This window comes from Protopterus annectens, chromosome 11.part0 (genome assembly GCF_019279795.1).
Source record: "Protopterus annectens isolate FY-2018-M chromosome 11.part0, PAN1.0, whole genome shotgun sequence".
Lineage (NCBI taxonomy): Eukaryota > Metazoa > Chordata > Ceratodontiformes > Protopteridae > Protopterus > Protopterus annectens.
The window spans coordinates 1,093,404,235-1,093,476,323 of NC_056745.1; positions in this window are offsets into that span (position 1 = coordinate 1,093,404,235).

The following is a 72,089-nucleotide window of genomic DNA, read 5'->3' on the forward strand; positions in this document are numbered from 1 at the left end:
AAAGGTCCTACCAAACACCATGATATTAGGAGATTTCAACTACCCAAACATTGACTGGGAGAATTACTCAAGTACAAACACCTTTGCCCAATGCTTCCTAGAGTTTATAAACTCAAATGCCCTGGAACAGCTGGTCACCATGCCTAATAGAGGTGACAACATACTGGACCTGATCATCACCAACATGGGGGATCAGTGTTCCACACCAGAGGTAAACCCCTCACTGGTAAGATCAGATCATAAAGTAATCACACTGGACATCCACATCCGGACCACACCCCCAGTAGGAAACCACTGTGAAAAACTTTTCAAAAGCAAACTTCACACTTCTCCAGACTGAAGTGGAAAGTTTCAAAGCCCCCTTGCTGCAGGATAATGCTATCCAATCTGCAGAATCCTTTACAAGTGCATTCTATGAGCATCTACAGAGATGCATGGATCGAGTCATCCCAAGTAAAACCAAGACTCACTCCTCCAAAAAGAGGAAACCAGTCTGGTGGTCCCTGGCCATAAATAAGCTATACAACAGAAGGAGGAAACTACTACATGACAGAGCAAAATTCCAAAAAGGAAAGGCATCACTGATCATTATTAGCAAGAAACTAAGATCACTCATAAAATCACCCAAGGCCAGTTTCTAAAGAAAAGTTGTCGAGGAATCTAAAGATAACCACAAAGACTTCTTTAGCTATATCAACAATTTAGGTGGCAACTCTCAGATATGCTCTGAGCTACTGCAAAATGGCAAAAAATACACTGAACCAACTGACATTGCCAACATCCTGGCAGACAAGTTCACCGCAAACTTCACCCCCCTTCACCTCCAAAAGGGCCCATGTCCATCCCAGAAGAATGCAGAGCCCCAGACGTCATAGACATGCAGGTAAAAACAGCCCTCTCCAAAGCTAAGAACACAGCATCAATGGGACCGGATGGTATCCCAGGCTGCAACTTACATGAGCTCCAAAAGGAACTAAACCTTCACCTAAATTCACTGTTCAGACACAGCCTTACCACAGGTTATGTACCCAAAGAATGTCATACAGCAACAGTCATCCCACTCCACAAAGGTGGTGCCACAACAGAACCTAGGAACTATTGCCATATAAGCCTGACCAGTCTGGTCTGCAAAGCTATAGATCGAATTATCATGGAAGTCATAAACAGAGACATTGGGAACCTCCAGACACTGGACCCTACCCAATTCAGCTTTGTTAAAGGCAGATCCTGCCTTCTAAACCTAGTTGACTTCTTTGAAACAGTTACCAAGGCCATAGATGAAGGGAAGGTAGTCCACACAGCCTACCTGGACCTCTCTAAGGCCTTCGACACCATTCCCCACTCTGGCATCATAGACAAGCTTACCAGCTTGAACATTAAACCCTATGTCACGAGATGGGTGGCCAACTGGCTCATGGATAGAACACACATGGTCAGAGTTGTGGGTGCCATGTCTGACTCTAAACCAGTCACAAGTGGCGTCCCACAGGGCTCAGTTCTGGAACCCCTCCTGTTCGGTATATACTTCTCTGAGGTACAGACAAGCACGGGAGGACTATGGCTGACCAAGTTCACAAATGACTGCAAACTGGGGGCCATAAATGTCTCTCTGGCTGACACAGACATCCTCCAGAAGGGTCTTACAGAGACAGATACCGGGTATCAAAACCATGGCCTCAAGCCGAATGCCAACAAATGCATAGTCATCCCCTTTGGAAAAAACAAAGTGTCCATGAATTACCACATAGGTGGTAATCCACTAGGTATGGAAAATGTAATTAGGGACCTGGGGACCCAGATAGATAGTAACCTCTCCTTTGATAATCACATTGCCAAAGTGGTTAGAAATTCCTTCTATGTAGCCCACCTAATCACGAAAGGGTTCACCTCTAGGTCAAGAGAGGTCATTGTGCCCCTCTACTCATCACTCATTAGGCCCATAATAGAGTACAATGCCCCATTTGGTATGTACCTTAATCAGCACATGCAACAGCTGGAAAGACCACAGAAGTACCTCACCAAGAGGATCATGGGCCTCAAAGAGATGTCCTATGCAGCTCAACTAAAGAAATTCCAGCTCTACTCGGTTGCTTACTGCCTGTTCAGAGGTGATCTATGCCTGACGTATAAGGCCATGTCCAACCCGGAATTAATGGACATGCTCCACCTCAAGAAAACCAAATCTCTTAGAACCACATGCTCTAGTGAATTAAACCTCAGCACAGCAATAAACAGGACGTACTGGAGGGATAGATTCCTGTCCCAGAGACTTCCCTCACTCTAGAATAGAATCCCAGTTTATGTTAGGCAGAGCCCCTCGCTGACTCTCTTCAAGTGGAATCTTGACAAGTGGATGGGAAATCATACATTTACCCCTGGGATCACTTCAGTGGCCCTGCTAGACAGAGGCCCAGGAAACTAATTTAAAAGGGAGGCGAAAGCCAAAACATTCTGGCTAGACTTATAAATGCCCTTGGGCAAATAGCCTAGTACCTACCTATGAACCTATGAACCTACATGCTCTAGGGACCTAAACCTTGTCACCACAATAAACAGAACATGCCAGAGGGATAGATTTCTGTCCCAGAGACTTCCCATACTCCGGAATAAACTAACTATCTATATCAAACAAAGCTCCTCATTAGCACTCTTCAAGAAAAATCTTGATGATTGGATGGGAAATAGGAAATTCACCCCAGGGATCACTTCTGTGTCTCTGCTCAACAGTGGCACAGGAAAATAAATGTCTTGGGTGGCAAAAGCCAGGGTACCTTTTTGGCTGGGCTTGTATAGGCCCCAGAGCCAATAGCCTAGTACCTACCTATGAACCTATGAAGCTATGAAACTTTGAGCCTTGTCTAAAAAAGGTAATATTGGGACAGCAAGAGCCTTGGCCAGTATTCAGAAGCATAGGGGCAACAGGTGCAAACCATCTGTAGTGAAGCAACGAGGCTTGTCTATCATGTCATCACAGGCAGACAGAGACTGGATCCCCTTTGAATGACACCAGAAGCTCAGCCAATTGTTGAAGTTTATCATCTTTGTGTTATATTGCAGTATCATGTAGGTGAAGGTAAGATGCTACTCACAGTCAGGGTCATACCAGCCTGGGCTACATGATCATAGAGCTAATATATATCTCTTGTCATGTTGTCCTGGGAGGTATGCCTCAGATCATTCACACTGACATGTACAAAGAACACATCATATATGTACCTGTTCTGGAGTGATGTAAGTGCTTGTGTTATGTGGCAGATCATAGCACCTGACAGACAACTGACAGTAACCTTCCTCTTGTCCAGCCGAGTGAGTGGAACATTTTGCCTTAGGGCCTGTTGTGAGGCACACTGCTTTAGTGTATTATGTGTTTTCTGGCGTGTGCTTGGAGGTGCATTTTGCTTGCTTGTCTGCTTAGGAGGACACTCTCTCTTTTTCAGATTAATATTTGTATTCTCCGTGTATGGTAATGTGTATTTATGTGTGTGTTTTGCTGGTGCTTATATTGTAGGTCTATGTGAGACAGTTGGTGTTCTGGTTGTATGACACTATTCCTCCTGACTGTATTGTCCAGTATTAGGTTGACAGAGCTTAGCCACCGGTTTGACCCTGTGTGTGCCAGCATGTGGTGCATCAACCCATATATGATATGGTCATGGCCTATGCATACAATACACTCACAATACACCTAGTATGATAAGCCTGCTGAGGTTAGCAACTGTGAAAAAAACCTTTGGCCAAAGTGTCAGCAAGTAATGTCTGTATTGCACCCTGTAACTCCATATTGCTTGCTGAAGTGTAAAGACGTACTTAGTTTGGATTAAGAACCCCACACTTGCCAACTGTTTGTGTGTGTGTGTGTGTGTGTGTGTGTGTGTGTGTGTGTGTGTGTGTGTGTCTGTCTCTCCCTGGGGAGAGAGCAACCTTTTTGGAAACTACTCACACCCCTTAAAAGTGGTATACTCATCTTTGTTATATCTGATGATGTCACCATCCTACAAATATACCTGTGGAAAGGCAAAATCCCAGTAATGTGTATAGCGTGTTGTGTAAATGTATATTGCTGTAGTATCATAATGTAGTTAGGTAGGGATTCGAATCCTGCACTTGCCAACTGTGTGTGTGTGTTTGTGTCTCCCTAAGGAGGAGCAACCTTTTTGGAGACTACTCACACCCCTTAAAAGTGGTATACTCATCTTTGTCAAGTCTGATGATGTCACCATCCTACAAATATACCTGTGGAAAGGAGAAAGCCCAATAATGTGTATAGTGCATTATGGAAATGCATACTACTATAGTATCATAATGTAATTAGGTAGGGGTTCAAATCCTGCATTTCCTGAGAGTGTGTGTGTGTCTCTCTGGGGAGGAGCAACCTTTTTGGAGACTACTCACACCCCTTAAAAGTGGTATACTAATTTTTGTCAAGTCTGATGATGTCACCATCCTACAAATATACCTGTGGAAAGAAGAAATCCCAGTAATATGTATAGCACGTCGTGTAAATGTGTACTGCTGTAGTATCATAATATAGTTGGATAGGGGTTCGAATTCTGCACTTACCAACTGTGTGCGTGTGTGTGTCTCCCTGGGGAGGAGCAACCTTTTTGGAGACTACTCACACCCCTTAAAAGTGGTATGCTCATCTTTGTCAAGTCTGATGATGTCACTATCCTACAAATATACCTGTGGAAAACCGGAATCCTAGTAATGTGTATAGCACGTTGTGTAAATGCATACTGCTCTAATATCATAATGTATTTACGAAGGAGTTTGAATCTCGCACTTGCTGACTGTGTGTGTGTTCCAGGGGTATGAGAGTGTGTGACACCATTGGTCAAGGTGGAGTGGATTTGATTTTTCTAGTGTATGGCATATCACAATGGCAACTGTATGTGCATTACACATGTAAGGTAGCTGTGGGGCAAAGCCATATGCATACATGTCACCTCAATTATTTCATAGGTGGGTACTCTGCTTTCTCCATGAACACATTTATTATGTTTGCCAGAGTGTGCTGGCACTTTCCAGACCTTAGGTCACTTCTGTATGCTAGTGACAAGCTTAGCCACTGCAGTGATCCCTGCGCTATGTCTTCTGTTTCACATCCACTCATCACGGTTTCTATTGAAGAGTGTGAGTGAGGGGTTATGCTTGAGGTATATTTGAATCCTGTTCCAAAGCAAGCAAAGTTTGGCAAAGATGACTAATCATTATAGGTGTGCAACAACCTCTGTGGATCTGCATGCAAACCCTTTATTGTTTATGTGCTCCACAGAGGGATTTCCAAAACCCTTTGGTAATGTGATTAACAAAGGAGAGATGACTAAACACATGGCTCTATGTATACATTAGTACCTGTTCCACACTATGGGAGCTAATACCTATGTTGTACTATGGGGATACTTTATTTTCTAAAAGTGGATAACTATGCTTTCTTTTGCTTATAGCTTTACAGCATGAGTTTGACACCAGGTATCTATAATGCCCTTTTGTTGGATGTGTGTGTCATTTGGAGAATAAAGTATAGCCCACAGTATGCATTTTCATCAAACGTGGGCAGACATATCCCTACTGTGCTTGCTTGTACCTAAGAAAGCTATATGCCAAACAGGAGTGGTCCCATGACTGAGTGCAGGGGAATACCACTTGTTACTGGCATATAATTGTACATGGAGGCTGCAAATGTTGCTGTGTGTCCTACATCTGTGCATCAGTTGTCAATCCGTCAACTAACAATTGTTTATGGTCAGTCTGTTGAGGATATGTATAATACCAGAATGTGGGATGGGTATGAATTGCTGGTGAGCTGTAGCTTGGCTGTGTAGACCTCCCCTCCCTCACCTATAGCATTGTTAACTGGCTTGAAGTATACTAGGAGTAGGACCCATGATCTGGCCTTTAGAGAACCTAAGTGGGTATGGTGCAGTGTTTGCAAGTTCATAATGTCTCTCTTAATGAGTTCCATAATGCTGTGCTCCATAGCCTTCCCGATAACATTTGTCTGGCTTATAGGGCGAGAGTTTCTGCGATCTGTTGTAGTTCTACCCTTAATCAGTTTATGTTAACATTTGCACTGGGTGTGACGAGGGTGAACAGGTTTATGAATAAGTATATTAGAGGGTCAGCCCAGGTTTGAAGGTTAGTAGACCAAGCCAGATAGGCAGGATTAAGTTGGTTTGTACATGTGCTGAGGAGGGATGCAGAGTATATTGTGAAATAGATGCTAAGGATGAAGCCGCCAGGTAACAGGAAAAGAGGAATGCCTAAGATGAGGTTTATGGCTGTGGTGAGGGAGGACATGCAGGTTGATGGTGTGACAGTGCAAGATGCAGAGGACAGGAAGAAATGGAAACAGATGATCTACTGTGACGACCCCTAATGAGAGAATCCAAAAGGAGAAGAAGAAGACGTTGTAGCTCAACCCTTGTGGACTGTGAACACCATTACCATGCATCATTCCACAAGTATGTAACCTGTATAGAGGCTGCATCTGGACAGAGTGTTTAGGTGAGTGGTGACTTCATATGTCAGCTTGTGTATGACACAGACAGGGACACTGTCCAGTACCATTGCCGCTGTGGTTTGGACTTTGGTAAAGAGATGTTTTAACTAGAGTGTCTGTGAATCATCAGGTTTTACATTCTTCAGGTCTGGAAATGTGGCCCTTGTGTAACGACAGGTTGGTGAAATCCACATTCAAACTGTCTGACAAGAAATTGGTAATGTCAGTCAGATAAGTGTACTTTGTGACCATTTACATTAACTGTGACCTGATCTGAGATTTCCCCTGTAGATTATACACAACACTAAAGAAAGCTTTAGCGTTGTCTTTGGAATCCTTGCCATTTTGTATTTTGAAGCTTGCCTTGTATGTTTATTGAGGGATTGTATTTTCCCAATGATACTGACCAGAGAGGTTATCCCTTCTTGGTATGTAACTCTTTTTTGGTACAACTTCACACCTTCTATTATATATTTAGTTTATGGCAGGGGTCCATGAGACTAATGCACTTTTACTGTATAAGTGAGAATTTCTTGTGTTTGTGATAGCACGGTCCATGCAACCCTGTAGGTGAACGGTGTGCATTTCTAAAGGATTATGCAGCTGAGGCAGTGTTAACCTTAGTAATGCAAACCAATGACAGATAGCAATAACAGCATCACCCACAGCACAGTGTCAACCCATATCATACACACACATGTGTACTCAAGTTCCAAATTGTGTGTAGTACAATGCATACTGGCCACCAATAGAAATTATAGAGTGTTAACACTGGCCAATCCAGGGCATGTCACCCTGTCCATGTGTCCAATATGCATGTACATGCAGACAGTGCACCTCCACCATGTTCACAAATGGACAGCTGCAAACTTGTGTTGCACACACCCCACACTTACTGTCCACTGTATAACGCATGCTGACACAACTACACACATCAGCCAAGTGGCACATGGGCAAACAAAACACAATTGGAATAAACACTGGTGAAAACAATACAACATTGCTAATTACAGCTTTAATGCATCATGCCTACTCAGCTACACCTTTAAGGATATCATTACACTTTACTACTGACAACATGCTACACATCCAACCATTGCTATACTTTATTAAAGTCACCCTGTGCATCAGCACCATGTTAGCCTGTTCCTGCATCAATGTTACAGATGACAGGAGGTGGTACAGGTTTCATCATATGCACAGGGTGTGTTGTTGGTATGCCAGAGGCCTATACTGAGCCATACAATCGACATGTATGTGTGAGTGTGTGTGTGAGGGCCATGAGTACCGTTATGGGCCAGTGTTGATGTAATGTGTGCGGGTATGTGTTTGCCCTAGGTTTCTGGTTTATGTGTGTGTGTGTCTGCATGCACACATTTCCACCATGTGGCTGCCATATATGGAGATTTGTGAGACAGCTACAGACTGTACCTGGCAGGCTTTACAGATCACCGTCTCTGGCCATGGATACGGAACCTGTGCCTGGCAGGGGTGCTACAGACAGTATCAGGTACTAATCCAGATTGGGTACTATCCGAAGAGGTTGACATATTTCCACTGGATCCAGGTCCCTGATAGGACTGACCAGTGCCACGTGCACGTGGCCTGCTAGGACGGTCTATGGACAGCCCCCTCTAACATTGCTGGGGCTGGTACTGGCACTATGGGAGCAGCTGTGACTTGCTGGACGTCCACGGTGACCTCCAGCTGCTGATGTTGCTGGCATATGTCCACATCGACATCTCAACTGTTCCGCACTGTCCTGACACATGGACATGACATTGTGGAGGACATCCAATGTCTCACCCCAACGTCTATCAATGACCTCAGTGCAGTTACGTATGGCACCTGCTAGGTCACAGATACTGTCATTTACAGAGGTGGTATGAGCCCTCTGTGCCCTTAGTCCCTGTCTGGTGTACTGTTCCATTCGTGACTGTGCCTCCATGACAGCCTGGAACATGCATGTGGTAGAAAGAGGTGTGGCACATCTGCCAGGGGCATGATGACCAGCAGTTCTCTGACAAGAACCCCTGGGCATCTGCCTATGTGGTACCATTCCAGACATCTGGCTATAGCTGCTGTGTCCTGGTACATGTGCCATAGATACCACACTGTCCAGGCCCATGCCAACCGTACACTGTCCCTCAGCTAAGGGCAATGGTGATGATGGATGTACAGGCAGTATGACTGTGTGCATGGATGGGGTGGAGACTTGTGTACTGTCAATTGGTGGCCCAACAACAGACCCTGGCAAACCTGCCTGTGCCTCAACACACCTGTCCTCATCATTACTGTCTGTCTCAGTGACATCAGGTTCCCTCCTGTACTGAACCAGACCCACCTCGGCACCTGTGAGAGGAAAACAGGAAACACACTTTAAGACCTGAACATGACTTCAGACCACATATGCACATGCACACATGCGCACATGCACACATGCACACATGCACAAATGCGCACATGTGCACATGCACACATGCACACATGCACACATGTGCACATGCACACATGTGCACATGCATACATGCACACATGCACACACACAGAAATACACTCCTCCCTAAAGCAGACACACACAACACCAGCAATCACAGAACATACACAATAGCTGGTGATGGTGGGGTACAGTATCACAAGCAAAACAGTCATATCACACATGTCAGCATGCAGGAAATGTGTTGCTCAACAGCATGCAGTGCAAGTCTAGTCAGTCCTTGTTACTAACAGTATACATGGCTTTGATGGATGTGTTTTGTTATTAGGTGATGGCCCTCTCCCTGGAACACAATGCATACATGGACACAACATTGCTGTGCAGGTATTCATAACCCTGTGATGTACTGTGCACCATAACTCACAGATGTACATACCATTGCTGGATGTGTATCTGTGTGTCAAATAGGTATCAAATGATGATTACAGTCTCTGTGTCTTTCGTAAATAATTGTGGACACATTTTTAGCACATGCATTATGAGTATTCACACAACATCATCAGTGGTGCATGGATAATTGATGGAATACCATTCGGCCACATACCCAATGTACAGTACTTATGGTGAGTGCAGATCATATTGTAGACATGCCAGTCACATCCATGACATGGCATGCTAAAACACAACTGCATATTTAAACACTACACATACCCAATGTGTGTCATATGACCTAGCCACTCAATAGCATCACAAGACACATATGTGTCAGTTGTGCAAATTGTGATTGGTATGCATACTGTTTAGAGGTGCATATGTGTGCACACAAGCAACATTAAGGTGTATAGCAATGAAAGCTACGTGTAGTACTGTGGTTATAATAAATGGATGGGGTATAGTACTATAGGCCATCATCATGAAGCATCAGGTGGTCACTCAAGGCTACAAATGTTTCACAAACCAGCACTAATCATGCTGGGCCAGAACTGTACTACCTTGGCTAAATTCACCATTTTGCGACCAGTTGTTACGTGAGTTTGTAAGGAGGCCAATGAGGAGCATTCCCTGATATGAATGTGTAGTGTGTTGCAGAGTGTTTAAATGCACCAGCTACAGCTCCTCGTGGTCCTGCAGAGTGGTTCTAGCAGCAGAGAACTGAGGAAAAGTGACTACTTTCCTGATTTAAGTATTTTTTGCTGTTTTTTACCTGAAATACCTTCTCTTGCTTACCTTGAACAAGCTTAAACTGTTTTTTTTAACTGTTTGTTGCATTATATATTATCTGCACTTAAAGTTTCATTTAGTCGAAAATTGGTCGAAAGTTGTTTGTTTGTTTGTTAAATTTAACTGTTGAGGCTTCCCATTAAAGTGTGCTAGCCTGTGTAACTGATTTATTACTGTTTCCTGCATTTCTGTGTGCTTTCTATCTCAAAAACAAAAAAAAAACTAAAAAAATATCCTTGTTTTCCTGCCTCTCCTCGACTAGTTTAGACCGGTATACAGGCTTTGCTGTATTCTGGGCTGTGGTGTAGTTCCTGTGGTGTCCATTGCCTTACTTGGATAGAAGGAAGTTTCTTTGCTCACCAGTGGGAGTGGGGAGCCTTGAGCAGCCTATCTGTCCCTGAAGGAGTGACCTCAGCACAAGAGTTTGTAGTAATTGGTTGTTTTGGACCATTTCTAGCTCTTTTGAAGTTCCCTGTTTAAAATCCACCTCTGAGCGTTTTTTCTGGCTATACTACTCAGCAACAGCTGCTCGTGGTCCTGCAGAGCGGTCCTAGCAGCAGAGAACTGAGAAAAGCAACTACTTTCCTGATTTAAGTATGTTTTGCTGTGTATTACCTGAAATACCTTCTCTTGCTTACCTTGAACAAGCTTAAACTGTTTTTCTAACTGTTTGTTGCATTATATATTATCTGCACTTAAAGATTCATTTAGTCGAAAATTGGTCGAAAGTTGTTTGTTTGTTTGTTAAATTTAACTGTTGAGGCTGCCCACTAAAGTGTGCTAGCCTGTGTAACTGATTTATTACTGTTTCCTGCATTTCTGTGTGCTTTCTATCTCAAAAAACAAAAAAAACAAAAAAATATCCTTGCTTTCCCACCTCTACTCGACTAGTTTAGACCAGTATACAGGCTTTGCTGTATTCTGGGCTGTGGTGTAGTTCCTGTGGTGTCCATTGCCTTACTTGGATAGAAGGAAGTTTCTTTGCTCACCAGTGGGAGTGGGCAGCCTTGAGCAGCCTATCTGTCACTGAAGGAGTGACCTCAGCACAAGAGCTTGTAGTAACTGGTTGTTTTGGACCATTTCTAGCTCTTTTGAAGTTCCCTGTTTAAAATCTGCCTCTGAGCGTTTTTTTCTGGCTATACTATTCAGCAACAGCTCCTCGAGGTCCTATAGAGTGGTCCTAGCAGCAGAGAAATGAGAAAAGTGACTACTTTCCTGATTTAAGTATTTTTTGCTGTTTTTTACCTGAAATACCTTCTCTTGCTTACCTTGAACAAGCTTAAACTGTTTTTTTAACTGTTTGTTGCATTATATATTATCTGCACTTAAAGTTTCATTTAGTCGAAAATTGGTCGAAAGTTGTTTGTTTGTTTGTTTGTTAAATTTAACTGTTGAGGCTGCCCACTAAAGTGTGCTCGCCTGTATAACTGATTTATTACTGTTTCCTGCATTTCTGTGTGCTTTCTATCTCGAAAACAAAAAAAACCCAAAATAAATCCTTGTTTTCCCGCCTCTCCTCGACTAGTTTAGACCAGTATACAGGCTTTGCTGTATTCTGGGCTGTGGTGTAGTTCCTGTGGTGTCCATTGCCTTACTTGGATAGAAGGAAGTTTCTTTGTTCACCAGTGGGAGTGGGGAGCCTTGAGCAGCCTATCTGTCCCTGAAGGAGTGACCTCAGCACAAGAGCTTGTAGTAATTTGTTGTTTTGGACCATTTCTAGCTCTTTTCAAAGTTCCCTGTTTAAAATCCGCGTTTGCAAAGCTTTGCGCATTTGTGCACATAGTGCAGCACCGGTTAAACAAGGTTAAACTTTTTCTGGCTCCGCCAAGTCTGCTCTTCAAATTTTCCCTTAAGAAAGCTCTACTCTTATAATAATCAGTCTAATCGCTTTATTATAAGCCTAGCACTTGTTCTCAAAACCTCTCTTCTAAGTAAGCACTCGCTAACTAAAGTAAGCACTACATCCACCTACCTTCCCTGTGAGTACCCGCTTCCCTTAAAGGCACAGCACTCCCTTATAATATTCTAACATGTCGAGTGGTAGATTACTGGCATCCTCTCCGGTTCAGCTGGTTAATCTGGGAATCTTGAGACAATGCTACAATTGTCTCATGTACACAGTCAACCCTCTCCTCCTCCCAACAAACACAAATACATGTGAGAGATGCAACTATATAGCCAAACTGGAGGCTGAACTCTCTCAACTCTGGACTGGCAAGACCAGATAGGAGGAGAAGGTAACCACACACACACCAAACCCAGTCCCACATAGACCTACCACAACTGCAAACCAAACACATAATAACACAAAGAAATACTCGGAGGCTCTGACAAAAAACTTACCAAAACAACCGAGGCTCCCAAAGCAGACACCGAAAAATACACCACCTCAAAACATAACACATGCATCACATACTTCAATAAATCAGTGTGTCAAACAATCACAGCCCTTAAGGCCAAACATCATGCCTGATACACTAGTAATAGGTGACTCTATAGTCAGACACACTGACATTCCGCTTACCAGGCTGAACAAGGAGAGGGTAACGGTGAGCTGCTTATCGGGAGCTAGGATCTGCCACATAACACACGCACTCAGGTCACTCCAAAGCAAGTACAAATATGACTCCATCATTGTCCATGCCGGCGTGAATGACCTGAGACATACCTCCCTGGACTACATGAAAAGAGACATAGAGGACCTCTCTGATTATGTAGCCCAGGCTGGTATGACCCTGACCCTGAGAAGCATCTTGCCCTCACCAAGAATGATGCCACAATACAAAGACAAGATGATCAGCTTTAATAATTGGCTCAAATACTGGTGTCATTCTAGGGGGATCCAATGTCTGTCTGCTTGGGATGATATGCTGGACAAGCCACGCTGCTTCACAAGGGACGGCTTGCATCTGTCACCACTGGGCTTCCGGATATTGGCTAAGGCTCTTGCCTCCCCCATAGTGCCTTTTTTAGGCAAGGCTCAAGAGACAATCCCACCTCCTTAGAAAACAAAAATGGAAAAAAAATTAAGGGTAATGCTGCTCAACGCAGAAGTCTAAATCTCAAGATGCAGGCTCTCGAAGCACTCCTCAATATGGAGAGCATCGATGTCTGTGCAGTGACTGAGACCTGGTTCAAGGCTCCTGAGAGCACCCCAGCGCTACCAGGCTATACCTTGTATCATGCTTTTTAGCCCCAAAACTCGGGCCAAACCAAAAAGGGAGGGGGAGTGTCCATATTTATCAAGGACACCCACACCTCCAGGTTAGTGGCAACACATGAAGCATCAGAGACCATCCAGGTGCAACTAACCGTAGACAAAACTGCTATACAACTGGTAGCATGTTACAGACCACTCTCCCAATCTCAGGAACCCCACTCAGCCTTCCTGAAGACATTGGAGGATATGAATGTCTCACCAAACACCATCATATTGGGAGACTTCAACTACCCTAACATAGACTGGGTGCATTATTCTAGCCCAAACACCCTAGCCCAAAGGTTCCTGGAATTCATAAATTCAAATGCAATGGAACAGCTAGACACCTCTTTCACAAGGGGCGATAATATACTAGACCTGATCATCACAAACATGGGGACAAAGTGCTCCACACCGGAAGTATACCCCTCACTAGTGAGATCTGACCACAAACTAATCACCCTGGATATACATATCCCACCTCCACCCCCAACACAAAAGACTACAGTGAAGAACTTCTCAAAAGCCGACTTTACACTTCTTAAAACTGAGATGGCATCCTTTAAGCCCACTGGGCCAGTGGAAACCACATCCCACAATGCAGAATCCTTCACAAATGCTTTCTACGGACATCTCCAAGAACGCATGGATCATGCAATCCCAAATAAAACCAAGACCCTCTCCACCAAGGGCAGGCATCCTGTCTGGTGGACCCCAGCCATAAACAAATTGTATAACAAAAGAAGGAAGCTACTGCACGACAGAGCAAAATCCCATAAAGAGAAGGCATCTCTGATCAGCACTAGTAGAAAGCTACGTTCTCTCATAAAAACACCCAAGGCCAACTTTGAGAGAAAAATCGCTATGGACACTAAAGATAACCACAAGGCCTTCTTCATCTATGTTAGAAACCTGGGCGGAAACCCTCAGTTATGTTCAGAGTTAGTTCACAATGACAAAAAATACACTGAACCCACAGATATTGCCAACATTCTGGCAGACAGGTTCAGTGCAAATTTCTCCCTCCTCACCCCAAAGAAGAAATACTTATCCCAGCTGAATGTAACCTCCCTGTCATCTCAGATGTCCAGGTGAGAACCGCCCTCAGCAAAGCTCAAAACACAGCATCAATGGGACCTGACAGTATCCCTGGTTGCGTGCTATGTGAACTCCAAGAGGAGATAAACCCACACATAAAAATGCTATTTAACCTTAGCCTTACTACAGGATATGTACCTGAAAACTGGCGTACAGCAACAGTAGTCCCACTCCACAAAGGAGGCATCTCTACAGACCCTGGTGACTACCGCCCCATAAGCTTAACCAGCCTGGTGTGCAAAGCTATGGAATGAATCATTATGGCACTCATAAACAGAGACATTGGGGACTTACAGACACTTGATCCCACCCAGTTTGGCTTTGTAAAGGGCAGAACCTGCCTTTTGAACCTGGTTGACTTTTTCAAAACAGTCACTAGAGCCATTGACGAGGGCAAAGCAGTCCATACAGCCTACCTGGACTTGGCTAAAGCTTTCGACACAATACCCTACTCTGGCATCATAGACAAGCTCAACAGCTTAAATGTAAATCCATATGTCACAAGATGGGTGGCAAACTGGCTAAAGGATAGAACCCATAAAGTCAAAATCGCTGGAGCCATGTCAGACTCAAAGCCAGTGACAAGTGGTGTCCCACAGGGCTCTGTCCTGGGACCCCTCTTGTTCGGCATTTATTTCTCAGATGTGAAAGCAAACATGGGAGGGTTGTGGCTGACAAAGTTCACAGATGACTGCAAACTAGGTGCCATAGCCGATACACCAGCTGAAACATACATCCTACAGAAAGGCCTCACTGAAACGGACAACTGGTGCCGGAGTCATGGCCTTAAACTAAATACCAAAAAATGTATAGTCATCCCCTTTGGGAAAAACAAAGTACCCACAAATTATCACATAGGCAGTAACCCACTGAGTACAGAAAAAGTAATCAGAGACCTGGGGACCCAAGTCGATAGTGACCTCTCATTTGACACCCACGTTGCCAAAGTGGTTAGAAAGACTTTCTACCTTGCTCACCTTATCATGAAGGGATTCACATCCAGATCAAAGGAGGTCATTGTGCCCCTGTACTCCTCCCTTATCAGGCCCATGATTGAGTACAATGCCCCATTTGGTATGTACCTCACCCGGCACTTGCAACAGCTAGAGAGACCCCAAAAGTACCTCACCAAGAGGATCAACGGTCTCCAACATATGTCATATGCTGCCAGACTAAAGAAACTCCAACTCTGTTCAGTAGCATACCGTCTGCTCAGAGGAGATCTGTGCCTGATGTACAAGGCCATGTCCAATCAGGAATTGATGGACATGCTCCACCTCAAAAAATCCAAATCCATCAGAACCATGAGAGCTAAAGATTTAAACCTCAGCACAAATATGAATAGGACATGCTGGAGGGACAGATTCATAACTCAGAGGCTTCCCATACTCTGGAACAGAATCCCAGTTCATGTTAGGCAGAGCCCCTCACTGACTCGCTTCAAGAGAAATCTTGACGAGTGGATGGGAGATCGTAGGTTTACCCCAGGGGTCATCTCTGTGTCACTACTAGACAGAGGCACAGTAAACTAATTCTATTATGTAAGGGGGTCTTCACTGTGTCACTACTAGACAGAGGCACAGTATTCTAAATCTATTCTGTACACTTACGTACCATTACATGGGGTGGCAAAAGCCACATCACTATGGCTAGGCTTATAAATGCCCCAGGGCAGATAGTCTAGTACCAAACTATGAAACTATGTAACTATGATAGGCATCTACCCCTTAGGTATATTATGTGTAATGCGTGGATGAGATTTTCGATACTGGAGTGTATCTTTACAGAGGGTTTGGGAATCCTTTATGGGTAGCATGTTAAAATGCTCTGCATATGACATAGATGTGTATGTTATGTGCATGTTGAGTATCAACTGTGCCTATCCAATGGTCACTACAGTCTAGCCACATTTGTTTGAGATGGTCTGGGTATTGCATGTGTTTGAGGCAGCTAATCACATTAGTGAGATGTGTGTGCTCTAACACCAAACATGCACAGCATGCATTATGGGTAGGTGTGTTACATGTGTACATGGCCTACACCTTAACCATGATATGCACTTTTTATTTACAATAATAAATGTAGAACACACTCACCAGCATCTGTCCACTGCCTTGATGTCACCCCAGAGGGACCTACATAGAGATGAGACAGTTTGTCAGTGGCCACAACTGTGGCATTGCTACTGTGTGTTTGCAATCTTACAGTGCAACAACAGTTTACATTCACAGGGCTACAGATTATGTTCCAAACGATCAGTATTGCACAACAACAGGCTCCACATCTTTGAACAACACACTTCACATCTCACATATGCATGATCTACCAATACAGATAACAGTCGTCTACAGATATGCCATGTTACCTGCATGCTCCATGTGTGCTTGCTGGGTGGCTCCAACCTCCATCATGGTGTATGTCTGTTGCTATTGTTGTTGGGCAGGTGCCACCAGGCTCAGGAGCAGCTCCTCCACTCTGGTGATGGGGGGTGGATATTAACACCACCTCCTGTTGCAAGCTGTTGTCTACGCACATTAGCAGCATGCTGACGGACATGTCTGAGAAGATCACTGCAGTGGTGGCATACCTGCTCATATGTCCAGTTATGCAGGCCTACCTCATTGACCCTGCAGACAACATCTTGCCACATTGCAGTACGCTCCTGCTGGTCCTGGCTGGTTCATGAGAACATGAGACAGTAGTGCTGAATCATACTGCTAGTAATGATGTCATCTTCAGCACTACTGTAACTGGGGTTCCTGCGATGGGCCATGATCCCTGGAAGACATAAATACAAAAATATGTCTGAGCAAGGCATATGGCACATTTAACATTATACAGTACAGATATCACTGAACTGCCATATATAGCAACCTATAAGCTAACAGAGAGTGAAACACTGTAACTACCACTTATCACTGCTCACCCCACAACTGCTTGAAAGTGCCTTGCTCACTCTCTATCTAAAGAACCATGTTCTGCACAGCAACAAAATAAAATTACTATATAAGACTATACAAGAGTGCCTGGCACACTGTATGCAACACGATGCACCACCTAGCCACAGCAGATATACATCAAGCTGATGTGTAAAAAAATATATCATCCATCACAATCAGTGTAAGGTCCAGTAAATGTATTACTATTATACCACACAACTTGTTAATGGCAAACCCGTGGCCAAAATATGTGCACAATTGGGAATATAGGTTGCATACTGCTGTAGTACACTATGAATGTTGCTAGATATGCAGTTATATGTTTTACCACACATATGTCAAAGGACATATTACAGACATACCCACACACATCAGACATAATTACAGGACACAAATGTATGACAACCCAGATAAGCTTTCAGTGTATACTATACAGTACTGTGTGTCAGTACTTCCATTTAATCTTGAGAAATGTAATCTGTGATGAATACAGAGACCACACAAAACAGTGGATGCAAGCAATGTGGACATACACCATACTTTGCTGTACAAGCCCAGAGCTTCAAGTAGTACTACTGTACACACAGGATTTGCATTCAACATCGGTACCAATCAATAATCATAGATGTAGTGCTTTAGCCTCCAATGATACAACCTAGTTAAAACCAAGGGACTTAATCACACTGTATGCAATAGCACTTGTTCTGCCTAGCAACAGAATACACAGCTTTTGCTAGGATCAAAGCAAGGACCCATAATACCATGAAATAAACAGTTTCCCACTAAGCTATCCCACAGATACATATCTTTGATGTATTCACAAACATATTGACCATCACAGTCAGTCAACAGTACAGATAATCTATTGCAACAAGTAGATGTTGGTGTGTATGAGTATATATAAGTATATCTATCTCTCTCTCTCTCTCTCTCTCTATATATATATATATATATATATATATATATATATATATATATATATATAGATAGATAGATATAGATATACATATACACATCCATTGGTCTACATATGCATATATATATATATATATATATATATATATATATATATATATATGTAGGCACATATACATTTCCCCTTTCATAGTGAGAATATCAATTATACAAAGGATGTAAGGTGTACAGTAATGTAATAAAATTGCACAATCTTGGGATAAATGCATTGAAGGTGTTCACAGCCCAGGTAGCTTTAGCAGGCCTTACTGGCTTCAACATTGCCAAGTGAACAAACCACCCACAGTGTTTAACCACCACATGTCATATACCAGCACTGTATGCTGTCTTGTTTGTCACACACTAAAACCTACATACAAATATGTGCATACTAACCTTCACCAACATGTATATCCCCCCCTTCACAAACAGTTGCAATATGTCCCCTGTTCTATGCACATATACACATGTGAAAATATATGACACATACATATTTCTCTGTATGTGTGTGGCATACACACACAAGGTCCACACTGTTGTAAGTCCCTGGACCTCACAGCTGAACTGTTGGGCCTTGCTGCAACACAAACAGGTGTCACATATGAACACACACTAACATTGGGGGGGTATATATGGCAACAGATGCTAGACAAGCATACTAGACTGCTACAGCAGTTGCCAATGCTATGCTACACTTTAATATGACTATCATGCATGTGTTGTTCTGTCACACCCATGTTTATATAATGTCAGCGCTAATCCCCCCAACAGCCATTGGCCACACTAGTGTACAGAACACAGATAACATGGATCAGATTTTTGACATTTTATGCTGAGCTACACATTTCACAGGTATGGCCCACTGCTCACAGGTACACACAGTATTGTCCATAGCAGTAGTTAAGCAGAACATCTGTGCATAAAGAAGTACTGCTGCCACATATGAATGGTTCACATTATGCAGACTATTCTTCAATAACATCTACTACATGCCAATAAATACATATGTGTCACATACCTTTCCTTTGTATGATTTTGGATTCTTTTTCCTTTTCTCTCTCTCTCTCTCTCTCTGTCTCTCTCTCTCTCTCTCTCTCTCTCTGTCAGTCTCTGTAATAGAGTTTGTTGGCAGAGATTGCACCCTGCTTTTGTAGGAATTTGCACATGAGCATGTGATGGCCTCTGCACCAATTAGTGGCCACCATTTGCTAATTGCATGCAGCCTGCTGTGTAGTAATTGCAGTAATCACTGTCATAGCAACCCAGTACTATAAATTGCTGACTCATGTAGTCATGGCCCTTTCAGCTTTCCAAGATGGAGATCATCATTGTTTGCTGTGGACATTATTGTTTAAGACAGAAGACTGGTATAGTTCTTATACTAGACCCTGCACACACAAGTATATTCTACATTTGGGTAGGGTTGCAGAAGTACAGAGAGCGTAAGTACTATTGTGTGGATTTTATCTTGCTGGACTTACAGGGTTGCTGTGTACATGTTAGTTTATCAAGGCAAGTAGTCTGTCTGCGTAACTCCCAATTGTGGACCTATCCACATGATAGCCAGAGAATAGCCTGTTATTTTATGTCTGTGCACCACACAGGTCTTTTCAGCAATAGAGCAATGGCATTCATACAGCTGGTTGCTACCACTACATGGCTACATCCATTTGTATTTCAGTGTTGTATTCCTACATAAGGGTATGCTTCCGAAACTCCTTCCAAAGCTATTTGCACAGTGTGTAACAACAGAAAGGCTGATATGCCTCTGTGTTTCTGCCTCTGCCAGACCTCTCAACCACTCAGGTACATATTTGAACAGACTCAGGAAAAAGTCATGAAAAAGTCAGGGACAATCAGGGACACCTTTAAAATATTAGTGCCATTAAGTTGAGACATTGAGAGAATCAGATCATATGAATTAATACACCTTTTCTGAAATAAAATAAGTGTCTAACTCTTAATTATTGTCATTATTCATTAAGTGTAATTCACCACCAAAGTCAGTAGTTTTCAGAGGGATTCAGAGGGACAGAGCTAAAATTTGTTTCAAAATCAGGGACATCCCTGAAAATTAGGGACAGTTGGGAGGTATGGCCTCTGCCCTAAACAGATATGCCAGTGTTTGTCCTGCTGTGATACTGTGTGGGGTTGTAAAGTGATGGTGTAACATTATTTCCTGCTAGAATGGCTGCTTCTTTTATCACAGTCATGTAATGTAATCCCACAACAACTGTTGGTCAACATCCACAGAACAAGTTGTGTGGTATGGTATTCCTATTTTTCCTTTACATTCACTCATTCGGATGCATGATATATTTATTTAAGGACTGACTTGGTGTATATTTACCGTGGCATAATGGTACTTCATGTTGTGTAGTGTGTGCAATGTCCAGGGTTTGAGACTTACAGAGGTGTTTTATTTTGCTCCTGAGCAGAACAAGGGCCCACACATACAGAGTGACTAAGGCACTTCTAAGCAGTTGTAAGCGGGTTTGCATGGGTTTGCACATAGCTACGCATTGCTTAGCCAAACACAAACAGGCACAAACTCACACAAACCTACAAACTACTGCTTAATAGTGCTTACTCCTGCTCACCCGCATGCTAATTTATTTGAAAGAAAAGAAAAATGGGGAGATAGGAAAGTGGTGAAAAAGGGGCACAAAGAGGGAAAGACAGTATGGAAAATAGCTCGGGATGTGCAGGACGGGTGTAGGAAAGGTCCATAGCTGCCCATTTCTTCATCAGCAACAGCTGTGCATATGCAATAAATTTGGAGGTAGATATTAAACCTTCAACCCCTGAGAGAGGGGTGAGGACAACAAAGTATGTTGTAATGCCAATTAAATAACATTTCATGTGTCCAGTGGACATGTGTGCAAAATGGGCAGCTATGTATGGGGCGTAATTTTTTTTTTGGGAGCAGATTGCCCTTTTTTTTTTTTTTTCAGGTGAGAGTGGAATGTCAGGTAGGGGAAGTAGGTATATTTGGGGAGATAGGTTGGGATAGGTAAACAGACAAGACAAACAAGACACATACAGGGGCGGTATATGACACATGTGGTGGGTGAACACCTTTGACAGGAAGGGATGTTTGGAAATTGCAAACCCATGAGCCCCCAGATGGAAACAGTGGGACTGAGGTCCCCACCCATGTGCAGTCACCACTGCACCTTCACGGCCCAGAGGGTAGCTGTGCTGGGGGCTGTGTAGGAGGGGCAGGTTGACCCGGAAGTTGCACCACTCAGGCCTCAAGCTGGCATAGAGGTTCTGCAACAGAACGTTCAATCTCTCTACACACCACAGCCCGGACCATTCATAGCTTCATAGGTTTATAGGTAGGTACTAGGCTATTGGCCCTAGGGCCTATATAAGAGCCACAGAAGTGATCCCTGGGGTGACTTTCCCATTTCCCATCCAATCATCAAGATTTTTCTTGAAGAGTGCTAATGAGGAGCTCTGTTTGACATAGATAGGTAGTCTGTTCCAGAGTATGGGAAGTCTCTGGGGCAGGAATCTATCCCTCCAGCATGTTCTGTTTATTGTGGTGACAAGGTTTAGGTCCCTAGAGCATATAGCTCGGAGGGATTGGGATTTCTTTAAGTGGAGCATGTCTAACAGCTCTGGGTTTGACATAACTTTGTATGTTAGGCAGAGATCGCCCCTGAGTAGGCGATATGTGATGGAGTAAAGCTGTAGTTTTTTTGAGATGGTCTGCGTAGGGCATCTGTTTGAGGCCAGTAATCCTCTTTGTGAGGTATTTCTGTGGTCTTTCCAGTTGTTGTAGATGTCTTTTGAGGTACATACCAAAAGGGGCATTGTACTCTATAATGGGTTTAATGAGTGATGAGTACAGGGGAACAATGACCTCTTTTTTTCTGGATGAGAATCCTTTTGTGATGAGATGATCCATGTAGAAGGATTTCCTGACCACTGTGGCAATGTGATTATCAAAGGAGAGACTACTGTCCACCTGTGTCCCGAGGTCTCTTATCACATTTTTGGCATTAAGTAGACTACCAGCTATGTGGTAGTTCATGGGTACAGAGTTTTTACCAAAGGGGATGACAATACAATTTTTGGCATTGAGCTTCAGTGATAGGTGGCCCTCCTCCACCCACGCTTGCACGGGGGGGCCTCGCCCCATCCCCTGCAGCACTTCCACCCGAAGGTGGCACAAGGCCAATGGAGGAGGATGTCCCAGGCTGGGCACCAGATCTGCTGGTGCGAGGTGCCATGGCCAGCTGAGGTGGGACAGGTGGGTCTGCTGGGACCGGCCTTCCCATAGAAACTATATTTTGGAGAGTTTAATAAAGATATGGGATAGTAACAGTGAACAGCATTCCCAATTAGTTATAACAGCATGCAGAAGTATTCCCATTAACCTAACACATCAGATTTTCAACAGTTGAAAAGCAAGCATAACACATGCATATATAGAACAATAGTGGACATTACAACAGCATGCAGGTTGAATTGATGGCAACAGGCCACCAATATTGTGGTATTTTAACAGGGCACATGCATAGAAATAAATGCAAATATTTATAAATCAATAGGACATATGTCCCAACAAATGTTTTGAGTTTAGACATACAGATTGAGTTGTGGAATTGCATTTTTTATGCACATACAGTAGGGTGGAAAAAGATAGCTCAATTAACAACTTATATATCCTTCTAGTTTTCACTACATTCCTATTAACTGCAGTTATATGCCCCTTACATGTATTATTACACTACCCAATGTCCTTATATTGCGCAATTGGATTTTGCTATATCATTATATACATGAGCTGTATCTTACATACAAACGGTTCAAGATGCAGATGTTACTGCAACATATTTTGAGAGTTGCTCACACACACAAATGCTAAGATGTTACACTGACAGCTCTACTTTCATATAATTATCTAGATATGTTCAGGTGAAAGTATCAGTTATATGTTAACAGCTCCCTACATTTCTGGCAGCACACTGACATTTCTGGGGAACACAATACCAAGCTACTCATGTGCCAGATTAACCTGTACATGCTGGGCATAAACCAACAGTTGAGGGCTGTGAATATGCATAAAAGCTACTGGCACTCCCTTCATCCACGTTATATGGGCCTACCCAAGTGTGGGTTGACACTGCTTAATCCAACACTATTATTTGTAGAATGCAACAGTACAACAACACATCAAAGAAAATGACACAGATGCACTCCAGGAATTATACATTTATTAAAGGATTATCACACCTTTATGTATTGGGTTAAAACACTTTTTGAAGGCTCTCCAATTTATTTTATATAACAATACATGCAGAATAATTACTAACCTGCCTGATGACGCAGCCTTTGTAGCCTATCTTTATGGGCTTGCTGGTTCATAGCCCAGACACCTGCAGATGTGAAGTAAATGCAGTGATATTGAGACATACCTATCCATAGTATAGACAAGCATAGCAATTCTTAACCACTTAATACAATGGCTACTTACTCAGTACTAGGGCATTAGGCATTGCACAGGATTCCTGGATCCAATTGCCCAGTTGATCTTTCCTACATCGCTTCAGGTCAGAATAATGGTGCCTGACCTGCTCGCCAGTCCGAAGAACACCAGTAGCACTGATGAGATCATGGGCAAGACTGTTCCAGGCCTCCGTTTTATATTGGGTACCCTGGTACTGGCCCCGCTGGAGTCTTTCCTCATGATTGTGGACAAGGAGCCAAACCATTACTTTGGACTCCTCAATGCCCCAGCGTTGCACTCTAAATTGAGTGCCTTCTCCAACTCCGGCCATGCTGACTGCAGAAGGAAGCTGCAACCAGTTATAGCAAGTATTCCTGCCTGTGGAGCACTTAAATATGCCTCATTTCCCACACTTATTTGTGATTGGCCAGTTTTGGAAAAACTCAGCTGTAGGCACGCCTGCTTAGCTGATGTTGGCTATGTTTAAAATTCCTTTGATAGATATGTGTCTGTTGAAAGTGCATGTTTATGAAATGCTGTCATGGCTTAGTGGTTAAGTACTGTGACTATAGTGCACGGTATCCTGAGCTCGATCCCTGTCACTGCTTTTTATTTTCCTACTGGGCAGACCTGACTGATTAAGGTACAGCAAAGTAGGTGTGGCTGTGTTTAACCGACTTTGCTCAACTTTGCCCGACTTTGCCCAACGTTGCTCAATGTTGCTTGATGGTGCTCAACATTGCTCGACGTTGCCCGACATTGTGCTAGTTAGCACAGTGCACAACTACGTGCAAATACATTGTGATTGCGCTGGTTAGTGCGGTGCGCATCTAAGCATAAAGACATTGCGCTGGTTAACGTGGTGTTCAGCTACGAGCAATTGGATTTAAATATGCTCAATACTGGTAAAATGTGCTTAGCAGTACTTTATATTGCTTAAAATAGGGTACTCATGCCTCAGAATGCATAACCATTTCACCTTCATATATATATATATATATATATATATATATATATATATATATATATATATATATATATAAAATTCGTTCACTATTACATTTAACTTTTCAATGCTTTTAAAAAAACTTATACATAAAAAATGTCAGGAAATATTTTTGTATACAGATTTCCAACAGAAAATGGAACGTGTAGTAGTGGGACTTGAACCAGGAATGCCTCCTCGTTGTGCGAAGGCTCTAACCACTACGCTATTGCTATTTTGCTTAATTTGCATATATTTTCTTATTATCTTCTTCTGGTGTCTAAGCTGCTAACTGTAGCTAAAGAATGGGCAAACCCGTGCAAACATGCGCAAATATGGGCAGCTATATCGGATGAAATAAAAAAAATAAATAAAAAAATCTTTCTATTTTTAATTTTGTCAGTTGTTTAACATATGGGGGAGTGTAGTGTTACATTGTGCACATGTGAGCGGACTCGCTCATGTAACTTGAAATTGTGGCATTTCTTCATTGCAGGGGCATGGATTTTTGGACTGCTCGGCAGTCCGGCATCCCCCTACACTTGTCCACGCCCCGTGTAAGCTTTAGAGTTGAGGCAGTGTGCCCACATTAATATGCATGGCGCGCTGCTGTCATACTCTTAGACTGGTGCTTCCGTGTAAGACTAATCTAATCTTACACAGAAGATTAGTAAATCCTGGGGAGTGTCTGCGATGTTGACATCACAGTTGCCAGAGGTCAAAACAACTACACTTACAAGGACAAGATATTTAGTAAACAGATGAATTGATGCATAGATGTACGCGTGCATGCATTGATGGACTATTAGCTATTGAAGTATAATGCTTCTTTTACGATTTTTATAATCTTGCCTGAGGTTCTCTGATAACTTACTTTGATTCATATCACCTCTTCTGTCTACAGATTCTCTGAAACACTGAAGTGTGTTGTGATTAAAACTGCATATGACCATGTGTTTGGACGATGCTTGTGAGCACATGTACATGATGTTAAAACTCTAAAAGTTATTACTTGTTTTATGTTTCCTCTTTTTACTTATTTCTTAAGGTCTCTGTAGAAGCTATGAGATCATGAAAGAACATTATCATATCTCTATTGTTTATTTTACATATTCTTGAAGCAAAATTAGGCCAAAACATGATTTTAAATGTCCTTCCGTGTGATATACACAAATTTTCATTACTGTGTATATCACCAGTCAGTGATTCTGTAACATTCTTACTCATTAGTTTTGCCTTACCACAGTCCTCCCACACTTCTGACATACAATGCAGGCTGTACATGCATTCTTCTATACAGAGGTTAATTCTACAACTCTGCTGTTATTGAGCATTATCTTTCTTTTTATGTTTCTGTTGCTGTTTCTGTTTCTAAACACTTCAATCTAGCCCAAGATATCAACTAGGGAATGTTTCTCCAATGATGTTTCCCATCCATGTTCCCAGGAAGATAACTTAGCCACCCACCCAATCCTACTTTGCCTAGTCAATTCTAGATGACTTGCACTGCATTATAGAGCCATACTACTGCATAATTTGCTTGGAATTCAACTAAGATAATACTGAAAATATGTAATGGGCAAACAATACCTACACAAGGAATAATGCATTTCTAGTGTATCTTCTAAGTATCTGTTCACTGTTTTCAATTGTACTTATGTCCATGACATGATAATTCTGCAACAGAAATAAATAATTGGAAACTTAGCATACCTATGAACGTAAGTTGCTGTAGAATATTAATGAGATAGCAACTTATGTGTTTAAATGTATGGTATGTATAAAACACATATAAATAAGTTTTATTGTTTGCTAACTAGGAAAGTAATCCAGTTCTTGTAGTCATTTCTCAGCCTTGATGCAAACCAAGACATCTATAGAAAATGCAGCTATGTTTGGACAATTATTAAAATAGCCAATCAACCAGCAAATCTAGAGAGATGGAAAGAAATTGGGATACTTGGAAAAAAACACTTTTGTGAAATAGTAATGTCCATATTTATATGGCAGAGGTCTTAATACAAAAGACATTGCACAGTACATTGCACAACAGTGTAAGCCATCTATAATTTTGTACTAAAATTAAAAACAACAGTAGTTGTGCAGTGAAGCATAGTACCCATATAGTCAGTAATCAGATCTACTCAGCTTTGCTTTTGATTTGCATATCAGTAATGGTGTCTTATCAACTGAGCTGCTTTCCAAAGCTAAGCCCTGAATAATGTTTTGCATTCCATATGAACATGTCATTCTACTATGTTTGAGTACTAGTACTAGAAACATTATTGCATTCTGGTTGAACAACATTTTGACAGCTTCTCTTCACATAATGAATACGATGTTGCTATGCAGTTTACATGTTTCACACTGGAAAGTGTTTTGCTTTTCTAGGTATTTCATTTTAAGATGAATAGAAAAGCAAGCAGCAGCAATAATCATTGTGTGAAAAAATCAGATTAAAACAATCACGTATCAGCATGTTAAATAGTGACTTGCACTACAACTGAAATTCCACAGTAATGGTTAAAGCTTTGCTCTCCTCTCCCTACCCCCACATGGAAGCATTCCCTAAAATTGTACTTTAATCTTATATAAGTAGGAGAGCAATTTCTACTGCCTATATTTGGTTACTGCTTCTCATTTTAGTTACTGTGCTTTTCTCAAAATACAAATAATTAATTGATTGACTTCAGTATTAATCCAGTCTTCTCAAATACTTATGCAGGAAAAATATTATTATTATTATTATTATTGGTATTTTTATTTTGGATAAAGTGACATCTCCAACAAGTGGCAGCCTGACAATGTATAGTAGCCTTTCATATGGCCAACTGGTTTACAGCACTTGAGAAAGTAAAATGGAAAAGCGAGACAAAATATCTCCAATGTGAAACATTTAAATTGCAAACTAACAATATCTCAGCAGAAATAATATCAGATATAAGCTGTACTGTGAAAAACTGAACTAAAATAGTAAACATATTGCATGACATTCATAAACTTTGTATAATGTAACATTTTCAGTACATTATGCCACTACCAGGACAAATGGTTTAGAAAATGGATGGATGGATGGATGGATGGATGGATGGATGGATGGATGGATGGATGGATGGATGGACGGATGGATGGATGGATGGATGGATGGATGGATGGATGGATGGGCGGATGGATGGCGACTACTGCATTAATTGCAACTGGTTAATTGCCTCACATTTTCTCAGTTTATTGAGCATACATCTTTAACCACTATTATTATAGTTCAGCTCCACTGCAGGTAAGCATGCAGCATTGCCAAATGCTTGCTATTCATGAAGAAATTAGCCCTGCATTCGGTTTGAAATCAACTATCCAGATGGAATTTCAATATCAAAGTTTGTGCAATGATTAGCATGTTCAAAGTAATGCTATTAGAGATCTATACTGTCATGTACCTTCTTTGGTTTCTGGGCTGTCTTCAACGACCAGTCATTGAGCTGAAAACACTATCCACTCTGGCATTCTTTACTGTTCCCTTTATTTTAGAGCTGGTTCTATTATCACAGACACTCATTTTGCAAAATATACAAATTCACCAACAACAACTCTTTAGCAAGAAAACTAATGCATATATTTAATTATTTAGATAATTTGACATTTTTGGTAAATTACATTAGATGAATGCCTTATTGTTTGAAAGAAGGAACTTACTGAAGAAGTCTAACAAAATAATTCAAAGAATAGTTCAGTACAGTCAAGTTGAACTTTTAATGCATTGCTATGATTCTTCTCTGCATATTGATTGTTTTTTTTATTATATTTTAATAAATTCAATACTGACTTGACTCTAGTAGTACTTCTTCTCTATCATGTGCACTCATTGATAAATCGCACATTGTCTTCCACTTTCTGTGCTAGTACGATTTATCAAATTATCAAATTGCAGGGTTACTGATCTGATTTCCTGAAAGATTGCAAAAATGTGCTATTAGGTGAAATGGTGACCATTTCAGTTGTCAATAGGTATGCACAGCATGTGTATGTAAATGGTTCAGTGAGTCAGTGAGTCAGTAAATCAGTCAGTCAATGAGTGAGTGAGTGAGTGAGTGAGTGAGTGAGTGAGTGAGTGAGTGAGTGAGTGAGTGAGTGAGTCTGCATGCATCTTGTGCTACAGTAGCATTCTGTCCTGGAATTGTTCACCGTCTTATGGCCACTGCTCATTGGAACATGCTGTGACCTCCCTGTTACAGAGTGTCATCCTGTTCAGGCCTTAGGCCCACTTCTGGCTGGGAAATACATGGACTAATCCAGACTTGGTGAAGATAAAGTGTGTCACATGAAGATAAATAAATGTATCTGAAATCTAATACTTTTATTGTATTAATATAACTAATTTTACACTTGCAACGAATTATTGCTATATGAATACAACTTGATTGCTATTCAGTGTAAGGTTACACAGGCTTGGCTGAATAAGTAAAATCTTCGATATTTTTTATTGTTTTTATTTTTATACATGGTAACAGTTAATGCTCCCTGATCAGCATGACTGAATAAAGATTCCCATTTTGTGTGTCATTAGGGTGAACACTTTACTGATATTCATAGCAGCAACATAGCTAATGCTATGACACACTACAGCTTTATATCATTGGCATGCTTTTCTTATGCTATAAATACTTAGTGCCATTTTTTTACACGTGATATACTTCTGTAATGCTTACATGTATTCACAATCATCCCACCACAGTTTATGATTATTCTGGCACCTGCCGTGAACTATAATATTGAATATGGCAAAAATATTACTATTTAAGTGTGTTATAGCCAACTCCAGAGATTTAGGTTTTGCATTACTGGAGATAATCATATTTAATAAGGTTCCATTATTTTTATTGAGGTACTAATGGTTGAAGCTTCATCTAGATGTTACAAACGAGTCATAGCTTCAACCATGTACAAATCACACAAAAACATATATATATCTATATCTATATCTATCTATATATATATATATATATATATATATATATATGTGTGTGTGTGTGTGTGTGTGTGTGTGTGTGTGTGTGTGTGTGTGTAATAAGACCCTTGTGTCTCCATTACTTAAATGTATTAGAGTAATCCCCCCATGAACCCCACATTACTAAAATATTCTAACTTCATGGTCACATAACCATGGCAAAAACTGAAAACCTCAAAAACTTTCAATCAGAATCAATGTACTAATCAGAATTGTACCAGCAGTGATTTTCAATGAAACATGGAAACAGGTAAATTGTAGCTCATGGAAGTGTAATTAGTGAGTTACAACCTCACCCCATCTACACTTAACCAATGATAGGAAGGCCCACCTAAGCTTTCTGGCCCTTCTCTTTTGTTTCCACAGATGAAATTGCACTAAATTACTTTTTGTGCTCACTGGAGGGGGCAGTAACCCTCTTGACTATTAAGCTGTTGTTTGACATTGCAGTCTTGCTGTATTTTCTAATATCCTTTGCCATGGTAGCCAGAAGCATGTTCTTAACTGAAATCATCTGTCTGGAGCTGAAAAGGATACCATGCTTTTCCTTTCCAGATCATCTTTTTGTTTACCCTCCAACCTTGGATAGATAGATAGATAGATAGATAGATAGATAGATAGATAGATAGATAGATAGATAGATAGATAGATATCAAAGCCTTTTGCTCAGATTTTGCCTCCATGTTGTTCAGAAGCCTTCTAACTCCACCCATTTCCCATCCTCTCTACAACATCTCAAATATTATCTTGTGATGTACCCATACTTGTAGACTTTCAAATGATTACTTATTTCTTCACTCTGCTAATCAAATGTATCAGGCTATCGAATAATATTCTTTCTACCAATCCACCTGTGTTATTTTTGCACCAAATGTTTTAGGCCTGCCTTTCTCCTTGTCTGAGGTTTAACTTAATGTGTGTAAGAGGTAGGGTTGATAATTTTATATTATCTTAAATTTGTCAGCATGTGTACCACTGCAGAGGCATGCTGGCCACATTTGAAGCCTTACCACATGATACTACATTAGCATTGCTTTGGCAAATATAAAATATGCATAGCTGTTATAATGTTGGAGTGTGGCTGGTTACTAAAATGCTTGTGCACTGAGTTTATTGCAACTCTGTCTGACTTCGACTAGCAAGCCACCTCTCAGACTTGTCCTATTAATGCAAGAGGTGGATTTAGTATTTTGCTTACATCACAGGCAGTGCTGTTAGGTTGTTGTTCAAGGCATTGTTTTTTTAAATTATTTTTTTAGCTTAAAAGGGTGGCCCTTTTATTTATTTATTTACAAGCCACAGATCTGGTTCGTCTTCTTCTACGTTATGTTTATGTTATTCCGTACATTGCCTTATTATTTTTCTCCACATCTTCATTTTTGCTCTTTCTATCTGCCGTTTTTTTTTTGGTGATTATGCAGGGAAACTTGTCTCATATTGCTATTATACCTTCAGAGCTTTCAAAGTTTCAATAAATCATATATAAACACTTTTTTTATAATACAGAAATAATAAATGCATGAAAGCAATGGCTATCACAACAACAACAACTGAAGTCATTAAAATTAGTATGCAACTCATCTGCAGGCAGATATGTGGTTTGTCAAAGGTCATAAGTCAAGACACTAAATGTGTGGTCTAAAACCTCTCAGCAAACAAATACAAGGGAATGAAAACATATGCCTGGACCTGAAGCCCACTGACAGCCTCAAGCAATATAGTGTTTGGTGACTAAAACAAGGAACTCATCTGCAATCCAAACCTCTCCATGGTTACACTTCAGTGAATCATAATGGCACTGAAATCTTCTGCAAAGGGTAGCATATTTTCATCTGGTGGTCCATTCCTGCTTTTTCCCATCATTTTATAATATAACAGTTAGTAGAACAAGACAGCATACTGTTCATAGTATTTCATTTGCCAAAATCCTGTTTATGAAAACTTTTTTTGCACCCTGGCACATTCAGACAATCTGGTTTTTACTGTATCCTGGATTCTCTTACTGCAAATATGTTTAATAGGAAGTAAGCTATGTTTTCATTAAGGTCATCTGCAGTTCAAAAGCTGAAATTACTCTTTTTGTTTGCTCATTTAGAAGATACAAAGAGTTGAAACAAAACTAACCGATCAGTGACAGCTTGTCAGTTAAATTTCCTAACGGCCTGTTTATGAAATGTTGCATGGGATTGTTTCTTCTTGGTAGTTCATATGGGCTTGCACCTAATTATTACAGTCTTATAAGCCAATAATGCTCCAGCCTAGTGTCTAGGGATAACCTTTTCCCACAGCAGAGGACTGCATGTGAGTTTTTGCTTGCATTAATAGTTTGTCAGACTGACCGTGGATAAACAACATACCTATGTTAATTTATTCTTACTGAGTTATAAGCAAAGGACTCTTTTATTTATTTATTTATTTGTTTATTTTGACAAACATAAAACTGAATAGCAACAGCTAGAACAACTGCATTCTTTTTCCTTTTACCTTTTCCTTCTGTCTGCAATGCAGGCTACTTTTTTCTTTTTCACATTTACTGGTTTATTTTGTTTGTTGGCAGCAGATTATAGAAAATGAAACATATATTAAATTCTCCTGCATCAATTTACTTTAAACTGAAATGAAATCAATCCACTTTCTCTGCTGTCATGCCTGTCAGCAATAAGTTTTCTGAACAAAAATCTATTTTGCATTAAGATTTATGATTTTTCACATTTTTCAAGCTGTGATTTGTGAAGAATAATGCTTCATTGAAATATTGTATTAAACAGTGAGCTTTAAAAGTGAGGAGGAGCATATTCAGTCTCCTAATTATTTTAGATTGAATATTGTTTTGTTTTTTTTTTCGTATTTTCCTAATTCTTCCTCATTAGCATGCATAAATGAAATTATATAATTTTACCCAGTTTTTATCTGTTTATTCAGTTTCTTTCATTTGGAAAAGAGTCTGTTCATTTCAATACATTTGTTTATTTTATATTTGACATCAACAGGACAAGTCAACATCTTTAAAAGTTATAACAAACACAAAACATCCTGATAGTGTTGTGTTGTAAAGCTGTGCAATGATCTCCAGGAAGCAACCACATAAAAGCAGATTTTTTATTTGTGCACACCAACAGAAATGGTCAAGGGCTTTCATCCTGGAAATTAGGACGTCTTCAGAACTGTTTTAAACCAATTAAAACTTGTTTAAATAGTCATTAAAACCAGATTGTCCAATCAAAACATTCATTTTCTATTTATACTATTTGTCTAATAATATAGTAACCTTAAAAGTATTTATATAAAAACTCAATATATAATCAAACCCTAACCTACCAATCTAAAAATTAAACTTAACTTAAATCTAAAGCCTCCAATTTTAAAAGAGGCATTATTGAACTGTAATCATTTATACCAGGAACAACAGTGGCATTTGTTCTAAGCTGCCAATAAAACTCCTTTCTTTCCTGCTTATTTTCCCAGTAACCTCCCGAATGTCTTTGTCTACAACCTCCAAAATCCCAAAATTGAACTTGTTACATGACTCTGTGCAGGGCATTATTTTCATTCTCCTGCCTAATGGCATACAAGTGTTTATAGATTTGCTTCCTAAAGGTTCTTTCAGTTTTTCCCACATAAAAATGTTGGCACTCCTGGCAAATTGCAATGTATACCAGTCCCCGAGTCCCACAATTACCAGTGGCCAATTTCATTTGTACTGCAGGTTGGCCTATAATAATACATTGTGTTTGTAGAATACAACTACAGTGCCTAGAAGCCCCATACCTCACAGTTCCTTTCTCAGTCCCTTTCTCTTCAAACTGTGAGTAGCAATCAGGTATCCTAGTAAATATTTCAGTTAAAGGTAGTTTTGTAAACAAAACTAGGCTCATTACCTAAAATATCAAGTAGGTCACCATTACCTTTAAACAAAATCCAATTCTTTATAATAATATCTCGTATACTATTACTCAACTCTCTGTAAGTCAGAACCATAGAATAGGTGAAGGAACCCTTAATATTGTCAGTCTTGTTACTCACCAATGGGACTCCCAACAAGGGCCTGTATCTTATCCCGCAATCCCCTAACACCTGATCACCAATTTTGAACACCAAAGAAGAAGGGTAACCCCTATTAACAAACATCTGTGTCAGGTTACTAATTTGTATTTTACAATTTTCTAATTCAGAACACATCCTGGCAACCCTTATCATCTGACCTCTAATTAAATTATTCTTTGTGAACCTTGGATGATTGTTAAAATAATCCAAATAATTATATGAAAGAGTAGGTTTTCTAAATAATTTAGAACTAAAACATTCCCTTCCAGTATCCTTAAAAATAGTCACATCCAGATAATCAGCATTTACATTGTAGTGTCCATGTGTAAACTGAAAGTAACTACAAATGCCATTAATATATGTACAAACTCTTCCTGTTTTTCTTTGTTTTTCCACAAAATAAATATGTCGTCCAAAAATCTTAAATAGCAAAACCTGTGCTCACTAAAATTACTCTCTGTTATGTATCTCTTCTCCCAAGAGTACATGACCAGGTTGGCAAACAATGGTGCACAGTTTGCACCCATCGCCACACCCCGTGTCTGTCTAAAAAAATTCTCCTTCAAAAGTAAAAAAAAAAATAATTTTTCAAAAATAATTTCCATCGACTCCATCACAAAGTAAATCATAGTACCCCGGTGATGTTCACTCCAATAGATCTTCATGAAACAATAACATCTGGTCACCATGTGGGATGAAGGTGAATAAGTCCACTACATCGATAGTAGAAAAGCAACAAGTATCAATATAAATTTTTTGCTTAATCCTAGACAAAAAATCCTAGGAATCCCTCAGAAAATGATCAACAGGTAATAAGGAATGGCTCACCAACCTGTCTACAAATATGCCTAAGGAATAAGTAGAACTGTTATGTAACACTACTATAAGGCGATAAGGGGGATTCATTCTTATAGGTTTTTGGAATTCCAAAAACAGTTGAAATAACTGGGTGACTATTAATCAGAAAATTAAATATCTCTTCAATAATAACTCCCTGATAAAGAGAGTCCTCCAGAAACAGCTGGATTTTCTTATGTGCACTACCAGTCTCATTTCTAGACACAGCATCACATTTTTCTTGGTCATGCAACTTATTAAGAATTTAACAGTTGTAATCTGTTGTTTCTACTATTGCTATCCCTCCCCCTTTATCTGGTTTCATAAATCTTAAATTAGAGTTAGCTCTCAGATTGGACAACAGTAAGCTTTCCTCCCTAGACAAGTTGTAAAATCTCCTCTAATGATTTCTGTGTAATTCAAAAATTTACTGAGAACAGACCCTCTCAATAGTTGCTATGGTAGGGTGAAGTGGTGGATTAAAAAAACTTCTCCTCCTAAAGCTTTTTGTTCTCTGACTGAAACTCACCTCTTCCTCTTTAAACATTAATTACAAGTTAAGCTTCCTTGTAAATATTCTTAATTCAGTGAGGGTCACTCTCAGATCACATTTTTGTGCTGACACAAACTTAATCCCCTTTTTTAATAGTGAAAAATAATTTTCATCTATATCTATATTTGGATACTTAAAATATTAAACCCCTGGTAACTCAAAAGCTTGCCCTGAAAGGCTGATAAAATGTGGTTCCTTCCTTTATTTTTTTCCCACATCTATTTGTTGTGACTGTTCTTCCTCCAACCATATCCTTGCCCTTTGAATTTCTGCCCTTTTATTTTGATGTCTTTCTGACCTTGTCAAGGGTGGGTATTCCTGTTAAAAAAATTCATTGTCCATCCCATTGTGTACGGTGTCCCTATACCTTCCTGGTTTGTCTCCATTCTCACTACAACATCTATCTTTGTTTCTGATATCAGTATTTTTGCCCCCCCCCCCATTCATAGGATTTGGGAAAAGGGTTCTCTTACTTATCCTGGTATTCCTGTTCATCTCTTAATATTTTTTTTGTTTTTGCACTTAAAATTTAATTCTACCTGTTGATCAACTTTCTCAAAAATAACATCATATTTACCAGATACATTATTAAACTGAACATCATTTGTCACATCGTCATTCATCTTTTTCAATTCTACCATCAAGTCATTAATCTTTTCGTATTTAATTTAATAATAAACTGCATTAGTTCAATTCCATGACGATCAAACATTCCTATTAATCCGTCACATTCCGGTTGCCCCCTTACCAACCCATTAGGAAATTTATACATTCTGAGTCCTCTAGGGACTCATATGTTCCTAATGCTTTTAGTTAGGTAGGCATTATCACACTGAAGGCTACGTACCTTACCTAACATTGCTTCAAAGTCATTCATCTTGCCTTGTAAGTCATTAAAGTCTTGTGTCCAAGTGTTCACATTAAAAGAGAACTCCACATTTACCCAGTCTTGAAATTTGTTAACTCGTTCGGTTTGTTGTGCTTCTATACAAGTCCATTGGCCACAAGGGATAGAATCCTGTGTTGAACTTCCTATTACAGGAAGTATGGAGGCCGGAAACATTCTGTCTCTTAATACCTCAGGTCCAATCTATTCGCTCTTTCAAGGCCATTCGCTATTGATGCTGGGACTTGCAGTCTCTCAACCGATTGTTGTAACTTAGTCACTCGAGTTAGTAACATAACTAATTGCATCAAATTGATTCCATTCTGAGTTATTTTTCCAAATTAGTGGTGTCTGGAGCAACATTACCATCCCCTGGTAAAGAACAGGTGCCAAACTCCATAATGTGGTTGCTCCATATGAATTTATTCTGGATTTGAAAGGTGGAACACAGTTCATTACCCACACAGCAATTACTCAACAACACACTGAAAAATAACCAAATAATGAATGACAGTGTGTACCCGAGCACCAACAAAGTACTAACAAACACAAAACAACCTCCTAGTGCGTGTTCTTTACCAGGGGATGGTAATGTTGCTCCGGACACCACTGATTTGGAAATAATAACTCAGAATGGAGGAGATTTGAAACAATTAATTAATGAGTCACTAAGTTACAACAATCAGTTAAGAGAAAAATATTTACACTGCTTATACATAGCAGAACCTTTGAGAGATATGAACTTGTGGTTAAGTCAAAGAAGTATATAAGAAGGGATAGATAGTATTAGGGAGAAAAACTTTGTCTTATTAGTAGCTAGCATATGAGAGGTACAGAAATAGAGTTGGCAATGAATAAGAAACGTGAATTTTAGAGAGATAGAGAGAGAGAAGTCGCCAGAGCATGCTGAGAGTGAAACAGTGAGGGTATATGAAAGGTAAAAAGATGTGAGGTGAAGGACTAAGTGAAAATAGAAAGTGTTATTGATCAACCTGGAAGGTAGTTTTTTTTTTTGTTGTTGTTTGTTTTGTTTTTTGTTTTGTTTTTTTTTTTTTTTTTTTCCTCTTTTTGAATTTGAGAGAGGGATGTTGTTGATATAATTTACCCTGGGGTTGAATATGAGCAAAGGCAGGTGTCAGGTGATGTTTTAGGCAGGTTATGAATGTTTTTATGTTATCTATTGGTCTAGGACTTTTTAGGAAGATATCCCAGGAAAATATTGCACATTTTAACTTTCTTTGTCATATGGCTAATGCCATTATTACTGATTTTCTCACATACACTTATTTTTGTACAATTATTAGATACAGTCTGCTGTAAATTTTCACCAGTCATGTCTGTACTTTGCATTGCAGTGTTTTGTATGCATTCTGAATTATAGATGAATACAGGACATTGCTGATGTCCATCTATCTGCTCAATAAAATGACTACATAAATGAGCAACTTGTTTTAGTAGCAACAACAAAGCCTGTTTTGGGAATGTGGTTTGGGAATAGCCATATAGGAAAACTTTAATAAGAATCTTGCAGAAAGAGCAGCATAAAAATAAGAAAGAAATGATTTATAAGTTGCCAATTAGTATTTATTTTGGGGACAATGATTTGGTGACAGACCTGGTCAGAATATAAAAGAATACAAAATAAACTTGACCACCCCACGCAGGTACTGGAAGCTGGTAACCTGTATCACTGTTTCCCTTTTTATCTTAGTTTTCAGCTTATGCAGGTTACCCTAATTTCTCCAGTACAGCTGGCTTATCTGTACGCAGTTTTATCCCTTGTGACTTCTTTTTGCATTCCATCCCCCTACTGTTTGCTGAAGTTCCTGTTCAGAGACTGTCTGTAATGTTACATTGTCTGCATACAACAAATGTATTGATCTCTCCTCTCTGACGTGTTTGATAATGTAGTCTGTCACCAGTGTGAACAGCGGTGGGCTCAGAGATGAATTCTGATACACACCCACTCCCACATCCCTGTGTGACTCTTAAACACTGTTCATACTTGTGTCATTGGGTTCTTGTATATAGCCTACACTAATTCTACCAGTGTTTCTGGGCCTTTGAACTTTTGCAGGACTGCCCAAATCAGCCTTCTTGGGACCATGTCATATGCTTTCTCCAAGTCTAAGAGTGCCTATTTGGACTCTTTCCTCATCTCCAGCTCCTTCTCAACTATTTGTCTCACTGCAAACACTGGGTTGGTTGTGCTGCATCCTGATCTGAAACTGAACTACACATCTTCCATCCTGCTACTACTCTGAATATTTATCAATCACCTTCTCCAGAACTTTCATGCATTTTGAAAGTAGTTTGACACCTCTATATTCCCCACATTTCTGAATGTCACATTTGTTCTTGTATACTTGCACAAGAATGCTTTTTTCTCCATTCATCTGAGATGCACCTTTCTCTCCATACTACCTACTACTCCTATGGCTATACATACATAAATATAATTGGTGTGTGTGTGTGTGTGTGTGTGTGTGTGTGTGTGTGTGTGTGTGTGTGTGTGTGTGTGTGTGTGTGTGTGTGTGTGTGTGCGTGTGTATGTGTGCATATGTGTGTTTGTGTGTTTGTGTAAACTTATCTAAACAAAATGCAATTAATAAAAATGCAATAGTTAATAAATGAAATAAAAAGGAAAACAGAATGGAGCAGTATAAAAGGACTAAGGCAGACTGGGCAACTTGGCAAGAAGTGTGTGAAAAGATTAGTGGTGTGCTCAACATATAGGCAGTCATTAGGTTCAGGGAGTTTTGGAGTGGCAGAGGATGATGGATCTGCAGGAGAAACAAGGGGGTACATTACAGGATAATCTGAGAGCTAGAAATGGTAATGGCTTGGCTAGTAATATGGAAAGGGGTAAAGTACAACTAGGGAGGAGGTAGGAGAAGGTTACTGACTACTGAGCAGGACAGATCAGAAAACATAACCAATAAAAGAATACATAGAGAAGTTGTGAAAGGATACATGCCAGTGGTGTGGCCTAGATTAAGGTGAAAGGACAAAGTAGGATATGCAGCCACAAAAGAGAGGACATGGAGATAAAATTCAAGGTGAGGGAAGGTACACACAGAAGTGGCAGATAATTAAAGTGAGACAGTGTCTGAGACGGCCATGTAGAAACTAACAAAATTAGAGAAGTAGGAAGGAAGTGGCAAGAAGGAACACTCAACTCAGTGGGAAAGACACAGGGTAAAAGGTACAGAAGAGTCCAAAGAGCTTGTAGGAAGAATAGGAAGACTGCAGAATGGAGTAAAAAGGGATTAGATACTGAGCAAGGACTGATGCGACCATTACAGATAGACTGGAGTGCTGTGATGATGTTACATAAAGCAGAAGGTTGTAAATGCCATGAATAAGGGAATGGGGCTGGAAATAAAACAGATGCCAGCTAGTTTCATCAGATCAGAGATTTTTTTGATTCAAGACACAATAAAAATATGATAAAGAATCATGGCAAGATTTACAGGGAAGCACAGAATACAGTGACATCATTCTCAGATCTCATACTTAGCAAAACTTGGGAGGAGGAGTCAAAGATGATTAGCATGAAGGAAGTGTGGATACATATTGTAGTGCATTTTGTAATGACCTGTCAGAGGAAAATAACAGAAGTGGTCGCAAGCAATGCCACAGAGATGCCAAGAAGATACCAGTACAGGCTTTGGAGGTAGCATTCAAAAAGTACTACCAGTGCCAGCAGCCAGCCCCCCCAGAAAAAGAAGGAAAGATTGGTAGAATAATGGCTGACAATGTCATTGATTAGGGGAGAAGGGCTTGAAACTAGTAGGAGAATAGAAAAAATTTTGCAAGCAGTCTAAGTATATGCTGGAGATGTGGTCCATCTTAGCCCAGTGATGCCCTGATGTGGATTGAAAAGATGCACCCAATAATCATACATTTAAATTAATCTGCAAGAGATAAGACACACCACAAATTATAGAGAACAAAGGAAGGAGAGACAGTCTTGGTCAAGTAAAGATGGGAAGAAGGTATTAAAAGACTGTGAAAAATAATCATACACAAATTAAAGTGAAACTGAATAACCACTTTGCTAGTTTGCTTCACTCTTTACAAAACAAAGCAAAGAAAGTGTGTCATACTGGAAAGTAGGTACAGTGGAATGGGAAGAAATGTGGATATACTCCAGGACAGAAAAGGAAGAGAACGAGAGGTAAATGTTCCCACAAGGAAGAACAGAGCACAGGGATCAGTTAGACTATTTCTTAAGGTCCTCAACAATCTGTCTAGTAAGATATAAGATCCTATAACTACGTTTTTTTCACAGATCACTGTTTATTGCATAAATGCCTGTGTATAGGAAAACACTAAATGTGGTGCCTTTGTACAAGCAGGACAGGAGTAGGAAAAGTCCATTGAATTACATGCTTGTAGTGACAGGAAATGCTATAGAGAGAATCCTGATAAAAAGCTATTTGCTTTCCTAGAAGACAAAAATCTCCATGAAAACAGCAAATAGAAAATCATGAACAGAAGGTGCTGTCAGACAAACATGACTGATCCTTATGATTCTGTTACATGAGAACTTAGTAAGAGGGTTCTAGTAAATGTATTTTACCTGGACCTCTTCAAGGTTTCTCTTGATCCCTCACATAAAGCTGTTTGGAAAACTGATAGGATTAGATGCAGGATCAAGAGAAATGCATTAACTCACGTGCTTGGTTAATTTGTGTAACACAAAGAGTTGTGGTGAGAAGCACAATGTCAGAAATAAGGAAACTGACTACTGGAATTCTACATGGGTAGATTTGGGGCCCAGTACTCTTTAGTGTGTTCACTAATAACAATACCTCTTTGTTGACCAGGTAGATGCACTAGATACACAGTCCCTTTTCCTGGGGTGACCCAGGAGCAATGTCTGTTTTAGTGACTTGCTCAAGATCACAGAGTAGGTAAACAAGGGCTGAGGGAATAAACTATAGCTCACAGCCCTAATTTCTGCACCATCTGCCAGACAAGAAATGTCATCCCTGGGTGAGCTTGAACCACCAACCTTTTGTTTAATAGGCAAAAATACTAACCAATTGTACTACAAAGATGTTTCAGGCCTGAGTAAAGAGAAAACAGAATCATTGTCTTTACTGACACAAAGTGAAGAGTAATACAGAAGGGTTGGTAAGGAATCTTTGGAAGGATTTGAAAAGGCTAAGTGGAATGAAAGATGGCAGATGAGGTTCAGTGCAGAAAAATGCAAAGTATTGCACAGGCCACTGTAATCCTCATATGAATTATTATGGTATCAGGTAAGGGAGTGAAACTGAAGGCAACAAAGCAGGAAAAGGAATTGGAAAGGTTTACTGCACAGGGACTGGACCATCAAAAACAGAATGGCAGAGCAGTGGCACCAGCCTAAATAATGCTGTGGACTATCTCCAGAGGACTAGAATATAGAAGGCCCTCAGCCACCACATCTTGTGTACTACTTCTAATTCTCTTGGATACACAAAGAGAGGGATGTCTGTCTGCTGAAAAGTGTCCCATGAGAAAAGCAAAGAGAAGGGTGCTTGGAATGGAAGGGGAAAGATGTAGTCGTCCACTAGAATTATTAAAGCCTTGTCATATGAGACCAGAATTGACAGAGAGGAGCACAATATGGGTGCACAATATTGTATCCAAGAGATATATAGGGAGCACACTGAACAGGAAAAACAGACAGGGGGAGAAGAGAACACAGGAAGGAGATTGTAGAACCAACTAATGACTGACTCTTTAAAAACAGTTCATGCTAAGGGATATAGACCCATGGAATGCTTAACCAAAATATGTAGTGGACAGTGAATCCAGAGAGCCATCCAAGAGATACTGGGACAGAAGGAAAAGAGATGAGGAGAAAGATAGAAAAGGATGGGAGTCAGATGCTGATTGTGCTTAAACGTCAGACTTCACTGATAAGCAAGAATAAACAATGCCATACTGTAACCCAAATGGCAAACGCAAGTGCTTATTTGTACTTATACATGCACTGATTTGAAAATAAATATCCCTAGAAGGATAAAATGGGTTCCCAATCATTGTACTGGTGGGCACACATCACATTGAGAGTTATGGAACAGTGGTCATTCAGCTTGCATTAGGTGTCCATGAAAGTCAACAGGCTTGTTGAGAACAGTAGCAACAGAGTTTAATGCAAAAAGATCAAAATGTTCCCAGCCTATCAATATAGCAAAATCTAAAGTGCAAACATATGGCTATGCTGTGCAAGAAAGTCCAGTAACTGTCATGCAAGTCAGTATTGATATATACCTTACTATAAAAGAAACTCATTCCAAAATGTATAACAACAAGTCCATCTGCATTTGTGCTGTGCATTGACTATTGGTTTCTTTGTACAACTACATTGCACTATCGCACATGGTGTCTACACATTAGCAAGGATACAACATGGCTTCCAATGAGAGACAACCCACATTAATCTGGAAATGAGGTCAGTGTAGTGTACAGGTGGCATTAAGCATGGTGAGAAAGAAATCAGTGAAGACAGAATGGAAATGAGATGCAAGAAGCAAACAAGGAACAATGCACAAGCTACATGAATGACATAATAGAAAATTGTGCAGAAGATGGTAGACGAAGAGGAGGAAGTTTTTTTAATACATCACATTTTGATGGAGAAATGCATATATAAAGAAGAGGATGCATATGTAATTGCATATAGCACAAAACCAATTAATAGGATGGTATGCATATGTAGGATGTTCAGTGCAGTGGAAGGATGCATTGCATGCAAACAGATAACAGATAAGTGGCACTTTGGAGGGTGGATGAGCATACAAGGAAGATGGAGCAAGTGGGCAAGAAAACAGGTGGCCTTTCTTTGAGGCTGCTCCATGGTTAGAGAGCCTGAGTTACATTAAACTATGTCATACATGCCCAACCTATACTAGCATCATTGTGGGGGTGCATTTGCATTTTTTTTCCTAGGGTTGATTTGTTGTGCATTTGTACTCATTGAGTTCATTCCTCTGGAATTTGTAACAAGAGGATTAATAGTGGAAGCCATATATAGCCAACACAAAAATAGGTTCCTAATGAATACTTATTACAAAGTGAGGAAGACCTAATGACATCTTCTGAGGTTTTACACTGTTAGATATAAAATTCTGCATGCAACCCATGATGGATATCTACATATACATATCTTTATGTAGATAGCTAGACAGATATAAATATAGATGGGTTCCTAGCAAATTCCCAAACTATCAAAAGAGAGAATACTTGAAATATCAGTAAAGTAGTTTGAAAATTAACTTTGTAAATTTTGTTAGTATTTAATTGTGTGACATCACTCTAGACCAAGAACTGAATATCTGCCCTTTCCGAACTGCAGTGCAATCTCAGAGTTTTGTACATTTAAGTAGTAGGAACAGGGAGGTACAGGACAGCAATAATTTAGATTTTTGCTTCTCTTTCTTTTTTGTTAAATCTTTTTAGATTCAATTTTTTTCAAGATTTTTGAGTCTGAACTTATGATAATTTGTGCAACTAACCTATATATATATATATATATATATATATATATGTATATATAGACATATACATATATACATATATATGATTACCGTCATGAAAGGTAAAAAACTCAAAAAACAGATGATCTAGTAGCTTATTTTAATTCTACCGCTCAGTTTCTGTCTTTCACCTACAACTTCAGTGTTAATAGGATAGCCTATTTAGATGTGGATTTAATCAAGGATAGAAACAACAAATGTTTTGTAGCTAAGATCTTAAGGAAAGAAACCTACTCCAACTCGTTTTTACATTTTAGCAGATCCCACCCACTACACCAGAAAAAGTCAGTAATTAAGGGACAACTTGTCAGGACAGCACGCATGATTTCAAAGGGTGTAGATTTTCACAATGAATGCAAGCATTTAGGGTACATGTTTATTAAAAGAGGGTATCCCCAATACCTGGTAGCAGAGGTAACATGGGAGGTCCAATATAAAAGATATAGTGGATTTTACAAACCCATTTTAAGTATTAGGAATAGATCACACCACCCGAGTAGGAACACAACTGAGGTTTTAAATACATCAGGGATGGCGCTATATGGTACACACAATTTAGTCACTATGTATAGCATGAGTGCCTGGGAAATTTATTCCATCTTGATTAAAAACTGGGACATCATCCAAAATTATGGTACGGTGGGACAAAAGTTGCAAAAATGGCCACATATTACCTTTAAACGTGGACCTAAATTAAAAAGCATTCTGGAGAAAAAAACAGCCTACCTCACACACAGGACAGGAAATTTTTAAATGTCTTTTGTGTAATTACTGTAAACACATTGATGTCAATCAGTATTTTACCATCAGGGGGCAGAAATATAGGATGAAATCTAAACTCGATCGCCAATCTAAACTTGTGGTATATGCAGCCCTATGCCAGAACTGTTCTGCCTTTTACATTGGCAAAACTGAGAGGAGACTAAGAGAGCGGGTCTATGAACATCTCTATGGCATTAGTAGATTAAAACTAGAAAATGCCTTAGCAAGGCACATCAATGAGCATCCACAACATTGGTTTAAATTTAGAGCAATAGATTGTATCATATCAGATGGGAGGGATGGTCCAGAAACATTATTATTGGAAAGATTAGAACTTTTGTGGCAATTTCATACTAATGCTTACCATTACCCTGATCTGAACGAAACTAGTTCTAATTTTTGTATCTTGAAATTAAAAAGTTTAAGTAGATAAAGTTAGGTTCTCATAGTCATTGGGTGTATTTAACTAATAAATACATGAATTTGTATTTATTTATACATATATATTTTTCAATATATGTATTTTTTATATGTTGCTATATGGAGTTATCATCATCTTCTTTCGGCTGTTCCTGTTAGGGGTCGCCACAGCGGATCATCCATTTCCATTTCTTCTTGCCCTCTGCATCTTGCTCTGTCACACCAGTCACCTACATGTCCACTCTCATCACATCCATAAACCTCATCTTAGGCCTTCCTCTTTCCTGTTACCTGGTAGCTTCATCCTTAGCATCTTTTTTCCCAATAAACTCAACATCCCTCCTCAGCACATGCCCAAACTAACATAATCTTGCCCCTCTGGCTTTGTCTCCAAACCTTCCAACCTGGGCTGACCCTCTAATATACTTATTCCTAATCCTGGCCACCCTCATCACACCCATTGCAAATCTTAACATCTTTAACTGTACCACATCCAGCTCTAACTCCTGCCTTTTTGTCAATGACACTGTCTCCAACCCATATAACACAGCTGGTCTCACTACCCTCTTGTAGACCTTCCGTTTCACTCTTACTGATACTGGTCTGTCACAAATCACTCCTGACACTCTTCTCCACCCACTCCATCCTACCTGTACTCTTTTCTTCACCTCTCTTCCACACTCACCATTACTCTGAACTATTGATCCAAAGTATTTAAACTCATCCACCTTTGCCACCTCTACTCCTTGCATCCTCACCATTCCTCTATCCTCTGTTTCATTCACACACATATATTCTGTCTTAGTCCTACTGACCTGCATTACTCTTCTCTCTAGAGCATATCTCCACCTCTCCAGGGTCTCCCCCACCTGTTCCCTACTCTCACTACAGATCACAATGTCATCTGCAAACATCATAGTCCACGGGGACTCCTGTCTGATCTCATCTGTCAACCTGTCCATCACCATTGTAAATAAGAAAGGGCTCAGAGCTGATCCTTGATGTAATCCCACCTCCACCTTAAATGCATCTGTCACTCCCACCGCAGACCTCACCACTGTCACACTACCCTTGTACATATCCTGTACCACTCTTACGTACTTCTCTAGCACTCCTGACTTCTTCATACAATACCACAACTCCTCTCTAGGCACCTTGTCATATGCTTTCTCTAAGTCTACAAAAACACAATGCAACTCCTTCTGACCTTCTATGTACTTCTCCATCAACACTCTCAGAGCAAGCATTGCATCTGTAGTGCTCTTTCCTGGCATGAAACCATACTGCTGATCCCTAATCATCACGTCCCTTCTTAACCTAGCTTCCACTACTCTTTCCCATAACTTCATACTGTGACTGATCAGTTTAATCCCTCTGTAGTTACTACAGCTCTGCAACTCACCCTTATTCTTAAAAATCGGTACCAAAACACTTTTTCTCCATTCCTCAGGCATCCTCTCACTTTCCAAAATTACATTAAACAATCTGGTTAAAAACTCCACTGCCATTTCACCTAAACAGCTCCATGCTTCCACAGGTATGTCATCTGGACCAACAACCTTTCCATTCTTCATCCTCTTTATAGCTATCCTTACTTCCTTCTTGCTAATCCACTGCACTTCATGATTCACTATCCCCACATCATATAACCTTCTCTCCCTCTCACTCTCTTCATTCATCAACCCCTCAAAGTACTCTTTCCATCTGCTCAACCCACTCTCCTCGCTTGTGAGTATGTTTCCCTCATTATCCTTTATCACCTTTACCTGCTGCACATCTTTCCTAGCTCGGTCCCTCTGTCTAGCCAATTGGTACAGGTCCTTTTCTCCCTCCTTAATGTCCAACCTTTCATACAACTCTTCATATGCCTTATCCTTAGCCTTCGCCACCTCTCTCTTTGCCATGCACCTCATCTCCTTATACTCCTGTCTACTTTCTTCATCTCTCTGACAATCCCACTTCTTCTTTGCCAACCTCTTTCTCTGTATACTCTCCTGTACTTCCTCATTCCACCACCATGTCTCCTTGTCATCCTTCCTCTGTCCAGATGTCATACCAAGCACCTTTCTAGCCATCTCCCTTACTAGCTCTGCTGTAGTTACCTAGCTATTTGGTAACTCTTCACTGCCACCCAGTGCCTGTCTTAACTCTTCCCTGAACTCCACCTCACAATTACCCTTTTTCAATTTCCACCATTTGATCCTTGGTGCTGCCCTCATACTCCTCCTCCTGTTCTTGATCACCAACGTCATCTTAAAAACCACCATCCTATGCTGCCTAACTACACTTTCCCCAGTCACCACTTTACAGTCTCCAATCTCCTTCAAACTGGCCCTCCTACATAAGATATAGTCCAACTGTGTGCATCTTCCTCCACTCTTGTATGTCACCCTATGCTACTCCCTCTTGTTAAAATACATATTCACCACAGCCATGTCCATCCTTTTTGCAAAATCCACTACCATCTGACGTTCTGCATTCCTTAGTTTAACACCATACCTACCAATCACTTCCTCATCCCCTCTGTTCCCTTCACCAACATGCCCATTGAAATCTGCTCCAATCACGACTCTCTCACCCTTGGGTGCAGTCATCACCACTTCATCCAACTCACTCCAAAATTTTACTTTCTCGTGCATCGCACACCCAACTTGTGGAGCATATGCACTAACAACATTCATCATTACACCATCAGTTTCCAGCTTCATAAACATCACTCTATCTGACACTCTTTTCACTCTTAGCATACTGTTCCTTCAGGATAACTCCTACTCCATTTCTCCTCCCATCCACATCATGATAAAACAATTTGAACCCACCTCCGATACACCTAGCCTTACTCCCCTTCCATCTAGTCTCTTGCACACACAATATACCAACCTTCCCTCTGTCCATCATATCGGCTAGCTCTCTTCCTATGCCAGTCATACTGCCAACATTCAAAGTTCCGACCCTCACTACCACAGTCCTAGCCTTTCTTCTCTCTTCCTGCCTTTGGCCATGCCTTCCCCCTCCGCTCTTCTTTCGGCCAACAGTAGCCCAATTTCTGCCAGCACCCTGTTGGCTAACAGTACTGGTGGCGGTCGTTGTTAACTCGGGCCTCGACTGATCCGGTATGTAAATATTTACTGGTGTCTGCATGAATGAGTTGGCCAAGTTTTACGCTGGATGCCCTTCCTGATGCAACCCTCCTCATTTATCCGGGCTTGGGACCGGCACAAAAAATGCACTGGCTTGTGCATCCCCAGTGGTTGGGTTATGTTGCTATATGGAATTAAATGTACTTTATTTAAAAAGTGTTGTTAGTTACCTTCAATATTTGGGCTATATACCAGATTTTTAGCATGAATTTGAAGGGTTAAATGTTGGGTATATTGTATAGGAAGGCTGTGTTTTTACTTATGTCAGACTGTTACGTGATTAGTACAATGTATATTTAATTGGTTTAAATGTAAGTAATTGTATCTGAAGAAGTCTTGCTACAGAGTAAGATGAAAAGCACTTCATATTAAATTTCATTTAGCAAGTGACCGGTGTGGTTCTTCAGCAGGTGTCTCTTACTTTCAAATGTATCAGATTAAGAGCAAATCAGGGCTATGCGTCATACTCAAGCTCCTAGACACAGTCAATTTCTCCTTCAAGAACAGGAAGCAGTTTCATCTACAGGGTATTACAGCAATGTTACTCTTATGAAATTAGCATGGCAGGACTATGTACAAAATTGGTGAATTTTCTTTTTCCCTTTTTTTTAATCAAAGTATTGTTTTAGTTTTAACAGAAAGCACAGTTGCATGTCAAGTTATTTTCTTATTTAAGATATGATAAAATTAAGGTACTTGTAAACATATCAAAAATGTTTTGGGATCAAAATGCACTTAGAGATTATGTTAGCAAAAAGAAAGCATCCATGGATTTTGAAAGACGAGTGAGTTCTAAGACGTGGTACGTAAATCATTGGTATTCATGTGACTCTGCAACAGTGAGATTTTATATATATATATATATATATATATATATATATATATATATATATATATATATATGTATATATATATATATATATATATATATATATATATATATCTGTGTGTGTGTGTGTGTGTGTGTGTGTGTGTGCATGTGTGTGTATATGTATATGTATTTCTTTCTCCTTCTTTTATGCTCAGTCCATGGAGACAACTCTTTGGCTGTTAATACCTAACAATTTACATTAAAGGGTAGATGCCATGCTGTAAGTCCTCAAGGCCCTTTTTCAGCAAGGACAAGCATTTAACATAAGGTTAGCCCTTCTCAGCAATTGTGCAATCTCCCTCATCCATTGTGTTATTAAATTTAGGACAAGAATGCACACAGGATTTTTCGAGGGTGGCGCATTGAAGAAGACACTGTTTACTGTCTATCTTCCCTCTTTGCCTACTTGGTACAAGCCTTCTGTCTCCAACAGGTTATTGACAACTAAAGTAAAACTTTGATTAGTCCCTGGGAGATGAAAACTGGCTGCTCACTCCTTATTCTTGTCCATCAGCAGTTCTCCTCTAAGTTGGCCACTCAATGAGCACAAGTCATCTGCATTGCAGATGTGAGCTATGCCACTCCACAATCAAACTTACTTAATTTTATTTTCCAAATTAGAAGATTCTTTTTTCCTTAAATTTTCAGACTGAAAAGGAAACTGAGCTATGTATATGCCAGAGTGATAAGCCGTATTTTATTTGTTATATTTTCAAATTTAAATAGCATTGGTCTTTGAAAAACAAAATTATTTCTACAATTGACTGGCTTCATAGGAATGCAAGTCCAGTCTCAAGTTTTCAAATGTTAGCACAGCTGAACGGATTGTAAGGAAGACAACATCATTTAATTGCTTGTGGGTTTACCAGGAGGTGGAAGTCATGGAATAATGATGTAGTTGGAGGAAGTTTTTTTTTTTTTTTTTGCTTCTCTAGCATGAGGAGGCAGAAATACTGTAGTTATTTTAATGATGTTATTATTAGGTCAATCAAATGGAAATGTAATAATGTATTGATTATTTCCACAGTGGGAGTGTTACTTTTGTCAGTGCTACAACTATCAGGAAGTGTAGTTTAAATGTATTGTAATATCCTATTTATTTTTCTATTTTTCTTTTTTTTTACATTCAAATGAAGAAGGAATCATTTGTGCACATAATCAGTACAAGTAAATGTTTCCTCTGCATTATTAAACTAAAATCCTGTGTACAGTTGTGATGCCTGATACTGTTTCAGCTGGCACACATTTATAACAGCCACTGTTTCTTTTTATAGTATTTCTGTATTCAGTGGAGTGTACCAAAATACTGTGAATTTACTTCTTTACTGGCATGGAATTACATCATAGGAATTTGCTTTTCGTATAGCTGACTTCAATTATTGCATTTAGTCAAACACCTTGGATCCTAAAACATACTTTTCCACTCCACTCTTGAGCTATATTAAATAAGTAGAACAAGTTTTATGTATTGCTAAAATGAATACTATATGTTGTACACAAACACACACATAAACACAATCTTTCTCTTTCTCTGTATATATATATATATATGTGTGTGTGTGTGTGTGTGTGTGTGTGTGTGTGTGTGTGTGTGTGTATGTGTGTTTGTGTGTATATATATATATATATATATATATATATATATATATATAGATATATATATATATATATGGGTCTATCTGAGTTCATCGACACTTTAAAATACCGACAATGGATTAACCGACACAGAATGTCGAAGTCACGCCACCGACGCCAGAAGATCGACGAGGCAGAAGACCGACGGAGGAAGACACCGACGCTGAGAAGCTGTGATGGGGTAAGGTAAGTGTGCGATGCTGGTGTTTAGTAGGGGTAGGGGGGATAAGTGAGTTAGGTTAGGGTGAGTGTGCAGTAAGGTAAGTGTGCAATGTTGGTGTTTTGTAGGGGTAGGTGGGATAAGTGAGTTAGGGTTAGGCGCGGGTTAGTGAGTGTAAGTGCAATGTTGGTGTTTGTAGGGGTAGGGGTGGGATAAGTGAGTTAGGGTTAGGGCGGGTTAGTGAGTGGTAAGGTAAGTGTGCAATGTTGGTGTTTTGTAGGGGTAGGGTGGATAAGTGAGTTAGGGGGTTAGGTGAGTGTGTAAGTGTGCAATGTTGGTGTTTTGTAGGGTAGGGTGGGATAAGTGAGTTAGGGTTAGGAGTGTGCGATAGTGACGGACCTTAGGGTAAGGGTTTGGGTCAGGGTTGTGGTTAGTTGTATGTATGGGTTAGTGTTTGTTTGTAAGGATTTTGGTGTGCTTGTGTTGTGTGTGTGAGTGTTGGATAGGGATGTGTTTGTTTGTTGGTATGTTGTGTCGGGTGTGTATGCGTCGTGTTTGTGAACTGTCGATCTTCTGGCCGGTTAAATGAGTTTCGTTGTTTTGGTGTCGGTTAATTCGCTGTATTTTAAAATGTCGATGAACTCAGATAGATCCATATATATATATATATATATATATATATATATATATATATATATATATATATATATATATATATATATATATATATATATATATATATATATATATATATATATATATATATATATATATATATACACACACACATATATATATATATATATATATATATATACACACACACACACACACACACACACACACACCCATATGTAGTTATTTTATTTTATTATTTTATTTAACATTTGTTTACCAGGATAGTCCGAATGGACAGCTAGTGTCCGTTTTCAGCGGAGTCCTGGGGATAAAAGCTCTATACAGTTACAAAATAAAGAGCAATTCATGGTAACAGTTTTAGGCTACAAAGTGTAAAAGATAGCAACAGTTAGAAACATGCTATAGATAAGTTTAACAAGTTAGAAGTACAAAGTTTAAGTACAAATATGTGAGTATAGCACTATGATCGAGTAAGCGTGGGTACAACATTTGTGCAAGGCATTTTCATAGTAAGACGATCCCCCGGATTTACTATTCCTCTGTGCAGGACTAGCTTAGTTCTGCACAGAGGTGGCCATTTAGGAGCAGGATGGCAGCGTGCCATGCATAGTAATGAGGCATGCTGCCTGAGCTCCTAATCTTACACGGAGTGTGTAAGAGTGCAGGGGGCATGTCTGAGAGCAGACCTCTCTGAATATACATGCCCCCATAATGAAGAACAGCAGAAAGGGGTAAGAAATGAGCAAGACCGCTCATAGGTGTCCGCATATTCCCACCAACATTCCCCCACCTGTACAACAGCAAGTAATTACAAATAAAATGAACAAACCCTGTATTTATTTTTATTTTAAAATCCAATGAAAGCTAACCATAGCTGCGCAGGTGTGCCCATCGCTTAGCTACGGTTAATGCAGCTTAAATGGCTGAAGAGGATAACAAGGAAGATATATGCAAATGAAGCAACATCGCAATAATGTAGTGGGCAGAGCATTTGCATTCCGAGCAGACATTCCCAGTTCAAATCACACTGCAGCACATTCCATTTTCCATGGCAAAGCATGTTATAACTAATATTTCTGTTGCATAACCCACTAAATAACATATTATTATTAACTGGAGTACTGCAGTAAATGCACATGTGAGGTGTCAGTGACATAATGAATAAAGCAGTAGTAAGCAGGAATAAGCACCAATAAACAGTAGTAAGCAGATTTAAGCACTAGTAGGCGAGCTTAAGCCCGTTTGTGTGGCAGTAAGCAATGCCTACATTGGTTAAGCAATTCTGAAGCTAACTCTCTGTAAGCAGATGTAGAGTCAGCTTAGCAGTGATTACCATCGTGCAAAGCCACGCAAACCCACTTAGAAATGCTCAAAAGTGCCTTAATCACTCTGTATCCAATGGCCCTTGTTCTGCCTATCAACAAAATAAATAGCCATTCAGGTCTCGAACCCAGGACCCTATACACCATAATCACAGTAGTTAACCACCAAGCCATCACAGAAATCCAGAAAAATGAGGTATCAGCAAACAAGTCTTCACCATAGTAAAACCAAACTGAACCTATGAAAGGAATCAGTATACAGACATACGTGCCTTAAACCACTACATAACATAAATATGTGAACTAGAGTACAGCAGTAAGGCCAGAAGTCAGATGTAATTGTAACAGAGTGTTGAAGTCCCCAATAAAACACAAGGACCCCATAGAGTGTACGTACACATGAATCATGGATACCAGGCATACATATAAGGTGCAATGAATAATAACTCAGCGCCAAAAAGGAATTACAATGCAAAGTCTAATGTAAGCAATGCTAAGCATTGCACAGGCCAGCTTAGGAGGTGTAAGCAATGTGTAGGCCAGCTAACTCAATGTGCCCAGTGTTATACCCCTTTAAACAATGCCAACCTTAGGTAAGCAGGTTTGCCCGTAGCCTAGCCTTTTCAAAACTGGCCATTCACAGAAAAGTGCGAGAAATCAGCCCTTCTTAAACCCAAGAGGTGGGAATACATCTCATAACTGGTTGTAGCTTCCCCTTGCAGGCACAATGGCAGTAAGGGGAGAAGGTGTGCACTTTTGGGTGCATCCAGGAGTCCAAAGTCATGGCAGGACTCCTTGTCAAAGACCATGATCAGAGACTGCTGCAGGGCCAGTACCAGGGCTCCCAATATAAGGTGGAGGCCTGGGACCATCTCGCCCTTGACCTCACCAGTGCCACTGGCATACCCTGAACTAGTGAGCAGGTCAGACATCACTATGCCGACCTGAAGCGGCATAAGGGGAGCCTCTTAGAGGAGGGGATCCAAGAGGCTAGAACAGCAGGGGATGTTCCAGTTGTGTGTAAGTATCACCCCACTATGTGTGTCATAATTGCCAGCTCAGGTATATCATGGATAGGTATGGCTAAAGATTCCTGTTATGTCCCCCACAGCTGCAGTGGAGTGGGCCATGAACCAGGAGGCCCACATCAGTCGCCTGGTGAGGTTGCAATGTGAGGAAGGTCAGTAATACTCAGACATTTACTGTCACAGGAAATAAAACTAAAAGTAGTAGTAAATTAATTGCCTGTACAAAACCTGTATTGTTCAAGGCAAGTACTGCATACACTACAGAATATGCCAGGAAGAGTTTCATTTCGATTGTATGTCAATAAAAGTGTAATAGCTTGACAATAAAGGTTTAACTGCTGGACTGCATGTGTATACTCTGGTATCATATGGTAATGTAGATTCACAATCATGTACTAGTACTGTTGTATTAAGCACTGTTACCCACACAGTGCACCATAAATTGAATGTGTAGGAATGCTTGTATATGACAGATGTAATCCCCAGAGGCCATGTAGTACAACTGAGAGACACATAGACAGTATACAGGGAAAATGCAGACAACAAAACCTGAATAGCACATGCAACTGAGATGTGAACTGTTGTTTTTTCAGCACACACAGCCATGGTTTGAAAACTGCCAGTGGTAGTACTTTGCATACAGAATCATACCCCACAACTATACAGATATGTCCAGAATGTCCAGTAAAGTGACCCACATCTGTTGTCTATCAACCTGTCCCCCTGGGAAATCAGTGGGATGATCCCAGACATATAGGCAGCAAACATGAAATACAGCTGATTGACACACATCTATGAGAACAAAGCTGACACACTAGCAACTCCCCAATACCTTATGAGACTAAGAAGCCACATATATCCCATTTACACCCCAACTTGTCAAGCTGTGGTTAGAGTGTGTACAGTAACAGAGTGAGATGTATGTGCATAATAGTAATGTGGAATCTGGTACTGTGTGTGGGAACATTCAGGTAGTGCTAATAAACATTTATCCCACAGGTCTGTCAGATACCAACACTGTGCCCAGAAATATAAGAATGATACCCTGTACTGGTACTGTTTACATTGGTATCGTATGGCAATGCGACTGATGCAGTTGCTCTGAATAATAAGGTATCACACATCACTGTCACCCACACTGTCCTACAACATATAACTGTCTAGGAAATTTGCATAAGAGTGTTGTAATACAAGGTCAGAATACAAAAGCACAGGGGATTAATAAGACAGAAAGCAGATAGGAGATATACAGTAATATCTATATAGCAGTCCCAACTGTGATGGACAGTGTTTAAGTTGTAGCAGACACAGCCATGGTCTGAATCCTGGGAGTGGATGTAGGATGCATAAAGAATCATACCCCATAACTGTACAGATGAGACCAGAATGTCCAGTATATGGGCCCATATCTGCTGCCTGCCCCCTGTCCCTCTGGTAAGTCTGTGGGATGATCCCAGATGTTTAGTCAGCAAACAGGGAATACAAGTGATTGTCAAACACCTATGAGAACAAACCTGTCACTGTAGCAACCCCTGAAACTAAGAAAGTAATATTTCATGTAAGTCCTATCTACACTCCCATGTTGTCAAGCTGTGACCAGAGTGTGTACAGTAACAGAATGAGATGTATGTGCATAATACTAATGTGTAATCTGGAAGTTTGTGTGGCAACAGTCAGGTAGTGCTAACAAACATTGCTCCCACAGGTACTTCAGATACGAACACTGTGCTGAGAAATACAGGCCATTATAAACTGTACTGGTACTGTTCACTCTGGTATTGTAGGGAATTGTGAATGTTGCAGTTTCTCTGAGTAATAATGTATCCCTGATCACTGTCACCCACACTGTGCTACATAAAATAACTGTGTAGGAAAGCATGTATATGTGTGTGTGTCAGGTCACTAAAGGTGAAAGAGGGCAAAATTCTCAATATGACCCATCACACCAGCATGTGGTCAACACATGGCCAGAGTCTGTACAGAAAGAGTTGGATAGCTATGTGCACAACATCAACCCACAATCTGGGAGTATGTGTAGAAACAGTTAGTGTTAACAAACATTACCGCCACAGGTATACCAGGTGAGAGGTGTATACTGTAGGTAAAACCAGTTCATGTGTAACAATGATGACAGCCATATCACTGTCCAAACTAAGGCTATAGGGTAGTGTAATAAGACTTGTAAGGTACAGATAACAGCACTGACTAGAAAAGTAATGTGGACTACAGGAATATACTAGTTGTTAATTGACATCTTTCTCCCCCCACCATATCTTCAACAATAATCAACATACCCACCCCATCTGGTATGTAATGACACCTATGTTCTGATAATGTCCAATTGTTTGATAAATATTTTAATGGTTCTCATGCATGTCTATATTGAATTATTCCAACATTGGTAGCATGGTGCCATCAGTGTACCTGCATGCTGTTCTTATTACCACCACTGTGGTCTCACATATGCATGTGTTCCCTTTGCTATGCAACTGTTCCGTATCTGGTGTTTGGGTTAATGGGAATATCTATGAATGCTGTTATACCTAACCCTGGAATGTGTTGACTATTACTAACCCACATATGATGATGACATCTAAACACTATAGCACACTTGGGAAGGCCGGTCCCAGCAGACCCACCTGTCCCACCTCAGCTGGCCATGGCACCGGGTACCAGCATGTCTGGGGCCCAACTCAGGACCTACTTGTCCATTGGTCCTGCACCACCTTTGGGTGGAACCACCTCAGGGGATGGGGCTCAACCCCCAGGAGCGGGAACAGACAGGCACCTGTTACCCATCACCAGGTCGGGGTTGTGATGCTTAGAAAGATCAACCAGCAGTTTGGTGATCTGTTAAACCAGCTCAAGGGCTACGTGTCATGGCTAGAGGGTCAGCCTGGATCTGTGACTCAGCCCCCAGCACAGCCACCTTTGGGGCTGTGAAGATGCAGTGGTGACTGCCCATGGGTGGGGACCTAAGTCCCACTGTTTCCACTAGGGGACTCATGGGCTTCCGATTTCCCAACACCCCTCCCCATCAAGGTGTTTACCCCCCCACATGTGTCAAATACTACCCTTGTATGCATCTTGTTTGTCTTGTCTGTTAACCTACCCAACCTACCTCCCCAACTATACCTGCTACCCCTCCCCAAAATCCCACTCTCAACTGAAACAAAAAAGGGGCAATCTGTTCCCACAAAGGAACTCACCACGTACATAGCTGTCCATTTCACAAACATGTCCACTGTACCCATACAATCCGGTCTAATTGGCATCATAAGTTATCATTGTTGTCCTCACTCCCTCCCAGGGGTGTGTCCAAATCTACCTCCAAAATCAGTGTATATGCACAGTTGTTGCTGTAAAAGAAATGGGCAGCTATGGACCTTCCCTACACCCTTCCTGCACATCCCTGGCTAGTTTCCCTACTGTCTTTCCCTCTTTGTGCCCCTTTTTTTCACCACTTTCCTATCAAACCCTTTTTCTTTTCTTTTAAAGAAATTAGCACTGGGGTAAGCAAGAGAAAGCACTTTTAAGCAGCAGTAAGAAGGGTTTAAGCCTGTTTGCATGGAGGTAAGCAATGCCTACACTGGTTAAGCAACTTAGAAGCTAAATCAGTGTTAAGAAACTGTAACTGGAAGTTAGCAGTGCTTACCTCTGCGCAAACCCATGCAAACCCACTTACTAGTGCTCAAAAGTGCCTTAATCACTCTGTATCCAATGGCCCTTGTTCTGCCCAGCAACAAAATAAACAGCCTTTGCAAGGATTGAACCCAGGACCCTGCATACCATAGACAGACTGATTTATCACTAAGCCATGTCAGATATATATAACACTGATGTATTCACAAACATATCATCCAGCCCAGTCAGTCAACAGTACAGAGAATGTATTTCAACATTTAGATGTATGTGTAAATATATTAATATCTAAACAGATACAACATATCTATATATGTGTATATATATATATATATATATATATATATATATATATATATATATATATATATATATATACATGCAAATGCCTACATCTGTAGATATATATGTCTACATCTATATATCGAAATATATACAGCAAGTTACATATATGTAAGCAGATATATATATCTATGTAGGTATATACGGACATAGTTATATTTATGTAAGCAGATATATACATATACATATATATATATATATATATATATATATATATATATATAGTTATATATGGACATACATCTGTAAATAACAATGAGAAAATAACTACAATATATATGTTCATATGCACCGTTAATGGGGTTGAGAGGCCCCAAACAATATACGTCTTGTACGAACAGGTATACCCCCACAGCCAAACACGTCCGCCCTGCAATACACTACAAAGTGTTGCAGATCCCATAACCAGGACCTGACACGACATGGTCACAAGATGTTAACAGTACTACATTCCACCTGTATGATGTCAGGCTGGTATTGGTAACATACCATGCAGTACAGCCTGGCTCCCATAGGAAATGTACACTGTAGAAACTATCAACATCCCCAGGATACATATACACAGACACATATATGCAGATACAGATATATATATATATATATATATATATGGATATTTATGTGACTACACATACACATGCAGAGATATATACAGTAAGATACATATGTAGAAGGTGCACACAATATGGAACAGCCACTATGCCTGCAGTTAACAAATTAACAACTGGACACTGTATGAGCCACCCATACAAATGACAATTGTTGCCTGCAACATATACCCACAGAGAGGTCATATGATATAACACCACACACAGATTTGCATAAATGGAGAACCTATGTTTGTGTACTATCACAGTTTTATATGCCATGTCATATAGCTGTTCAGACACTGACATCCATATAAACAGAGTAATGCAACTGTAAAACAGTTATACTAATACAGTGGTCTGGAAAGGTTCAGAAATGTTGCTGTCCAGGCCAAGCCCTTCAAATAGTACAATAGTTAAGACAGACTGGGCCACAGGATACCAAACAATCAACAGTAAGTAATGCAGGTGTATAGTAAAGCAGCCTCTATCTACACTCTGTACACAATCACTAGGTGGTAAAGACTTCAGTTGACACAATGGGATGTAACTGTTACATAACAAGGCATAACTGATGCCATCGCAAGCACACTGACAAACAGAACAGTCTGTATGGCAGGAGGCAGTAGGCCTGCATTAACCCAATTTATATAACTAAGTTAAATATAGGTGAATTGTATGGTACTGTACATCCAGATACCTTAAAGCCGCTCAACCCTGATACCTCCACATTTTGTAACAGCCTAGGTTATTTATGGTGCATCCCCCCCCCCCAGACTCAATAATATGGGGTCATATACCACTGTTACATACACTGGCCTCTGCAGTGCATAAGGGCGCACATGTATTTTGTAGGTTAAGCCCACACATATATGGCCCCAGCCTCACCATATTTGTGGAGGATACAACAGCAGTGGACTGATGGCAGGAAAGGCAGTGTGATATACTCACAGCCCACTTCAGAACAACCCTTGACAGCATGTCATATGTGCAAAGCTTGGTATGTAGGTGGAGGACAGAGGCTGAAACACAGGCCCATATGTGGAAAACTGTTGCCATACATTAAGCAAGTCACTGGTGTTGCAGGATAGTCTGCAACATACCCTTAGTCAGGGATTTGAGGTTAGAAACATAAATGGATGTAGCCATGTACTGATAGCACTCAACACATGCACTGCCAGTGAAATATCTGACACAGGACCTGTGTGGTGGACACACAAAACATGATAGGCACACCTCTGGCCATCAAGAGGATAGGCCCACAGTTGAGAGCTATGCAGACAGACTGCATTCCAACCTAAACTAGTATGTACACACAAACCCTGTAACACCAGTACTATACAAAGCATAAAACAACTCTACTCACACTCTGTAGTTCTGGAACCTCCTACAAATATGTAGCTGGCCAGAGTGTGCAGGTTCTCCTGTAAGAGGTATCACTACCTACTGTCTGTAACACTGATGCCCACACACAGGAAGGATGTCCATCACACTGGAAAGGTAAAGGGACCACACCCACATGATGCATGGATTTATAGTAGGTGGTTGCCATGACAGTGGTAATTGGAAGTACTACACAGCAAGCTGCATGCAGTTAGCAATTGGACTAGACTGATTGGTGCAGTGACCATCACCTGATCATGTGCATCACCTACTAAAGCCATGCTGCAATCTATTCAGAGCAGCTCATTCCATTTACTGGAGAAAGAGAGAAAAAGAAAGAAAGAAAGAGAGAGAGAGAAAGAAAGAAAGAAAGAAAGAAAGAAAGAAAGAAAGAAAGAAAGAAAGAAAAAAAGAGAGAAAGAAAGAAAAAAAATCTTAAAAAAAAAAACCTAAGGCAAAGGCATTTATTCAGCATTCATTCATCAAGACATAATTCCCACAATAGCTATGTGAAGTATATATATCTGTAATAGAATGTAGTACCTGGTCCATAATAATGTGATAGATGATGTGGAATGATTTATATGTGCCATTAGGTGTTGTTGTGATGATGTTCAACTGAACAACTGCTATGAACAATAGTGTCTGTCCCTGTGGGTAGTGGGCCATAGCCATCAACTGTGCAGGTCAGTACTGACTGACAAGATGTAAGCCATCATAGTGTGTGTTGTGTAATGGGAAGTATGTATATTACATGGCCAATAGCTGGTGGTGGAAGTAATTCCATTATGATGCACACGTGGAAACCACAGCCCACCACTGGCAGGATACTCAGGTTAATCTGTAATGTAGCATGCCAGAATGCCATAGGTGTTTAATAGGGTTACCTGCAATCGGGTCCTACATATAACCCACTAATGTCAGGCTGTGTCTGTATGTGGCACCTGTCTGTGTTGTAGCAAGGCAGAACAGTGCAGCTGTGCAGGAAGGTGTTGTGAGATTGTGGAGCTGAAGTCTGAATGTACCCCACATATAGGTACGCATATGTGTACATATGTCACATATATATAAAGATATATATGTATATTAGCATGTATGTCCACAAATATACCCATGTGAAGACATATATATGTGCACTTATATACATCACATATATCTACACATATAGATATATACCTATATGCACGTCTACATAAATACAAGCACACACACAAACATACATGCATGTAAAGACATGTCCCCTATATTACTACCACAGTGATGCGTGCTATGTGTGAGGCACCAGCACACATAGCAATACACACAGATATCCACAGCTGGAAGTGTGTGCAACATGGATGGGTAGGTCACATGTTAGTCCCTTGTTGGGACCACAGTGCCCCTGTCTGTGAAGTATGCAATGGGAATATAGGGAAGTATTTCAGGTACACTTGTGGAGGTGGTCAGGGTTGGTAGATATAGATGACAGTCTACAGGGGTGGTATGTGACACGTGGTGGGAAAACACTATGGATGGTGTGTGTGGCCTGTGATGTGGATGCCCCATGGGCCCCAATATGGGCACAATGGGAACAAGCCTCCCACCCACTGCTACTCACAACAGCAGTCCACGTCCTGAAGATACCTAGTCTGGAGTCTGAGCAGGAGGAGCATGTTGGCCCTGTGAATGTGTCCTGGGTGCCTCAAACTGATGTAGCACATCACACATGTGTCTGTGGAACCCAGTATGGAACAGATCCTAGACCTGACCTCAGGGGACAGGAACATGTCTGGATGTGCCCAAAGGAGGGGGGACACATCCCCTGGGTTGGTTCCACCTAATGGTATTGCTAGACCAGTACATGTGGAGGCCCCAAGTTAGGACACACATGGAATGTGGCCAGGTATCATGGGCAGATGGGTTTGGAGAGGTGGTTCTACTGGCCAATAGAACATATACATGTTATTGTGTCACTGTTATAGAACATATGTTGATAGTAATAGGCTACACAATCCCGGTACATGTCCAACAGCATACATACATATCCCTAATAACACAGAATGTCAGATGTGCAGCAATCCCAAAGCAGCCATACCACTAGCATATATAGAACCATAGTGGCCCTGACAATGGCATGCAGGTGAATAGTCTGTAACAGGCCAGCAATGATAGTGTCCACACACATAACAGAAAGTGTGGTACAATACAATATCTGTCCCACTGGTAGGTAAGCTGACCTAATGAGTTGTGTTTACAGTTTGTTGAAGCTGATATGGAAAGGGGGTTGACAGAGATGTGTATTACGAACTGTGGTAACCTTGCTGTATGAGTTGCTCAGACCTGTTTCCATCTTTATGTCTTTCATCCAAGATGTCAAATGCACGGTTGCCCACCTATTCACAAGTAGAGAATGATGTGATGATATCACACTTGATCCAGCACTACCCAGTGCTGTTTGGCAAGGCTGCACATGAGCAGCAGGAGAGGACCACACTGTGGAACGACCTAGTCCACAGGGTCAATGATGTCAGACTGCACAACCGCAGTTATGAGAAGGTCCTGCATCATTATACTGACCTGCTTCGCAATGCCTGTCAGTGTGCTGCTGCTGCAATCCAGGGGGATCACCTCACCACAGGGGGGGGCCATGCCATCCATCCCTCCGACACATGTGGAGGACCTCCTGGCCAGACTCATGGCACTGGCCCATCCAGCCAGCCATCAACCGCTGGACCCCTTCATGGAGGTTGGTGCCACCCACACACTGGCCAAGGAGCATGCAGGTAAGGACACAGGGCACATCAGTAGACCACTGTTGTGTATACATCCGCATTGGTACAGGTAGATCATGCATATCTGACATGTCATAGATATATTGTGTTGCTGCATTGAAGTGATAAACAGATGTCCAGATGTGGTAGTATCATTGGAATGTACCGTTAATGTATTGTAATACTGCACCCACCCTGTAGCACTGCCACAGGTGTGGGCACTGACATTGCATCTCTCACCCTCTTTTGTAGGTCCCTCTGGGATACCACCAATGCAGCAGCCTATAGCTGGTGAGTATATGTTATGTAGATGCTTGCCAACACACCAGGCATATAATGGTGATGGTATATTCCATGCACACATCTAACACACCTACCCTGAATGCATGCTGTACGTGTGCATGTATTGTTGCTGTGAAATGCACATTCTCACAGGGTTTACCTTGATGAGGTATTGGAAGGATATGTCAGACACCTGCATGATAACTAACATCCTGTCATTGTGGAATGTGTCCACAGAGAGTCACATACTGGTGGTAGACATGGCCTACAGTAGGGACATGTTTGGAACAACACCCATATACAGTGCAATACCAGTGCATATACCTATAGGACAATGACAACTGCTGCAGAGATACACTATGGCATAAGGGATTACAGTAGTCCACATTGTCAGCTGGGTCTAGGCTGCAACATGTGGTGTTCAGTGTATGGGACACTGCAAAGTGACACACATGTGTAGGGCTTACTTGTTATGTATCTGCATAAAGGCTGAAGGGGGGATCAGCATGACACACCAGTGCACTGCAGCAGGGATTCTAAGGATGCTAGGAATGGCTCTATCGGCACATAGTCAGGTTCAGGACCTATGGCTGCCAAAACCCTACCCACACAGCAATAGTGATGGCAGTGTGTGAACACCATGGAATGTGCGCATGAGTAGACCTTGCAATCATGCAGAATAGGGGGACATCAGTAGTGCAGACTGAACATACACTGGCAAATGCAGATGGCCCATGCTAGTATACCCCTGCCAGGAGTAGTGACTGCTGTAGTACACCCAACAAGAGGTGCAATAAACCATCATGATAAGGGTGTGCACACATATGCCCACATGGTGTGTATAGGTTCATAGGTTCATAGATTGATACTAGGCTATCTGCCCTAGGGCACTTATAAGCCTAGCCAGAGTGTGTTTGGCTTTTGCCAACCTTTTAGATTAGTTGACTTTGCCTCTGTATAGTAGGTCACAGAAGGTAGCCATATTAAGGTTAGTTTACTGTACCTCTGTCTAGCAAGGACACAGAGGAGATCCCAGGGGTAAACTTACAGTTTCCCATCCACTCGTCAAGATTTCTCTTGAATAGGGTCAGTGAGGGGCTCTGCCTACCATGGACTGGGATTTTGTTCCAGAGTGAGGGGAGCCTCTGGGATATGAATCTGTCCCTGCAGCATGTCCTATTTATTTCTGTGCTGAGGTTCAAGTCCCTGGAGCATGTAGCTCTAAGGGATTTGGATTTCTTGAGGTGGAGTATGTCCATTAATTCTGGGTTGGACATGGCTTTATACGTCAGGCACAGATCGCCTCTGAGTAGGCGGTACACAACTGAGTAGAGCTGGAGTTTCTTTAGCCGAAGTGCATAGGGCATCTGTTTGAGTCCCTTGATCCTCTTGGTGAAGTACTTTTAGGGTCTTTCCATTTGCTGCAGGTGTCGGGTAAGGTACATCCAAAATGGGGCATTGTATTCAATTATGGGCCTGATAAGTGATGAGTAGAGGGGCACAATGACCTCTCTTGATCTAGATGTGAACCCTTTCATGATAAGGTGGGCTATATAGAAGGTCATTCTAACTACTTTGGCAACATGATTGTCAAAGGAGAGATTACTATCTGCTTGGGTCCCCAAGTCCCTAATTACTTCTGTACTTAATGGATTACCACCTATGTGGTAATTTGTGGGCACTTTGTTTTTCCCAAAGTGGATGACAATGCACTTTTTGGCATTTAGCTTCAGGCCATGGCTCTGGCACTAATTAGCCATCTCTGTGAGACCCTTTTGGAGGATGCTCGTGTCAGCCGGAGAGTCGATTATGGTGCCCAGTTTGCAGTCGTCTGCAAACTTTATCAGCCATAGTCCACCCGTGTTAGCCTGTACCTCAGAGAAATATATACCGAACAAGAGGGGTCCCAGGACTGAGCCTTGTGGGATGCCACTTGTAACTGGTTTGGAGTCTGACATGGCAACTGCAATTCTGACCATGTAGGTTCTATCCCTGGGCCAGTTTGCAACCCATCTTGTTACACAGGGGTTGATATTTAAGCTGGTGAGCTTATTTATAATGCCCGAGTGGGGTATTGTGTCGAAGGCTTTTGCGAGGCCCAGGTAGGCAGTGTGGACTACCTTCCCTTCATCTATGGCTTTGGTAACAGTTTCAAAAAAGTCAACCAGGTTCAAGAGGCAAGATCTGCCCTTAACAAAGCTGAATTGGGTAGGATCCAGTGTCTGGAGGTTCCCAATGTCCTTGTTTATGATTTCCATGATGATATGCTCCATAGCCTTGCAGACCAGGCTGGTCAGGCTTATAGAGCGATAGTTTCCGGGGTCTGTTGTGGCACCACCTTTGTGGAGCGGGACCACTGTTGCTGTACGCCATTCCTTGGGTACATATCCTGTAGTAAGGCAGAGATTGAACAGTGTCTTTAAGTGAGGGCTTAGTTCTTCTTGGAGCTCATGTAAGATGCAGCCCGGGACACCATCTGGTCCACTGATGCTGTGTTTTTTCCTTTGGAGAGGGCAGCTCTCACCTGTGCATCTGTGATCACAGGGAGGCTGCATTCTTTTGGGATAGACATTTGCTCTTTTGGAGGGGAAGGGGGGGGAGCTTGCACTGAACCTTTCTGCCAGGATGTTAGCAATGTCTGTGAGTTCAGTGTATTTTTTTGTCATTTTGCACTAACTCAGAGCATATCTGGAAGTTGCCTCCCAGGTTCCTGACATAACTAAAGAAGGGCTTGTGATTATGCTTAGTGTCTTGTGCAATTTTTCTTTCGCAGCTTGCCTTAGATGATTTTATGTGGGATCGTTGTTTCTTGCTAGTACTGATCAGAGACGCCTTCCCTTTTTGGGATTTTGCTCTATCATGTATTAGCTTCCTCCTTCTGTTATATAGCTTATTTATGGCCGGGGTCCACCAGACAGGTCTCCGGCCTTTGGAGGAGTGAGTCTTAGTTTTATTTGGGATAGCATGCTCCTTGCATTCTTGTAGGTGTCCATAGAATGCTTTTGTAAAGGATTCTGCATTTTGGGCTGTAGTTTCCACTGGCCCAGGGCCTTTTAAAGATTTCACCTCGGTTTTGAGAAGTGTGAAGTTTGCTTTTGAGAAGTTCCTTGGCTGGGGGTGGGGACGGAATATGGATGTCCAATGAGATTAATTTATGGTCTGATCTTACCAATGAGGGGTATAAGATCATAGAAGATCATAAGAACATAGAGACCCCATGTTGGTGATGACCAGATCCAATATGTTTTCCCCTCTTGTGGGAGTGGTGACCAGTTGTTCCATAGCATTTGAGTTTATAAATTCTAGGAACCGTTGGGCGAGAGTGTTTGGGCTTGAGTAGTTTTCCCAATCAATGTTTGGGTAGTTGAAGTCACCCAATATAATGGTGTTTGGAGAGACCTTCATATTTTCCAGTGTTCTCAGGAAAGCCAAGTGGGGTTCCTGTGTTTGGGAGGGTGGTCTGTAGCAGGCTACAAACTGAAAGGCAGTTCTGCCCACTGTTAGTTGCACATGGATGGTCTCCGATGCTTTGTGCAGTGCCACTAACCTGGAGGTGTGGGTATCTTTGATGTATATGGATACTCCCCCTCCTTTTGTGGTTCGGTCCGAGTTTGTGGCCGAAAAGCATGGTATGAAGTATAACCTGGTAGTGCCGGGGTGCTTTTGGGAGCCTTGAACCAGGTTTCTGTTACTGCATAGATATTGATATTCTCCATACTGCGGAGAGTCTCGAGTGCGTGCATCTTGAGGTTTAGACTTCTGGCACTGAGCAGCATTACCCTTAGTTTTTTCTTTGTGTTGTCTATGGAGGTGGGTTTGTCTTTTGAGCCTTGCCTAAAAAAGGCACTATGGGGGAGGCAAGAGCCTTTGCCAATATTCGAAAACCCAAGAGTGACAGGTGCAAGCTGTCCCTCATGAACCAACGTGGCTTGTCAAGCATGTCATCCCAGGCTGACAGACACTGGATCCCCTTTGAATGACACCATTACTTTAGCCAATTGTTAAAATTGATCATTTTGTCTTTACACTGTGGCATCATTCTTGGTGAGGCCAAGATGCTTCTCAAGATCAGGGTCATACCAGCCTGGGCTACATGATCAGAGAGCTCCTCTATGTCTCTTTTCATGTAGTCCAGGGAGGTACATCTCAGGTCATTCACACCAGCATGGACAATGACGGAGTCATATTTGTACTTGCTTTGGAGTGACCAGAGTGCATGTGTTATGTGGCGGATCCTGGCACCTGACAGGCAGCTTACAGTGACCTTCTCCTTATTCAGTCTGGTGAGTGGGACGTCAGTGTGTCTGACAATAGAGTCGCCTATTACAAGTGTATTCGGTGTGTTGTTTAGCCTTAAGGGCTGTGACTGTGTGGCACACTGACTTTGTGAGTTATGTGTTACGTGGGTATTGTTGCATGGTGGGAGTTGCTTGGATGTCTGCTTTGGAGGTCTCTGCTGCTTAGGCAGATTTTTGTTTAGAGCCTCCCAGTATGTTTTTATGTGTTTATGTGTTTGGTTTGCTGGTGCGATGGGTCTATGTGAGACTGGATTTGTGGTGTGTGTGGTTACCTTTTCCTCCTGACTGGCTGTGCCAGTACTGGGTTGAGAGAGCTCAGCCTACAGTTTGGCTCTATAGTTGCATCTCTCACATATATTTGAGCTTGTTGGGAGGAGGAGAGGGTGGTCTGTATACATAAGGCAGTTGTAACATTGCCTCAAGATTCCCAGATTCACCAGCTGGACTGGGGAGTAAACCCAAAACTGGCCTTTGGACATGCCTGAAAAGTATAGGGAACTACTTATTGACTGATCAGAAAGGACCAATAGGGAGCAAGTACTTAAAAGGAGTATAAGAGGGTGTAGTGCTTAAGTTTATTAGTGTTTACCTGTAAGTTTACTTATATGAGCAAGTGCTGGTCTTTAGAAAGAAAATAGAGTGTTTATTTTGAGATTTAGAGCAGTTCTAAGGGAAAAAGTGAAGAGCAGACTTTGTGGAGCCGGAAATAGTTTAAACCCATTTAAGCGACGCTGCCCGATGCTGCGCTATGCTCAAAATCACGCAAAGCCACGCCAAAGTGGGTTTTAAAGCAGGGGACTTGAAAGAGCTAGGAAATAGCCCAAAACAGCCAATAAACAACTAGTTACTGGGCTGAGACCACTCCTCCAGGAACAGATAGGCTGCTCAAAGCTCCCCACTCTCACTGGTGAACAGAGAAGCTTCCTCCTATCCAAGTAAGGATATGGGCAGCACAGGAACTTGTACTGAAGTACAGAATTCAGCAAAACCTGAATTCAGGACTAGCACAGTAAAGGCGGGAAAACAAAGATATATTTTTTTGTGAATAAGTTGCGCTCCACCAAAAACCAATAAAACAAAAGAGAAGCTTTGCTCAATTTCCATTGCTCATTAAAATAATAAAAATACAGTTTAAAATACTTTCAACTTGTAAAGAATACTGCAACAAATGCGGGTTTCATCAAAGTACAAATAACATATCTTTACACCAGCCTTATATACTAAAAAATCACCACATTAATTATGCTAATTAAATAATTGTTTGATTGTTGCAAAAATACAAGTTGCTAATTCTAAACCATAAAACCTACTGTTATTTATAATAAAAGTGAGTTTTGTATAACTTTTAGAGAAAGTTTATGAAATGTATGATTTTTGAGGTCATAACCTTATAATTGTATATGATAGTGTAAAAGTTTATAAATAAATTTTAATTTCTATAAATATATTTCTATTGAATAGTTATATTTTAAAATAATATAATATTTAACACATTTAATTAATAAATATATATATGTAAGTGTAAATAGTATAAATTAATAGTTATCCTTTTATGTTTTTATGTTTTTATATACATTGGAATGAATTCACACTCTAAATATAAATCTATAATTGTTTATATTTAAATATTGTTGTTATTAAAATATTAGCATAATATTATATAAAATGTATAAAAATGTATGTTAAATATATAACTTAAATAATATTATGATAAAACATACTAAAAGTTGACATTCTTCAAAATCATATGTTACATATAGTCTAATGCTTAGGTAAACATGGTTAATAAAAGCAATTTATAGTATTTTGACATTTAATATTAATGGATGACCAATCTTAATAACCATTAGTGCATCATGTACATTGAAGTGTTTTCTAACAATCACTCATAATATAGTGCTTTATTAGTTGATTTTTGTACAACATGAAAATATGTTTATATATGTTCTTGTATGTTATTGTTTTCACTTTTAAATGGCATATATAGATTTTGAGTTTGTTAATTATATTTGGTAAGAACCTAAGCAAATACATATAGATTTGTATTTCAGGATACTAGCAATACTGATATGTCCGTTCAGCCCTGGTGTGGTACTAGCATTAAATCGAAGTTGCCAAAGGCACTCCTTAGTTAACAATAGGTTATCTAGATCCCCTTCCTTTTCCCAGGGATTATGTATTCTGTCTATTATAAAAAAGATGAATCTTTTAAAATTACAACATGTAGTACTGTGAACATATAGAGCATTAGTTTCCTTTTTGTGTTTAATGTCTCTAACATGTTCCATAATTCTTTCTTTTAATTTTCTCTTGGCTTTACCTACATAATATACAGGACATGAAATACAACTAGCTAGGTAAATAACCATTTTCGTGTTGCAATTACATTGTCCAGGGCATTGAAGTGTTTTACCATAGTCATACACTATGCAATAGGGTCCATCATTAATGTATTTGCAACTTTTACAGAATCCACATTTCTTCATACTTGATATCTTATATATATGTGCCCTACTTTCAAAAATCTCCTTCAAATTAGTACCCCTACTATATGTTATTCTCGGATGCAAACCCAGGGTCTCTGTGATTCCTCTATTATTGTTTATCACACAATTCCAGGTATCATTTAAAATTGTGACTATTGCCTTGGAATTGTCGTTGTAAGGTATAATAAATGAATCCTTCTTACTTGTAGATTCTTGTTCCTTTAATCTTATATTTGTTCCATTACAGAGTATCGGTTTAAATTTTGTGTCCCTGTTATTTGACACCTCATAAATTATGGAGTCTAACAAATTTTTTGGATAACCCCTTTCAGTGAACATATCCTTTAGTAGTCTGCTTTCTTCCAAGAAGTTTTGGTCATTACTGATAATACGTGAAAGCCTAACCATTTGGCCTTTCACCAAGTTTTTCTTCTGAAAGTAGGGGTGATAACTTTCATAATGCAAGTAACTATTTGAATATGTTTTCTTGCGGAAGATGTTTGATTCGATCTTACCATTTATGTTGTACATTTTAATGTCTAAGTAATCACACTGTTCAAAATATGTTTGAAATGTAAATTTAAGGAAACTAGTACTTGTGTCTAAATGGTGTATAAAATCTTTTATGTCACTTACTTCTCCTTTCCAGAAGATTAAAATATCATCCAGAAATTTAACATAAAAAATAATGTTCTCCCAGTATCTAGATGTAAAAACATTTTCGGTTTCCCAGTGTGCTAGGACTAGATTGGCATAAGTGGGGGCACACCTAGCCCCCATTGCTACTCCTGTACATTGTTTGTAATATTCCCCTTCTAGGAAAACATAGTTGTTATTTAGAATCATTTCCATGAAATCTACTAAAAGTTTTCTTTTGACAGTGTGATATCCACTATATTTATCTAAAATTCTCTCAAAGTATGTCAATCCTTCATTATGTGGTATGACACTAAACAAGTTAATAACGTCAACCGTTACCATAATATATTTGTCTCCTGTGTAGTTTTCATTAAAATTTCTAAGTTTTTCTAAACAATGCCAGGAATCTTTGATTATGTGTGGGAAATTCATGCTGATACCCTTACAATGTACATCAACAAATTTAGCTAAAGTTTCTAGTTTAGAATTTTTTGCTGACACAATTGGTCTGAAAGGTGGGTTTTGTGTGTTTTTGTGTACTTTAGGTATACCAAATATCGTAGGGGTGATCGGATATTCAACAACTAGGAAATTATATTCTTGTCTATTGATTATGCTTTCCATCAAGTAGTCATAAAGTAACCAGTCTATCTTTGTATATGCTCTTTGTACCTCATATTTAGAAACTTTTCTGTATGTTTCTTCATTTTCTAACATGGTTACCATTTTGTTAATATAGACTACCTTTGACATGATCACAACACCACCTCCCTTATCTGGCTTCATGATTCTATATTTGTTGTTACCACAAAGTTCAGCTACACAAAATCTCTCAGTGTCAGTTAAGTTATCTTTTTTCAAATGTTTTTTCCTTAATTGTCTACGTATTTGGGACTCACACAATGATTCAAAAACTTGTATAACTGGGTTACTAGGTGGTACAAATGTACTAGATCTTTTAAGTGTAATAAACCTTGTATCGATGTTGACCTCACCAGGTGTCTGTTCCTTAGCAAAAAACATTTTTAGGTTCAATAACCTCACATACAGTTTCAAACTAATGAGAATTTTACCTATGTCACTTTTAAAATATGGAACAAATGTGAAGCCCCTTTTAAACAAAGTAATGTGACCTTGGTTCAAATGTAATTCACTATAGTTATATATATTAAAGCCACCATTAGTAATGACATCACAAACTTCCAGGTTAGTTGTTTCAAAATTGTCAACTGTTAAATCAGTGTCACTAAGATCATTAAAATTTATCATTTTTCTCATACCAGGATCCAAAGGAGGGTTACTATGTTCATTCATATTTTCACCCATAATGTCAATATAAGTAGTGTCATTTGGTACGTCACATACATTAGCATTGAGTGTAGCATTTAATAGTAATGGGAATTTGTCCTGAAGTGTGTTTTCCTTCCTTGGTTCAGATGATGGTTTTTCCCCCCTTGATACCTGTCTTTTATTCTCTCTGACCTCCTTAATGGAGGTTGATCTAAAAAAACATCATTATCTCTATAAGCATCCATTTGCATTGCATTTCCACTGTAATGTCCATAGTTATTTCCACCATTGTTTACATTAAATACAGTTTTGTCCCTGTTCAATTCATGATTCACATCATTATTAACAGAAAAATTTGCTTTGTCATGATGCTGTACAGATAATTTAAAGTCCTTAAAATGATGGTATGCCCTCTTGTTAGTATAGTCATTACTGTCCCTAAACAATTTTTTGTTCTTATATTCTAAACCTCTCATAACAAAACTGTCAATCTCCTTTAGAACATTGTCCATCCTGTGTTTATTATGTTCAAATAATAAATCATTCTGGATGCTGTTGTCCAGTTCTATTAATTTTTCATTCAGTTTAGTCAGTCTATGGTTGTTGTTTTTAATTATCAATTTTAATAATTCAAGACCAGTTTTGTCATATAGTGCTAACAGTTCATCAAAAACGACACTATCATAGCTGAAACCAAAAGGTAATTTAAATATACGCAAACCTTTTGGAACCTGCTCCAGTTCCAGGGACCTTTCTAAGA